At 32.8% G+C, this 72,089-nt stretch overlaps 5 protein-coding genes and 1 long non-coding RNA gene across 6 annotated transcripts; 3 read left to right on the top strand and 3 right to left on the bottom strand.

Annotated features, from left to right (window-relative positions):
• The first annotated feature begins 2,925 nt into the window (after positions 1–2,925).
• LOC134248572 (annexin A4-like) lies at positions 2,926–9,787 on the top strand. The gene is made up of 13 exons (XM_062730991.1): positions 2,926–3,080; positions 3,460–3,819; positions 4,573–4,743; positions 4,891–4,972; positions 5,080–5,174; positions 5,343–5,456; positions 6,190–6,280; positions 6,450–6,529; positions 7,376–7,432; positions 7,894–8,083; positions 8,377–8,435; positions 8,596–8,718; positions 9,406–9,787. Exons 1-13 carry the CDS (start codon positions 2,985–2,987, stop codon positions 9,466–9,468), a joined length of 1,581 nt encoding a protein of 526 aa, XP_062586975.1. The 5' UTR covers positions 2,926–2,984; the 3' UTR covers positions 9,469–9,787.
• Positions 9,788–10,673: 886 nt separating this feature from the next.
• LOC134248575 (uncharacterized) lies at positions 10,674–12,498 on the bottom strand. The gene is made up of 2 exons (XR_009988071.1): positions 12,257–12,498; positions 10,674–10,771 (listed from the first exon to the last, which is right to left on the bottom strand). It is a non-coding gene; the product is annotated as an uncharacterized LOC134248575 (long non-coding RNA).
• A 1,953-nt stretch (positions 12,499–14,451) lies between these two features.
• LOC134248573 (annexin A7-like) lies at positions 14,452–20,719 on the top strand. Its single transcript, XM_062730992.1, has 8 exons — positions 14,452–14,594; positions 14,733–14,808; positions 15,176–15,270; positions 16,953–17,066; positions 17,177–17,267; positions 17,691–17,770; positions 18,819–18,875; positions 20,492–20,719. Exons 1-8 carry the CDS (start codon positions 14,589–14,591, stop codon positions 20,702–20,704), a joined length of 732 nt encoding a protein of 243 aa, XP_062586976.1. The 5' UTR covers positions 14,452–14,588; the 3' UTR covers positions 20,705–20,719.
• A 6,839-nt stretch (positions 20,720–27,558) lies between these two features.
• LOC134248531 (annexin A4-like) lies at positions 27,559–33,345 on the top strand. The gene is made up of 11 exons (XM_062730922.1): positions 27,559–27,564; positions 27,783–27,858; positions 28,156–28,250; positions 29,460–29,573; positions 29,656–29,746; positions 30,757–30,836; positions 31,011–31,067; positions 32,106–32,295; positions 32,535–32,593; positions 32,722–32,844; positions 33,083–33,345. The coding sequence occupies exons 1-11, from the start codon at positions 27,559–27,561 to the stop codon at positions 33,131–33,133; spliced, it is 942 nt and encodes a 313-aa protein (XP_062586906.1). The 3' UTR covers positions 33,134–33,345.
• A 1,181-nt stretch (positions 33,346–34,526) lies between these two features.
• Positions 34,527–38,822, bottom strand: LOC134248532 (uncharacterized). The gene is made up of 3 exons (XM_062730923.1): positions 38,533–38,822; positions 36,254–38,446; positions 34,527–34,590 (listed from the first exon to the last, which is right to left on the bottom strand). Exons 1-3 carry the CDS (start codon positions 38,820–38,822, stop codon positions 34,527–34,529), a joined length of 2,547 nt encoding a protein of 848 aa, XP_062586907.1.
• A 5,792-nt stretch (positions 38,823–44,614) lies between these two features.
• LOC134248528 (visual pigment-like receptor peropsin) lies at positions 44,615–49,936 on the bottom strand. The gene is made up of 6 exons (XM_062730918.1): positions 49,671–49,936; positions 48,047–48,206; positions 47,710–47,837; positions 47,536–47,632; positions 47,204–47,417; positions 44,615–45,461 (listed from the first exon to the last, which is right to left on the bottom strand). The coding sequence occupies exons 1-6, from the start codon at positions 49,741–49,743 to the stop codon at positions 45,225–45,227; spliced, it is 909 nt and encodes a 302-aa protein (XP_062586902.1). The 5' UTR covers positions 49,744–49,936; the 3' UTR covers positions 44,615–45,224.
• Positions 49,937–72,089: the final 22,153 nt, after the last annotated feature.

The raw sequence follows: 72,089 nt of genomic DNA on the forward strand, positions 1-72,089 counted from the left end.
AAATTTTATGGCAGTGATTTAATTGTTTTTACCGTCATTGAATTGTCAAATATATGCACAAGATATAAAATGAAAATAATCACTAAAAATGCAAAAAACTAGAGTCAGTATTTTTTATTCTTTTTTGAGTTTTGAAAACACCCTGCAGTGTGATCTATTTTTAAAGGAATGACAATGTTAAAGCTTTGTGATTCGTAAACATTGATGCATCTTTGCATACTTCATAAAAGTGTAAAATAAATCTGCAATCCATTGTTTTAAACAAATTTCATTAAATTCATAAAAGTAAAACCCTTTTAATAACCATACTTTATAAGTTCTCTCATCTTCAATGTAGATCATGAGCTATCCGTACGGAGGAGGTGGATATGGATATTGTTGAACAGCCAGGGCCAAGGTTCCCCAACAGTCACAGGTACCACAAAATACATTTATAAAACATTTTACTGCAGTTGTAATTAAACAAGTTTTTACAAAACATTTTAATGGGTACACAGATCTTGCGATTATATGAAAGCATCCTGGGTATTGCCATTCTGAATTGTTCAAATCATTTGATAAATTATAAAACTATTTTAAAAAATTAGTATTTTATTTCATTTCTTGTCTTGTCATTAAATCAACATGATAAATTATAAAACTATTCAAAAGAATTAGTACTTTATTTCATTTTTTGCCAATCAAACATCAAATCAACCAATTATTCTATATCAAATCATGTGTGCTTTGAAATTAATACTTGAAAATTAATTCACTAAATGTTTATATAAAAAAAAAAAAAAAAATCATGTACATATTATTATTACCAAATACTTTTAAGAAGTTGTTTACAAATAGTTGTGTATTCACAGAGTCCTAAAATTCGGGCAAAAAACATCACATTTACATTTTTATTAATTGCTGAAAGTCTGTAGCAAAGCTGAGATTACAAAAAAAAATATGAGATGGACTAACAATTAACAACATCAAACGCTCTGGAAATTTGTTTTGTGTAAAGCACGCACTAATTAATTTTTATTTTGAAGTTAACTGTTAAAAGTGAAAACATTTTACCCCTAAACAACGACTTATTAGTTCTAAAGTGTGTTTTAAATAATCAACTGTCATCTCTTACTCTCGTACAAGACACACAATTTTCCACGGACATGTATTTTCATTTTCAATTTTTTAGGTCGTTCGAAATTTAAATTTTTTTGCCTAAAAAATTGAGGTCATGTTAAAAGAAAAACAGTTGCCATGTTTTGAATCAAGATACATCATGCACCAAGAATAACTGGTACTCTATATATTCTGTAATTAAATATTTCAGTGTAAACATTTTAAAAATATTTTTAAAAAACATTTAATCTTTTCATAATAACATTTTAAAAGCATATTTAAAGTTTTCAAGAAGCTAATGGCAAAAACAATGTCTCGTTTTGGGCAATAAGCAAGTGTTCAATTTTTTGTGTTGTTTATAAGATTAACAAAAGTGTTTCTATCAGAAATATCCACTTGTGTGTCTGTCATCTGTCAAGTATCCATTGTAGTTTCACTTGCACGTAACAGAATTTACTTGTCCCGGGCATTCGGACAACTGTTAGTGTTGATCCCTGTAATTTGGCCAGAAAAACTTATTTAGAAGCATCCTGGAGCTGATTCTACATTGATCAAATCATAAGCCTGGGGATATTGGGGCCACCTGTTTGTCTGTGCATCTGTCCGTTTCATACAAACACAGCGCAGCCAAAGTTATTCAGGTAGAGCTTGAAATTTTAACACAATCTTCTGCTGAGGCATGCCCTTTCAGTGTAAAGTGAATGATAGGTTAAAGAAAAGAAAATTTTCATTAAAACTGTAGTGATAAACACTTGGAACAGTTTTTAGTGATATAGCTTAGCTTTAGCTTTGTCTGCAGCGACCAGGATATGACAGATAAGGATCGGTAATCTCTAGACAAGGTTTAACAAGTATAAACAAAATGTACACAAAAAGTAGGCAAGGACGTCCTGAACAGACAGGAAAAGATCCGAGAGATTAGGATTGTCTTATTGTGTAGCTACTCAGTCGTATGATGATATTAACTTCCTGTCTTGTCAACTCCTTGTCTTTATTCATCTTGACAGTAGAAAGAGAAACAGTAGCAGCTATTTACAAACATTCCCAAAATCATAAATATGAATTTATGCTTTTTTAAAATATTATCATCTGAATGCAAAAGTATCTTAAGATTACATAGAAACATATACCTGAACTTCTTTCATTTTGATATGCTGAAATATTCATATTGACATCCATGATTTTAGATAAGATATTGACTTTGTATTCAGAGGTATGGTTTTATAGTATACCTTTAAGCTATTGTATGAGCAACATAAATCAGGCATGTATGTATATCAGTCTTGCAATATACACATACATGTAACCAGTATAAAATATGTATTTCATGTATTAGCTATTTTCATTATACCATTGTATTTGTCCCAATGCACTTTTCCTCTCTTCAATAGCAAAGGCGAATCCACAGACGAAGTTATGGGCATGCCCTCCCCTCTAATTTTTTTTATCTGATATTTTCTGGATTCTCTCAAAAAAAAAAAAAAGAACCGGTACATAGTAAGGGAGAGGGCTCCATTTTTGCAGCTAACCCTTCCCATAGTCCTTCATGAATTTTTAAAAAAAAATTGTTATTCTATCCCAAAATCAAGGGAAAAAAAAACACTTATTTGTTAGAATTTCCTTAGTTTTCAACAATGACATGCATATATATATTTATAACTTATATAATAACAGCATAAATGCATCATATGTAATAGCTATTCTACTCTGCCCCCATTTTGAAATTTATGGATCCACTACTGAATAAGAACTGCCCCTCCCATGGTTTGAGAGAGAAATCAAAAATGTAAGAAAGGCCCCCTTCTACCCACCCAGTTTAATACTATGCACTTAGGGTGCTAATTTGGACAAATACAGTGTGCTTGTGTACTGTGTAACAGGTGACCATGCCCACACCAGAGTCGGCTAATGCTGCAGCTTACGGCTCGTCTCCCGGGGGATATCCCACAAATCCCAGTGGTCCTGGACAAATAGGATTCGGGGTAAATTTCCTATTTCATATTCTTTGCTGTTCATCCATATTCAAGTATTCAGAAATATCTTGTTTGCAATAATTATCAATATTCTTTGAATATCAGCATTAAATAGTATGTAAGTATGCATGTGTTTCATTCTTGATATTTGTAATTTTCTTATTATTTCATTAGAAAATCAGTTTGTAGGTTGCTTACATGTTTTCAAGGGTGCATGGCACGTGCAATTCTTATCCAAGGTCATTAAAAAAATAGGTCAAGGCCACAAAAACCCCATGACTTTGAAAGGCTGGGATGGAAGTTCATTAGAATTTATTTAAGGGCTTTCAGCAAGGATCAGGGTATAAGAAAATGGATATTAAAAAAGAATACTTTTATATTATCATAGGATATGCCATCAGCAGGATTTGGTGGTGGCCCTGGATATGGCGCACCCCAGCCAGGATTTGGTGGTGCCCCACAGCCAGGAGGATACCCACAGCAACCTGGGGGTTACCCACAACAGCCAGGATTTGGTGGGGCCCCACCCCAGCAGTCATTTGGGGGTCCACCTCCTCCCTCCCAGCAGAATATGTACGGTGGTCCAGGATTTGGTGGCCCCCAGCAGCCACCTGTTAGTGGTGCACCAGGATACCCTCAGCAGCCACCTGTGAGTGGTGCACCAGGATACCCTCAGCAGGGAGGATATGGAGCACCTGCCCCACAGCAGCCAGGGTATGGGCCACCACAAAGTCAACCACAGAGTTTTGTAAGCAGCTCACATTTTATACGTAATATCACTTTTTTTCAGTTATATTTACAAAATGAATGATGTTATTGAATTGTGGTACTTGTATGTCTAAAGAACTATATGCGGTATATTGCATATATTTGCCCCCACAAAAGTCAAATTTTGAAAACTTCCTGAAATGTGCTGAATTCAATAAATTGTATGTGAAATATAAATTAACAGAAAATATTATAGTGTCAAAGCAGTGTATTCACAAGTTTTGTTTTTATGACGTCACAAGCTAGTCCGATTTTATATCCTTTTTCAGAAAGAGGACAAAATGGACAAAATTTCAACAATTTTAGCTTTAAAATTTATAGAGCGCAAGTTTGTTCTGAAAAGATGAACAATATTGACATATTTCATTGATATTATCATTCTTCATATTATATCAAAATATTGATCCTGAACACACATGTGCTCGGTGACTTTTACTCAAAATATCGACGAAATATGTACATTTTTCTGTAAAATTCATAAAAAATTGAAATTTACGTCATGTTTGTGACGTCATTACATACATATGGCGTCATTACTTATGAAAATATTCAGTGCTTTGAAGTCAGCATATACTCCCCTGTTTAAGAACTTAATTAAATATATCTCCATCAAAGTTTGATTTGGGGGGCAGATATTGGTTATTATCGAATAAAGTTCTTTGAGCTAAATTTACGTTGAAATTTAAAATACATGTATATACACTGTAACAATAATTGTACTATCTTAAAACAGTCAAATACACCCTCCTATGGGGGAACTTCAGGAATGGGTCAGCCCCAGGGTCAGAATTATGGAGCCCCAACCCAGCCATCAGGACAGAGCTACTCTAATCCTGCTGCTCCAGCTTACGGCCAAGGTCAACCCTCAGAGGCTCCCAGTGCTGCCAATGCCTACAAGGCTAAAGTAAGTGTCAGGTGTAAAGATTAACTAGAATGAGCCTCCCATTATGAAACATAAAATAAAAAGCGCTAAGCTATCTGACTTTATAAGACATAAGAAGCAGTGTCTCATGAGTTGCTTTGTTGTACATCTATTTATTTTACTGTTCAGGAGGAGCCCACCCTCAGACCAGCTAGGAACTTTAATGCTGAAAATGATGCTAACATTCTGAGGAAAGCAATGAAGGGCTTTGGTGAGAGTTTTATTGTCAGGTTTTAAAACTCTTGCTGTAAACATTATGAAAGAATGTTTGTTTACAAATTGTGTCTTGAAACAATGTTTTAATATTTTATTTTGCAGGAACTGATGAAAAAGCTATTATAGATGTTCTGGCTTACCGTTCATGTGAGCAAAGACAACAAATCAAAATCATGTTTAAAACCATGTTTGGAAAGGTACTCACAATTTACTTCTAGGTAGACAAATGAGAAAAAAGCAAAAAAAAAAAAAGAGTTTTTCTATTTGCTGAACCAAATAGGTTATTTTGATTGGTTGACAAGATCTAAATAAGTAATTTTGATTGGGTAACTGGATCCTATGTACTTATTTTGATTGGTTGACAGGATCTAGTGAAGGACTTGAAGAGTGAGTTAGGAGGGAGATTTGAAGATGTTATCATTGGTCTGATGATGTCGGCATCAGAGTATGATGCTTATGAACTCAAGAGAGCAATGAAGGTACAGTAAAACTTCTCTTAACCCGCTGAAGTGGCCAGAATAGAGGGGTGGTTGGTTTACTGAGAATTTATCATGCTAGTGTTGGTTAATCATGATAGATGTTTGTTGATGAATTTTGCATAAGTATTTATGTAGAATTTTAGCTTATATTTTAATAGACAATACACAAAAACATATACATGTGGAAAACAATTTTCAAACAAAAATGTTTGTTGATTAGATTAATTTTGAAAAGAATAAAAGATCTATCATTGATTCTATAAGTATTTTGCATAGAGTAGAATAGATGGACAAGGTAAACACTGTTCATTCTGATCCTGGTGTTCAATAATTGATGTCTTGTATAGGGCAGTTAAAATGAGGCCATTATATGGGGTCACAATTTTTCATGGGAATATAGAAATGTTTTTAAAACTTTCATAAAAACAACAGGACTCAGGTAAGCATTGTGGCCCAGGGGTATCTTGTTTTTGATATGCAATGTACATATATGAAGTATATACAGTGTATGCTGACCAATTGCTGGCCAAGCCATAATACTTAGCAATCATCTTAAGAGATGCAAGACATGAATTCATGCGAATAACGTATGAACCCTTTTATTATTTTGTCATATTTGAAAATTTATTCTGTGTCAGAATGTAAAAATTTCATAGTAGTAAAATAATTTATGGCCCGTGGGCTTCTTATATTACTGAGAAGAGAATTCATGTTTGAAATGTTTTTATTACAGGGTCTTGGCACAGATGAGGATGCAATGATAGAAATACTGTGTAGCCGTTCTAACAAACAGATAAAGGAAATCAATGAAATCTACAAAAAAAGTAATTACACTCGGGTTTCTATAATAAAACAAAATGGAGAAATTACATGTAATGAAGTTTGATCACTAAATTCTAATGCATTATAAATAAAAGTACATGCATGTTCAAATAGTTTTAAAAATGTTTTTTTGCAGTTAAGTAATTTTTGATGGGTTCTTTTTAATTTCAGTGTATGGTAGAACTTTGGAACAGGATATCATTAGTGATACATCGGGACATTTCAAACGACTTATGGTGTCATTAGCTAATGTGAGTAAACAAAGTGATCATTAATGCATTGTGGCTACCCATGTTACTAATTTTCATAATCTGCATCAAAAATTCTTGATAATTTTAAATCTAGTCACATTAAAAAAAGCATCAATATATGGATGTGTAGGGATGTATATAAAAAAGTACATGTATAGATATAGCAATGTTTACAAATACATGTACCTTGTAATGCATTTAAGGGAGCTGAGACTGAGAGTTTATATGCTTGTCATTTTGTGATAAATGAACATTGTAACATATATTTGTGGAAGCTGGGAATATATGTTTGTCATCAGTGCTGAGTTATTGATTGTGATTCACCACAGCTGTTGTGTATAATTTGACTGTCAGTTAACAGATAGATTTATACATTATCAATAATTCATCTCAATTCACTCAATGTTATGCTGATCAATTATATTAAAAAACCTAGAATGGTGATTCTGTATCAGATGAATTGAAATGCCAGGAATTTTTTCCAGTTTACAAGATAATTGTTATTTTGAGATAAATCATTTGGGAAATCAATGAAATGTACAAATGATGCATCCAACTCAAACATTAGACAAACTTTTTATGTAATGCATATTAGGTAAATGACAGGTAATTTACACTCCATTACTTAATTCCTTAATCTAGTAAACTGAGACTGCGCAAAGCAACTTCTTTTAAATATCTCGTAAGGGGATTGTTTGAAGAAGTTAATTTTAATAATGCAAAATGTGAATATATAATGCAGGCTGAAATTTGGCATAAACCTTGCATATGTGATTGATTGGTGCCACATTTTTATAGTCGTTAAATAGCAGCAAAAAAAGCTGATGATCTGGTTTTGTGTTGTAGGGAGGCCGCATGGAGAATCAGACTGTGGACATGAGAAAGGCACAAGAGGACGCCCAGGTCAGTCACAGGTTCAAAACCAGTCCTATCATTATAGTTTAACCCCCCACCCCCATTTTCACCTTCCTGAAAAATAATGATGAAGTCTATATAAAATACAAATTACCAAAAAGCTGTGGTATAATTGAAGAACACAAAATGAAAGTATCCTCATCCTATTAGGCCTATTAAAAATAGGAATGTATTATATTTGTTATAAATACTGTAAACCAACTATTATTGGTAATGTCTTTATTTGTGATTCGTCAGTTTGCAAATCAATCAGCGTGGTTAAATTTTCCAGACTGAGGAGCCATTTTTTACCAATACAAAGCGAAATAAATTGTTTGCAGCAATTACATGTAATATTTGCAAGTAAAAGTAGATGGCAAAACTGGCAGAGTTGTCTTGCATGCAAATAATGGTGTACAGTATAAATCTAAAAGAAAGCATCTCTTCTGAATCTAATTATGACATTTCAGAGACTATACTCTGCTGGAGAGAAGAGACTGGGAACAGATGAGTCCACATTTAATTCACTGTTAGCATCCCAGGGGTATGAACAATTAAGAGCCGTGTTTGATGCCTATCACAAGATTTCTGGGAAGGATATAGAACAGGCCATCAAGAGTGAAATGTCAGGAAACCTGGAGATAGGCATGGTAGCTATTGGTAAGTACTCATGTTCTAAGACAATCAGGTTACTTGGGTATAGAGTAGAAGCTGTTGGTAGGTAGCCACTTCTTTAAAAGGCAGTTGATAGGTATAGAAGTGTCTAAAACTTTGACATTATTAAGTGACTACCATTCATATTAGGTACATTTATCACATACAGTGTGTCACATAGAGCAAGGCCACACTATTTAAATGATATTAAGCTACAGTATGTACTAATACATGTAGTGGATTTAAGTTTTAGTTGAGTTCCAGACACCACAGTTAAAGTTGACTTATTTTTTTTCCAGTAAGAATTGTACAGAACAGACCAGGATATTTTGCCAGGAAACTTTATCATTCTATGAAGGTAAACCTTTAGTTTTTTTCTGTTTTTCTTGTTGTTTAAACTAAGAAATGTTCCCTCTTCTATCTTTGATTTTTATCAAATCTATGATGCATTCCAACTGTGTTTTATTCACCATTGTCAATATTTTAATGAGGTATGGGAAATCTGGTTTATCTTGTAGGGAATGGGAACAGATGACAAAACTCTCATTAGAATTATCATAACAAGGGCCGAGGTGGACATGGTTCAAATTAAACAGGAGTTCCAAAAACAGTTCGGTAAAACACTAGATGGCTTCATAAGGGTAAGTTTACAATCATGCATTTTGTTTAAATGTTACAATTACTCTGCCTGTCTGTTGGTAATATGAGAAAGACAGTAACAGAAGAGTGATTTTATTTTTACACCTGGCATTTTGTCATTTGCTAGGTTTAATTTTTCAATAAGGCAGTTTGAAATTAATTTTGCATTTATTTTCATACAAAAATTCAAAAACCTAAGAGGTGGTGCAGAGAAAATTTAAACAAACTTAAGTAAAACAGAGAATTAAAGACTTATTGCAAGTTTTTTTTTAATTTATTATTTTTTAAATGGAATTTTCTGCTAATTAAATGAGCAGATCAATTACCATTGCAAAATTTATTTTTATTTGATGCTCTATTCCACCAATAAAACTCTCCTAGTCAAATTATCTTACTACATTACTGTCTGCTTTCTGTATTGGAGCAGGAAGCTGAAATGTTAAGCAGAACCTTTTAATATCTTTCAATTTTATAAACAATGCTCATATATACAATATATACAACATTGAATTTAAAATTCAGTGGCATATAGGGCTACATGGCTATATGACTGTGGCTTACATTATATGAAACATTGCCCTTTGTTGATGCATAATGTTATGTTAAACAAGAGTCCTAAGGACTGCATAGCTCACCTGAGTCACCTTTGTTGTTGTGAGTCATTTCAGGCCTTTGATTTTCTATTTCAGGATGACACATCAGGTGACTACAGGAAGGTATTGCTGGCATTAGTCTCCCAAGGAGGCTACTAAGGTGGTCAGACTAATTACCAGAATTAGCAATAACCTAAATACATTATATTTACCCTGTAATGCTAAGGACTTAGTTATAAGTGTTTGTGTGTCTTTGTTATCTGTAAATGTTTTCTGCTTTGATTAAATTAATCATTGTATAGCTATTATTTCATATACAATCTGTTAGATCCACTTGCATACTTACTACACTATTGACTAATGTGTGAAGCGAGTATGTGAGCCGATCTAACATTTAATTTTAATCAGATTGCTTCTGACATGTACCGGTAATATTTATTGGATATAAACATGAAATTGTTTTGTTTAAATCCATTTTTTTAAAATTAATTCTTTAAGATCTCTCTGTAACCACATAATAACATAACAGGCATCCAGCATGTGTATTTGTCAGGCTTATGAATATAATTACATTTTAAAACTTTAATCAACACAATAACCTCTTTTAACTCGTGTATGCGAGAGTAATGCAAAAAATAAAAATGCCTTCAAAATTGTCCGTAAAGAAGCATGTCATGGCTTCTGATTATCAGGGCATGTCAGAATTACTAGTGTGAAAGCTAAAAAAAATTTTTTCAGTCAGTCTCATTTTAGACTTATTTGATAAACTACATATCATGATAATCCCCATTTTAGTTTAAGAAATATAGGACTGCATGTAGAAGAAATAATTTTGTAGACAGTGGTTGAATGATTTTCAGTTAAGTTTCTAATATGTATTTAAGTCATCTAATATATAAGTCAATTTTTTAAGTTTGTGAGTGGGTACTTTCATATATCATTTATTATTAGCTTTACTGTTGACTGTAGTCAAAGGAAGGTTATTAAATATTTTTTCAGGTTATAATTACAAATTATATATTATAATAATAAATAATATTTTTTCCTGTATATAATTATATTTAAGCTTTGATTCCTGTAGTCATTGTAACCTCTGGTTGTTACTTCTTATTTGTATCTCCAGTTGTCCATTAATAAAAACAGGACTTCCTGACAGTCCTTGGTTGAGGAAGCTGAATGCATAATAATTTGGTTCATGTCAAAGCTTGCTGAGAATGCAAAATGTCACGAAACACAGAGCTATCGATCAGTAAGGGAGTATTTTACATTAAAGTTTATTGTTAGCAAGTAAGGATTGTCTATACAGATAGGATGTTTTCATGTCTTTATATAAAACAAAGTACTTCAAAAGTGTTATTCACAAATATATTAAATAATCCATTGTTATTTGTTAATAAAGTCAACAACTGTTAATTCTATTGTATTATATTCTTGATATATTTACAAACTTGCCTTTACAATTCTTTTTATACGCCCGTCTTAAGACGGGACGTATTATGTTATAGGCTTCGTGTCCGTCTGTCTGTCCGTCTGTCCGTCCGTCCGTCTGTTAGCTTTTCTCGTGTCCGGCTCATAACTTTAATACTATATTACTTCCTAGTCAAATTATCTTATGTGTTCGGAGGCCTAGAGTTATCAAACTTTGTCAGCTGAGACATCTTGGGTAGAAGGTGTGTCGCGCACAAAAAGTAGGTCGCTCTGACCTGTAATTAAAAAGTTATAGCCAAATATGGAAAAATCCTGTCCGGTCCATAACTAGAAAACTATTAGACTTAGAATCATTAAACTTGGCCAGTTTATGCATCTTAGATAGAAGGTGTGTCGCGACCTATTTCAAGGTCACTGTGACCTTTAATTTAAGTGAAATTTAAAAAAAAAAATTTTTTTTTTTCTATTCATTTACACATTCAAAAAAATGTAAAAGTATTGCACTATCCTTATTAGAAAAATGTTAAATCAAGAAAATACTTATTTTTTTTAGCATATACTTGACAGCAATCTATAACAAATATAATATGTGTTAGAGAAATTCCACCACTCCCATGAGTCTAATTATCATGCACTGGTCAAGAAGAATTTTGATAACAGAAAATTGCACCTCAAATTAGAGAGGGAAATTAATGAGTTTAGTGTGAGGAGTAGCTGTAAGAGCATCGGTGCTATCTATATCCCTTGAGTATTGGGCCAAATGGGTAAGCCTGTTGGATTGAAAATAGCTCTTGTTGGCTAGCCTAAGTTTTAAAATGAATTCTATGAGAAGTAATTAAAACTAATTTGATATTGCATATTAAACTATTTTGATATTACATAATATTAATTTATTATGAACTTAAAAACTAAATTTATGGGGGTGGGGTGGAATCAGCATGTCCATATGAATTGCATATCAAAAACTGTCTGACATTAAATTAAAAAAAAAATCATTGATGTTTTATATGTTTTAAAATGTTTAATGGTAGATAGTGCAGATCCAATAATCTTTTGGGAGTAATGAGTAGACAAGCATCCAGTTAAAGATTAATTAATGTGTTCAATGTATGAAGGCAGTAGCTGCATGTCTCTTTCATTTCTTCAGAGCATGGTCTTTATCTGTCTCCTTCGGGAATTATACAGAAGAACTGTTGGTCAGTTTATATTTGATGGCCAGCCTTTTATTTTCAAAATTAATTAGGTATAGGTATTGTGAAGACTAATTTGATATTGTTTAATTAATATGATAGGCATTTGGCAAGGTCTAACACAACCAGTATAGAAATCTATGAATGATGCAATATTTGTTATGATTAATGCCTACAACACAGGAGATGGATAAACAAATTTTTTAAGGTGTGTAAAAATCATTGAAATCTTAAAATCAAGGTTGACATGATTTTCCTGCACTTTTAACTGTTTAAGATACATTGTAATTGTAATTTTTTGACGGGCGTATCATGCTGTGGCGTGGCACTTTATTACATGTGTTCTATTAAAATAGTCATCATGACTGGACTTTGTTTTCTATATGGTATTTAATTTTGGTCAGTCCTACCCAGCAAATAGGGAGGCACAAGGAAGCTAATGTTCTCATTCTGTCAAACAACACAGAGAACAAATTTGTACCAGTAAATGACAAAAAGAAGGAAAAGAAACATGACAAGATCAGAAAATAATAGGCCTGTAGGCTACAATGCTCATCTGAGACATGTGCATCTTGTTTTTAGCTCTACTGGTCAGCTTATGTGATATGAAGGTGTCTGTTTCCATCCATCTAGATGTCCATCTGTCTGTCTGTAAACAATTTTTCAAAATGTTAGTCCTCCTACAGTTTTAGTCTGATTTCAATATAACTTGGCACAAAAGTAGACTACACTAGGATACATAATTTAGTGCATCAGTTTTTGAATTCGATGAATGGTGTTGCCATGGTTACTAAAAAAAAAAATTTCTGTGAAATTCCTTTAAATGTTACTCCTCCTACAGTTTTGGTCTGACTTAAATATAACTTGGCACACAAGTGGACCACACTAAGATACATAATGTAGTGCAACGGTTCTCGTCAGAGACGCCTGGAGTTCTGCATCACCGGAACAATTTATTAATAAGTTATTTCGAAATTGATAAATGTAGAAATGGTAAATATAATTTGTATACATGGACATACTAGTACTTGTATGTTTTGTAAAAATGAAAATGTGATAGTACAATTCATTCTAATTAACACAAGTCAAGACATGATAAGCCCTTTTGGAAGCAATTTCAGTTGAGGAAGGGGATACAGCCATACATATCAATAGAGGGCTCTAATTCCTCGACAAGCAAAAAATATATTTTAAAAAAAGCCTGGCATTATATAGGCTTTTCACTGGGCACAAGTATTTAGTATAGCTATGTTTTCTTTTGGTAATCTACATATCGGCAAAATAATGGGGGCGGGACTCCGATTTCTACGGCCATGCAAGGTCTTCTAGAACATTTGATTTTTTTTGCCAATAACAGTAATTGAAAACGAAATTTAAAAGCGTTACGTCTGAAATACATAAGTATGAATTTGTCCTTATTTTCGCTATCTAGTTTTTATTTGAACGTTAAGACATTTCCACTCTCCTGTGATGTCATTGGTTTTTGCAAAGATCGTTTATATATAGAAAAATATCCTTTATGTGAATGCTTTTCAATAGATGCAATGCAAATAACTGTTAAGTAAAAAAATTATAAAAATGTATATTTTCTTTATTTAATCAATTACTAGTATTCAATCTTTAAAAATGTTGCCAAAGGCCATATATTCAGACATTCCTTTTATTATACATATTATATAAAATGCTAACCCAGATATTCACAATTCTAGTATTTTATAAAGTAGCAATTTTTTTGCAACTGTAAGCATCAGAGTTATGTATTTTCACCAGTTTTTGCCTAACGTTTATTATACTGTAAATACTTATAGCCTAATGAACAATTTTTAATGCTGAGAATCAGAGATAACTTCTCTTACTTCTTTAAGAAATATGTCAACCTATACATTTTTTTGCTAATTTTAGTCAATTTTAACTATTTTCAATGAAAATAAATGCCGTTTTTCTACTCTGAACTCTTAAAACTGTGAGGATGTAAATACCTATATGTAAAATACACCAACAATAAACATTGCTTTTTCCGAGAAAATGTAAAATTTGGGTTTGGGGTAAAAATCTCTTAATAATTTTCATTGTCATGCGTTTTAAACGAAATGTTCAAGAAGAATCCACTTGACCTTTTGAAGAGTTTATCTTTAACTGTTTGGGACTTTGAATCAGTGTACTTCCTATACTTCAGAGTTCACGGTACTGTTTTGCATAGTCACACTGAGTAATACAGACCCTCCCTATAAAGAACAATACATAAAGCAACTGCAAATTTATAGATAATTTTTTTTAGAAGCTGCTTATAAATAAGTTATAATTTCACCAGTCTGTTAATTTAAATAGTATTTGCGTCGCTGATTTAAAACCCATTTAAGTATACGTAAATTTCAATTTCACATTTCCATGCACAATTATGACATATATATGATGCTATTACAACTGACTCATATGCCTTTCGTTTTCATTGACGTAAAAAAAAATTAAAAAGTTTCGAAATATAGATGAAACTTTAGAGCAGACCTGCGCAATGATCGTTAGGTATGAGGAAATAGCGTGCATATTGAATCGATAAGCTGGATTAAATCTCCCGTGTGTATCGGCGGAAGAAGGCGAGTCGCCGGTAGTTATAATAACGACACAGTTTAGAGGTACTCACACTAGTACAAACCGAGGAAGATGGAGGTAAGTCATCTGTTTATTACTGTACACGCCTAAAGTACACGATTAATCGTTACTACAAATACAGTGTATATAATCTAAGTACAGCATGTTTACATGTCATATGCTGTTGTTTATTTAAATTGCATTATTTTCACCCAGGGTACAGTAAAACCAGCCGCAAACTTTAATGCAGAAAATGATGCCAATGCCCTCCGAAAGGCCATGAAAGGACTTGGTAAGTGGATTTATTCATAAGTACAATTCATATTAAAGGATCTCTGATAAAACACGCAGTAAACATCGACTATACCTAATTTTAGAAATGCAAAATATTTACTTAGTATACGCCTAAATATTCAAGGTTAACTACACAGAGAAAAAAAAAACCCTGTGTGCATGTAAAACGAGAATGAGAGCGACAGACGAATGTACAAAGTGAATTAATTAAATGCCCAGTCTGTCAGTTGTGACGTCTATTTTTAGTCTTGTGTCTAGATAAACTTTTTTTAAAATTCGAGGAAATTTGCTGTCTTATCTTAACAAAACACGTAAATTTCCTGACCATTTTTTAAAACCCTCATACACACTGGTTTATTTTGAAGGCACAGACGAGAAGAGCATTATTGATATCTTGACGTCACGAAACAATGAACAACGACAGGAAATAAAGGCTATGTTTAAAACCATGTTCGGCAAGGTACAAATAATTTACGAATAAATTCTTTTCATAAATCAACATATGAACATTCTGTTGTAGTCTTAAATAAGTCAACGAAATACTAAGCCGTGTACTTAATTTTTTCAAATTTATGTCATTCAGTGTGATGAATTTATTACTATTTTTATCCAGGAATCCCCTCCCCCCGAAAAATAAATATTTATATCTTTATTCGTCAAAAACACTATTCAGCAGAGAAAACGCAGTCGCTTTAAATTATGAGCTACTATGGTGTCTGTACGTAAGCCATTCTTCTCTTCATCATTTTAACTTATATACACTGAATTGTCGAGAAAAATTGATAAAATACTATATATTTAAAACATCTGAATAATAACCCCCCCCCCCCCCAGCGTGATAAAAAATAGCAAGAACCAACATTGCATGACGTTAACAGGGGGTTGACTTTGCAAATTTATAATTGCTTATATACGTGGTTCTCCGTTATAGGTATAGGTATTTGCATCAAACATCTCAATATTATATTCACAGGCACTTGTTTCGTAAACGGGACATCCCTACTTAAAATAAGTAGAGATGCCCCGTAAAAGAAACAAGTGTCTGTGTTTGTATTACAAATTTTGCATATAGTTGAGGGTAAATGTATCCGCCCTCGACAACCATTGTCAATTTCAAAAGACTGCGCCTCATTATTGCAATCGTTAATTTCGTTTCTATAAGTTGAATAACAACCCTTATGCTATTGTTAAAATGCAACGTGTCACTGCATAAAGGGGTTTCTCATGGAATGCGGATTACGTGTCAAATGCTATAGATTAAGTCCAAGATATCCGTAATTTGATATTTTTCTCAGAAAGCAATGTTTAGCTGAAGTGTATTTTACATTAGATAACGTTCCAAGAAAAGGAGCTAGCGAAAATAAGGGCAAAGTCATATTAAGGATCTAATGTAATTCAGACGAAATCCTAGTCCAAAATATCTGACGTTTTCCTGGCCTTTTTTAACGATTATGATGTTTTACTTTAAACATTCGTTTTCAATTACTTGTGTAGACAAATTTAATAACATCCTGTCGCAAACCACTAACAAACAAGAAGTGTTTGTGAAACACTGATGCCCCCGTATGGCAACATAGTGAATATTAAACTTTTAAATGCAAATTTAATATATTGGTACCCAAAGTAGGGTCTCCTAACTGGAAATACAATTGTGAAACATGAAAGCCCTATCACCATCTGTTCCAAAGTTATGGCCAGACTAAAAAATTTTCATAAGTACATAAATCTTCAAGATCAAGGTCAGAAGGTCAAGGTTGGTGGTATCCAATTAAAGGTCTTGCCACACAAATACATATGTGAAGTATAAATGTCCTGGTATCTACTGTTCAAAAGTTGTGGCAAAAGTAAAAATTTGGAATTTTTGTGTAAAAGTTGGTCAAACTCTAAGGTCAAGGTCAAGGTCAAATTTGGTGGTACCCAAAGAAAGGTCTTGTCACAAGGAATACACATGTGAAATATGCAAGTCATAGCTCCACTGAATCAAAAGTTATGGGCAAGGTTAAAGTTTTTGCGGACAAACAGACAAACAGAGAGACAGACAGACGGACACGACAAAAACTATATACCCTCGAAACTTCGTGTACGGGGGCATTAAAAAACCTGTAAAATTCCTTTATCTTAGAATATTCTGTTTTGATTTAGGATCTTGTGAAGGAGTTGAAGAGCGAGTTGAGCGGGAAATTTGAAGACGTCATCGTGGGTCTGATGATGACGCCAGTGGAGTATGACGCGTCAGAACTCAAAAGAGCTATGAAGGTTCTTCTTATCATTAATGGTTTATTTTTGAAATCTTATTGTTGTGAATATAAAATTTTTATATAAAATATTCACTGTGTTTGAACTGTTTGATAATTCTCTATACACAGGGCGTGGGGACGGACGAAGACGCTATGATAGAAATCCTAGCCAGCCGCAATAATGCCCAGATCAGAGCTATTAACGAAACATACAAAAAATGTAATAACATCAATTTTTACTATACGTAGGTTTTTAATTTAACCTCAACCTTTTCTTTGTTCTTTTAACTGGCTCATAAATATTTTTTGACATAAGATTTTTTACCGAACACTCGCTTTTTTAGTCACCTTATTGTGGTTTCTGTTTTCTAAAACAGACTAGGGGTTTGTAAGTAAACAAATCTTTCCTTATACACACAAATGCTTGTTTGTTTTGATGTACCCTTGAATAAATCAAGGATATATAAGTACTTACAGTGTTGTAGTAATAACAGTTTTCTAAACAATGTTTTCTTTCCTTCTCTGTTTATAAATACGATAATACATGCCTGTGTGTCACGTATAAACAATCGCTGAGTAAGGATAATTATGTATTTTAATTTTTACATATTTCATTGAAAACAATCATTCTTTTATGATTTAGTGTTCAAGAACACCTTAGAGAAGGACATAGAGAGCGACACTTCCGGTCATTTTAAAAGACTTATGGTGTCCCTGGCCAGTGTGAGTACCAAACAGTTTACGATGTTAGTATTGGTAGAGTCATCGTGTCACTTCCAAAGACACTATGAGTCTGTCTCTCTCCCTGAACGAGTCTGAAAACAATCATTTTTATCACTGCTTGTCTTCTGGTCAGTGGGAGTACGACAACAGCTATTTTTATCGATTTATTTTCTTTCTGGTCACTGTGAATCTTAGAACAGTTCTATCTATCGAATTTTCTTCTCTCTTGTCAGATGAATACAAAACAGGTCTATATACAAATATTTGGTCTCCTTAACAATTCTGTGTGTCGACGATGGTCTTCCAGGCTATTGTAAGCATTAAGATAGTTCTACATATTGACTTACGGTCAGCAAGAGTACACAAAAACACACTTTTCAATGTTAGAATTGGTAAGTTTAATGGGTCATTTCAAAAGACATATGGTCTATGTGGTCAGCGTTGAAAATATTCATTTATGTCGACCAAGGTTCGGTCTGGCCAAGTGAGTACAAAACAGTTCTATACTGCTTATGGTAAAGTGAGTACGTTTGTTTAATACTTATGGTATTTCTAACCGGTGTGAATATGGAAAAAGTTCTATATCTGTTAAAACATGACTTATGGTCGCTCTGGCGAGTTCTATGTCTTCAGTTTTGCGATTCGGGGTCTCTCTGGTCAATGTGAGTACAAAAAGCTTCTAATTACAAGTATCGAGACTAATGATCTATTTGTCAAGTGTAAGCACAAATGCAATTGTGTTCAATTTTATAATATATATATTAAGCTTCCTTTGCCAGTGTGTTTTATTTATATAATCTCGTGGTCTTCATGCTCAATTTTTTTATACTGTTGATATTGAACAAGTTCTTTTTGGCTGGTGTTAGTACTTCGTAAAGTTCTTTATTGTTATGTCAGTAGGGTCATTTTTAATCTTATGGAGATGTTATACCACTGTGGATGTGTGTATTGTTGAAACCCTCTTCATAAAAGCTAAATACAATTTTTATCCTTTTGAAATAAGAATCAATTACGATTTTCAATTTTACTGTCTTATGTATTGATTTAGGCGGGACGAATGGAAGATCAACAAGTCGACTTGGGCAAGGCAGAACAAGATGCTAAGGTGAAGTAATCTTTAACTTTTACGGGGACATACAGATTTTATGGATTTTTTTTAAAAAATTTTTATACTGAGTGTTTTGAAACTGTATTTAACTGCTAACAGAAAACGATCAATTCAGAAATGAAAGGAAAAATACTATATTAAAGACGAATTAAACAGATAAAAAATGAATTTGAAAATATCAACATTTTTTTTTTTTTAAAATTATCTATGAGACTGTCCAATAAATAATGTCCTGACCTCTATGACAAACAACACAGATATCATATGACAATAAGCTTGACTTTCTCATACTTGAATCTTTAATAAATCGATATCAGCTTATATGACCACTTATCATCTCATATTTTCATTGTGAGAAACTGGAAAACATGGGCTATTCGAGACACTGCATTAAAAATGAATGGTAAAGAATCAGTAAACTAGAGTGGAATTAAACGCTTCATCAAAGCTGCTGTAAAACTTGTTAAGAATCCCATAGAAAGATTCACGGAAATTTGTAAAATTTTCAATAACCAATGTCTGTTTTATAGACACATGAACAGGTGGATTTCAGTGAACAATATTGATATAATGGGCATCAAAAATGGGTACCGTTCTTGGCGAAGAGGAGTTACAGCAACCAATGTTCTATTTGCCAAATTTCAACAAATCACTCATGATGTTTAATTGACTTTAAGACACGTAGCAAATTTGATAGGCATCAATATTGGGATAGTTCACACTGTTTTAAAGAAACATTTGTCCGTAAATAAGAACAGTACTCAATGGTCACCCTATGTTTTGAAAATGAGTGAAAATGACAGCATGTAAGAAAATTTAAACAATTATTTTAGAAAATCAGGAATTGTAGTTATCCAAGTTTGTCTGAAATTCAAACAGATAAAGAAACGTGAATCCATTTCTTTAAACCCATAAACAACTTAAGAAAAAGATGCACTTGACAAAAACAGGTCTGAAAAGAGCAAAGAATTGCAAGTCGACAAAGACAGTTTTATATGCCATTTTCTTAAATATTAGTGTTCAAATTCTTATTTGGGGAGGCAGTTCAATTTCTGGAGGAGTCTAGAAAGCAAATTTTTTGCAAAAAAATCGAAAGGTTTTTGAGAGGAATGAACCAGAATCAGGAATCCACTACATTAAATTTCTTCATGACAGTGTCCAAACCCACACACCTTGAAGAGTAAAGGTGTTTATGGATAAACAGATTGTTAATGTTTTGTCAAACCAACAATATTCGCCAGTTCTGTCATCCTTTGACTTGATTCATTCTCCAAATTAATAAAATCACCTCTCAGAAAGAAGAAACAAGTCCAGGAAATCAAAGGATCTGCCATATTCCACTATACGAAGGGGAATACTAAAAATGAGTTCAAAAAACAATCAGAATTTGGTTTAAAATGTTACGGACATGTGTTTTAATTGAAAGAGAATATTTAAGTTAAATCATTAAAACTAAATCATTGAAAAGCGTCTTTTGCTTCTTACCGAGAACCGAGGACCTTATTTATTGAACAAGCCTCGTATATAAAAGATTTTGCGAAACACAGAAAATGACGCTAAGTTGACAAATAATATTTGTTTTAGGGGAAATTTTGTATTTTTTTTTTTTGCAGAGACTGCATGAAGCTGGGGAGAAGAAGCTGGGTACGGACGAGTCGGTTTTTAACTCCCTCCTGGTCTCCCAAAGCTTTCCCCAGCTGAGGGCTGTGTTCGAGAAATACAAAGCGCTGAGTGGGAAGGATATCGAACAAAGCATTAAGAGCGAAATGTCGTGTAACCTAGAAACCGGAATGCTTGCCATAGGTAACCTTAGCATGATACTTTAGGAGTTTTATAAAATGTATTAAATTTTAATATGAATAGAATATTGTTTTGAAGAAATATATACTTATATATATTAAGGAATATATAATTTGACAGGTTTTTTATGAAAGTAAGAATCGCTTATCGAATCATAAACTGAAAGGAAAGGATAATTTTGAATAATAATATTATTGTACATATAGGTACTAGTATATCCAAATAGTATTGCCATATTTCAAACACTTTTATTGATTGATTGATTGTATACTGTTTAACGTCCCTCTCCAGAATATTTCACTGATATGGAAAGGTAATTGCCGGTGAATAAAATAGGCCTATTCAGCACTTACGGCCTTTATAGGTACTAGTATATCACACCTGCTGTGACACGGGGCCTCATATTTCAATTAGTCGCCTTTTACGAAAGAAGTTCTAACCCGGATCCCCACGGGGCCACTCTTATTGAAGATTCTCTTGTGATCTCCCTCTGGGGTCGAGTATGACAGGACGGAAATAAACGAGGACGAAAATATCACTATATACAGTAGTAATAGAGTAAAATATATGGTGTCTTAAAAATGTATATTTATAAGACATGTTTACTTTGCCTACAGGGTGCCGGGACTGACGATAAGACTCTTATTAGAGTCGTTGTTTCGAGATCAGAGGTGGACTTGGAACAAATCAAACAAGAATTTCACAAGATGTTTAAAAAGTCACTCTCGGAATTTATCAAAGTATGTTCTTTTTATTTATTCACCAATTTTTTAACAACTGGATAAAAAAAATAAGCAAATCTGCGAAGCAAACTCCGTAAAATATCTGTGTTTAAGAAAAAAGTAGAAATTGTAATTAAGCTTTAGAAAACAGAAGCTTCCTGCCTGCAAACAAATGAGGCAAATATTTATTAAATTTGATTTCATTTATTTTTTGATAGGATGATACTTCGGGAGACTACAGAAAAGTGCTATTGCAGCTTGTGAAATAAGGTCACGTAATAGGAAGTAACTAGACTGTTCTTGCCATTGTGTTCTTTAGTTTAACTAACATGGTATCGAGGACTTTTTACAACGTTCTTAATCAATTTGCATAATTATAACCAAAGATACATACATTATAACTTTATTGAATGCATGTATTTCTCTTAGAACTTGATTTCTGTTAAATGTTCTGCTTTATTAACTTTGATTTAGCAATGTTTATTGTTATAGTATTTTAAATAAAAAACAAAACAAATTGTGAATGCTTAATTTGATGTTTTGACGAGGAATGTTTGCTTTTCCTCGTCTTGGACTCCTATATTTTGACGATATTCATCATATAAGGGTCAAGTAAACAGGAAATTGTTTATTTGTATATTAGTATAAAGACTTATGGTTTTTTTTGTGCGTGTGAATATGGAAACAGTTCTATATCTGTAATAATTTACGAGTTCCATTTTCATTGAAAAAGCAGCTGTCAACGACTTTTATGCCAACAAAAAAATATAACACATGGTCATGTTTAAAGTTGAAAAAAAGTTTTGATAATTGTTGATTTGGGTAAAATGATTTCAAATTTGATCCAAAAGTTCATTGGAGTACTGTTTTTAAGAATATATTTTGCAGATACAAAAAAGTTTCTCCTTCACTGCTGTTTTTGAAATATGAGTGAAAACGACAGCGTGTTGGTTTAACAATTATTTTAAAATACCATATATTGAACGCTGTTCAATGAATAATTTTTTGGATATTCAAACAGAAACAAAAAAAAAAAAACGCTTTGCTGATTTAATCCTTAATGATTTTACAAAATTTATAATTAAAATACATGTCCGTACCATTTTTATCCAATTTGTGATTGTGTTTAGAACACATTTGTGAGTATGACCCTTCGTATACTGGAATATGACAGACCCTTTGATTACCTGGACTTGTTTCTTCTTTCTTAAAGGTATTTTTTTCAAGTTTGGAAAACGAAACAAGTCAAAAGGTAAAAGATCTGGTGAATATTGTTGGTTTGACAAAAAATTAACTTAAATTTTTCATGACCGTCCAAACTCCTTTACTCTTCAGGGAGTAAAGGTTTTGGATGCTGTCATTAAAAATTTTTAGTGGATTTCTGAGATCTTTGACCTTCACACTGGTATTCCTTTCATTTTTGAAAAAAAAACATTTGATATGCAAGAAACAAGTCTGGAAAATTGAACTGCCATTTTCCAGAATAAGAATTTGAACAAAAAGACCACTAATAATAAAGAAATTGGAATATAAAACTGTTTTTGTGCATGTGTTGCAATTAAAAGAGATTAATAATAACCTTTGCTGTTTTTGTCAATTGCATCTTATTGTTAATTTGTTTTGAGGATTTAAAGAAATGGATTTAAGTTTCATTGTCTGTTTGAATTTCAGACAAACGTGGATAACAACAATTTCTGATTTTTAAAAACAATTGTGAAGATGTTCTTACACGCTGTCGTTTTCACTCCTTTTCTAAACATAGGGTGGCCATTGAATAATTGAGTACTAAGCTTTCTTTTACTGTAAAATGTTTCTTTTAAAACAGAATAAACTAACCCCAAAATTTGCTATGTGTATCAATGTCAATCAAACAACAACAATGATAAATTTGCTGTTTTCACATATGTAAGTGAATATTTCTTTGGGATTCTTATCATATTTTACAGCAGCTATATAATGAAGTGTTAAAGCAGTGTGTCGAAAGCCCTTGTTTTCCAGCTTCTCATAATGAAACTGTGTGATGAAAAGTAGTCACCAATAATGCAAAAACCTCTGATGTTTTGGAGGTCCGTGTTTCCTCTGCTCCTTTTTTGTATTGTTTTATGGACTTTGATATTGAATATATACTGTTTGTTATCTCCATATCCTTCACTTGAATGTACAATTAGAATGTTTTAAAACAATAAAATAATTCAAATGATCATTAACAAAGCAAGCAAATTTACAAGTTCCATTTTCATTTTTAAAAAAGTAGATGTCCATGATGTAAAAAAGAACCTGTGTTTTAATTTATCATGTGGAATGGTCCTGCGTCTTGATGGTATTGATATTGATAAAATATACTGATTTCAAATTACTAAAAGTTTTTAGGATTTTAAGCTTCCATTTCTGATAAAATCACTTTGTGAATTAACTCTTGTACGGTACTCACAAAGTTTCTCCTTTGTTTTATTAATATTTTAGAAAGGAGAAATGAAAGAAGCTTTGTAGAAAATTTTCTGGAATCTTTTATGTCCATGCATCTTTCTTAGGATTTTTAGAAACAGTCGACTTTAGGTATGATAACTCAAGTTCATTTTAATTGCTTTGCGTGAAGTATGATTTTCGAGAAATTGATCTTGGAAATAGAGCTATGGGTATTAGTTGGAATACCTTTTGCTGAATGATATCCCATTGCCCTTTAAATATATTTGAAATAATGTAAGGTTGACATCAACAGGTAAAATTGTCAAGACAAATAAACGGTTTTCAGAGAAAAAAAATTCTGATTCCAAATAATGAAAGAAAGCATACTATCATAAAACATGTATCTGAAAAGTATGACTCATCAGATTTACCAGCAATGACGTACTTGCAAGGTCTCCTACTGGACTTTCGCGAGAAGCATTGAATTTTACAACGGGGGATTTAATTTTATATTAAGACTTGCGTTACATTTACGGAGTACGGGGATTGATAATAGATAAGTAATCCTTTGGCTAAAGATTCATTTTGCACAATTAAACAAGTAAATAAATAAACTTCGGAATTTTTATATAAATGTAGACAATATAAGTTGTTCCTATGAAAGTTGAAGTGTGGGCTTCATACAAATAAGATTAATTTACTGTTTCTCGATTCTTTGTTCAACTTGCCTTTAAGACTATCACTTCTTTCTGCACAGATTAGACCCTGTTCTGAAATATGGAGAAGAAAGAGTTGAAAACATTTCATATACGTTGAAAAGTAATTGAGATCTTTTTGAAGTAATATCTGTATCTAGTCTGTTTAGTTTGCTATTGACTCTATATTGCCTGTTCATACGAGTGTTTAGTTTGTAAAAGTTTTATCGATTCGACGGTTAGATTTAATAATTAACAAAACCGGTATTGTTTCATTTTTATGTTGATTCGAGATATCCTTTGAGTTCGAAATAAAAGATACCACAGTATGTGTCACATTTTTTTCATATTTGAAAGAGACATAAATGGCAAAATCACAACAAAACTTTAAGACAAAAGTGATGTCAACTTTTCTAATGTCAATTTGATTTTCCAAAATAAATCTTCATCAACCGGTTTCCAGTTAACACGCAAAAATGTTTACTTTTTTAAGCAAATACAATTTATCACTGAGTCAAATGCTGACTAATGTTTTTCATACTAAATTGTTAGTCCATTATTTATACACTGAATTGACGACGGATTTTTCCGTTATTTCCCACGGCGGGTGAGACCGGTCGGCAGGGGATGCTCACTCCTACATGGCACCTGATCACACCTCAGAGGTTTTGAAGGTCTGTGTTTGTTCTGCTCCTATTTTGTATTGTTTTATGGACTTTGATATTGAATGCTGTTCGTTATCTCCATATCCTTCATGAAGAATATCTAAAACGGGGCAAGGTTTTAACACGGTCATATAGAATAAAATCACAATTCGCAAGGTTTAGGGTCAATACATTGACCATGTCAGTAAAAAGAATCTATCACTAGATCGATTGCTAATTGATGTATTTTAATACTACTTACATATAATTGGTAGACCACTATTTTCAAACTGAATTGTCTATAGATTTTTGCTTTCGACAGATCATGACAAGGAGCACACGGCGATTGTAAATGGTTGACAGGAGATGCTTAGTCATTCCGAGCATCTGATCCCACCTCTAACGTTTTTGTAGACCCGTTTGCTCTGTCCCGATTTGTATTGTTTCAGTGAAGTTTTGAGTATCATTTTTGTTCGTATTCGCCATTTTTTACTTAAAAGTGTTTGGCTGTTCATATTGTCATAATAAAATTACAAAAGTCTTAATCATTAGACGAATTCTTGTTTGAAAAGATAACTATTGTTTACCACTCATTCGAGAATTATAAGATGAATTTGAAAATGGCATAAATGACATTGAGTAGAGAAAATAACAGTAAAGGGGTTCGTTATCTGACAATTAAAACATGAACTTGACAGACAATACATTTTATCACTGATCTAAAGAATATATCTTCTATAAATTTGTTTGTCACGTCGCTTTATGCTTTTTTTTCTCTTTTGATATTGTGATTAAATTAATTGCGTCTTTAAAATACACACAAGGCTGAGCAGAAAAAAACTATTTAGTCAAATAAATAAATTTAATTTCCTTTGAGAACTCTGTGCATCGTGTTAATGTCACCAAAATTAACTGTATTTTTTTGTTAATTCCTCATCTGACTAATAAATGAATGAATGACTCCTGTAAAATAATTATCGAGTCTCAATCTCTTTATAATGAAGGTACAGGGGAAGTAAAAAATTGGCGTTTAGCTTAAAATTGTCTCTGCTCTTCAAACGATAGAGTTTTCTGACAGAGAATTTACTTTTAGAGTACCCAACATCATATTTATACCTTTAAAATTAAGTGACCAAGTAAGAAAATCGAGACAAATGTGGACTTACTTTATTGTCTGAGAACCAAAATCTACGTCTAACATATTCCTAAAGCCAACACAATCACGAGACAACGCCAAATCACACACATACAACTATTCATATTAAATCACTATTTCGATATGTTTTCTATAAATGATATGAAAATATCTAGAAATCAGGTTATCATCACAAATATTTTCTATCAATGCCATGTTTCAAAACTAAGGTTTTCTTCATTATTCTTTACTCTTTTTGTTTAATTTGCTTTGTATATGTATTTTCCATTGGGTTTTGTCATTCCACATGAAGGTGCTTATGTATCTAATGCTATGTACATGTATGATTTGGTTAATACTTCCATAATAAGATTTGTTTGAAAGAAGAAAAATGCCTTAAAAATAAAATTAACTTAATTTTTGTATAAAATATTCACTTCGCAATTGTTTATAAGGAGGACATACATATAAAAAAAAGTTCCTTTTCAACAACAGTATTCAGTTAATACAATACTTTTCATCTCTTGGAGTAATTGGATTACAACCTTTATCTGTAATTTGAGGGAACTTATTCTGAAAGTTATAAATACTGTATTAGCATTTGATATAATAACTTCATTGGGTATTCTTTGTTTAGTGCTGCCATCATATTTTTTTCATTACTTGCAATTTATTTGTTCTCTAAATATCAAAAGACTTGAACAATTTTTCAAATGTTAAAACTGACATATGATTTTGAAGAATTTCTTCCTTACAAAGGGAACTATGAGTACAAGTTTGATTACCACTTGTAGAGATAAATCCAAGTTCTCCTTATATACAATTTATATAATAATGTGCCTTAAAAGCGAAGACCATGTTGTTACCTGCTTTGTCAGTTGGGACCTAATAAGTAACTTTAACTACTGATCATGTAATCTATCTAATTCTATTTTCACATATGGATTATTGAATACAGGGGGATACATGGTTTTCATATTGCTCTTCAATCTTTCAATACACGAGTGTAACATATATCTGATATATTGAATCCATTCTGACAGTGTTAACATCTTCTCTTTTTCATATCTGGCCTATTGTCTCAATGAACTTGTCCTATAGTACATCCTGATTTTTACTTCAGTACACATACATGATACCATAAGGATATGTACATTGGACGTGACAGTATATCTATGGCATAACGAACAACTAGGATCTGTTGTTATAACAGGATAGATCAATGTCAACACCCTGCTTCAGATCATTAGATAAATCAGAAACTTGATAGAAGAAGTCATGGCGGTAAGTTTACGATTTGACATTGTATGTAATCTTATAACATGAAGGGTCCATTTTAAAGTAAAGAATGTTCAAATTACACAAATAACTGAAAACCTTCATTATCACAATATTTGTTTTTAAGAAAAACCAGTTTCAATTGTAGTTTTTAGAAAAGAGATTTTAAAATGTTTAACAAATTAATTTTTAAAAATCCTGTATTAAAAACATCATACTCGCAGACAAGTGTGAAAGTTCCCGCTAACTTCAATGCCGAGAGCGACGCCAACATTCTTAAGAAGGCAATGAAAGGTCTAGGTGAGTGAAACAAATGTATACATCCGCTTTATCTTAGCTTAAGTATACATCAGCAATTCAGTACTGTTGCTCTCATGATTTGATAAATGATACAAACAAAAATCGATAGAAAATTTAAAATTCAATGTATGAAAACTTTTGTGTACGAGTACAATATATTTTTTAAAATACCAACATATACAACTGTATATTTTTTGGGAGCTTATAAGGTATAAACTGTGAACTGTTCTATTAGGATTAATAAACATTTACTATATGTATAAAACGAATATTCTGAATTCATTTTTAACAAACAAGGCACTGACGAGGAGAGCATAATAAACATCCTGGGACATCGTTCTAATGCACAACGACAGGAAATAAAGAAAGTATACCACACTTTGTTCGGAAAGGTAACATTTTCCTTTTCCTCCACCTTCAGCAAATAAAGGGTTCCATAATAAAAGTAACGCTTAGATTCGACCAAAGATATGTACATATATGTACATGCTGTAAGTAGGATTTCTGAACCGAGGCGAGCTAATATCAAATGAGTTAATGTTACATAAATTTCAACAACCTATTCAAAGACATTCGATGGACGTTATAATGACATCGTTAGTAGATACAACATTGGATGGTATTTTGACATATATATTTATTATCAGATTGTTGGGGCTTTGTTTTATGCTAAATATTACTACTGATTATTCCTTCTTCCTGATCAAATATAGAACTCACGTCACACGTGACGGGTTGACAGGAAACACGTACTTTTTCTAGACAACTGATCCCGACTTTGGAATTTCCTAGTTTTCGGATTTTTTTACATTGTTTATACATTGTTCTGCAAATTAGAATTGTTTGTAGTTTTTTGAGATCCTTCTTTGTTACCTTCACTTGTTGTAAGCAACACATGAAAATAGAGGTTGGATCAGGTGCTATAGAGGAGTAAGCATCCCTTGTCGACCGGACAGACCCTAGGCCTTTTCTCTTTGTGATGATTGATAATAAATGATGGCTTAACAATTCGTATGAAAGTCCAGTGAACATTCGAATTAACAGCAGAATTCTACCATAAAATATGCGGAATGTTGACTGGAGGCATTATGATATCCTTTTATCACAATAAGAATTGTTCATAAACTGCCGCCAAAGTTTGACGATAAAATGTTAAAGTTATCAAGCTAATTATTATAAGATTTATTTGTCAGTTTGCTTCAAAGGTCTTGCTCTACTAAAACATCTAAACTTTATACGGATGTTTTAGACTCTGTTGTCACTTTTATTTCGAGTTCAGTGGTATATATCAAATAAACGTTGGAAAGAACTGAAATTTAGCTTCATAAAATTTAAAATTAAAACTTGGTCGGTTAATATAACAACACAATTCATGTCATCAGTAATTCCAGCGGGTTATTTAGAACTGGTCACCAAAGAAGAAAATCTGCATATTGTGACAGAAACTTTCATATCAATTTCAAAGTATATTTTTATCGAATCGAAATTAAGTTATTTTTTAGGAGATAAATCAAAGATAGAAAAACTCATTCCGAATGTCATTAAAGAAGGAGTCTATAATGTCAAAAGCCCTTCTCTTCTAGTTATCTTTTGGATTTTAGGCTCTTGTGAAGGAATTGAAAAGCGAGTTAGGAGGAAACTTTGAAAACGTCATTCTGGCTTTGATGGTACCACCGGCAGAATACGACGCTGATGAGCTTAAACGAGCGATGAAGGTATGACGAACATACCCGACGCACAAATATTGGACTTAAATTGTATTCAAATGTAAATTGTTTGTATTTTCCTATTCTGCAGGGCATTGGTACAGACGAAGATAGATTAATAGAAATTTTGTGCAGTCGTACAAATGATGAACTTCGCGCCATAAACAGAGCGTATGAATCAAGTATGCGTTTTCAGAAAATTTGATAAAAATGAGAGGAATGATTAAGATTTTGAATCTTTTTAAATGTTTACTATATTTGTTTTATTTGATATTAAAAGTTTAATTAAATCAATGCGACATTTAACTCAGGACACGACATTGTCCAGACTTTTTAACCAACATTTCTAATTGTGATTCCAAAAAATGTTTATTGTACTTGGCGGGATTTCTTAGCAGTATCTTAGCAACATATCATGTTGAACCCAAAACATGCCTGTTTTTAAAGGTATGAAGTCCTAAAAGTCAGAATCCTATGGGAGAATGGTGGGATTCTTAGTCCTAACAAATATCCCAACTTTTTCTCATGGGAGATGAAAGTGTCAGCTAGGATATTTTCTCCCACTGGAATAATTCTCCTACAAAATGCTCTAACGGGAAAATTCCCATGGATATGGATATTGAGTATTTTCCATACATTGTTTAACAGAGGATATATCTCATATTGATACTAATATCTTTCTCATCATATCCAATGGGAAATATCCCGTTTATTACCAATGTTTGGGAGAAAAAATACTCATTATATCCTTTGAAATTATCGTATTTGTGCAAATTTATGGGGAAAAAAATTCCAATGGAAGAAAATAACCCCCAATGTCCTCAAATAACACTTTTTCAAAATTCCATTGGAATAGGGGAGAAAGGTGGACATGTTTACAGTAATGAAAGAAAATAACTTTTTCCATGGGAGAAAGGTGGGTTAGTTGTTAGAACTTAAATCCCACAATTCTCCAATAGAATCCTAACTTTAAGGACTTCATATCTTCAAAAATAGACGCGAGTTCAACCCTGTGATATTGCTCAAAAATTCTACCAAGTGCTTTAATTTATTTTTGGGCATCATAATTAGAAAAGGTCATTAACAGACAATATCGTGTCCAGTATTAAATGTCGAACTGTTTAAAGATATCAACAATTCATTGACTTTGCATCCTAAGTATAAGATTATTAATTCTCCCCTATCTCTACAGAATACAAGACGGTCTTAGAAAAAGACATTAAAAGTGAAACCTCGGGGGATTTTAAAAGACTATTGGTCTCCCTGTTAACTGTAAGTTTTGAAAAACTTCAGACAAATATTTTACATTCTTTATACCCAGTACTAGTATATTGTTCTTGGTCGAAATTACATTATATTAGGTTTCTGTTGGTAAAACATCTGAAAACATTTTAATTTTGTTAAATTCAAAATTCGTCTGTTAACGTTTTTAACTTCTTTTTCAAGTGTGGTCGTCAGGAAAACAACAATATAGACCTGCAAAAAGCTGAAACTGATGCCAAGGTGATATGTGGAACAAAAACTTCATATAAGGCTATTTTTAAAAGATTGTTTACCCTTTCTTGACTCAGGATTTAAAAAATTGGAAGTTTTGTTAAAAGTAAAATTTCAAAAAACTTGTTGACGAGATGAGAAAACTCTTGAGAAAAAAATGAATTTTTTCTAATAGGTTTAAAAAAATTAAGTCGAGTAATTTTAGCCAGTCGGTCAGGAGAAGGTAAACATTTTTTTTGAAAGATGGCCATATAATAATTAGTATAATACCTTTATATATATATAAGATAAAAGTAAATTATTTGAATTTTATTCGTTTTGAAATGAGAAACTGTTACCCTCTGAATACTAGTAATCGATCATCTTCTTTTATTCGGGGGTGGTGTGGGTAAACGTGTTCAATGTTACCCTCAGCTACATGCAGTGTATTTATATCTTATGACAATCAAAGGACAAACTATACAGCATAGAATTACCATTTAAATGTCAAAAGTAAGTTAAAATATATTGAAAAGTAGGTAACGAATAAAGTTCACGAGGTTGGTAATCCTGTACAAAAGCCATAGAACCATGCTATATATGTGCAAAATATTAAGCCCATACCTCTAGCAGTTCTTAATAGACAAGATATGGCAGACAGATAGGCTGGTAGACAGAGAGTTGGAAAGACTATAGATAAATGATCTTTATGTGTCGTTTTACTCTGCTGGTGACACAAAGTAGATGTTCCGGGTTAGAATAGGTCCTCGGTACCCCCTTACTTGTCGTAAAAGGCGACTAAATGGGGCGGTCCTTCGGATGAGATCGTATAAACCGAGGCCCCGTGTCACAGCAGGTGTGGCACGATAAAGATCCCTCCCTGCTCAAAGGCCGTAAGTGCCGAGGATAGGCCTAAATTTGCAGCCCTTCACAGGCAATGGTGACGTCTCCATATCAGTGAAATATTCTGGAGAGAGACGTTAAACAGTATACAATCAATCAATCAATCAATCAAAGTAGATGTTTTACATAAAAAGATGTTTTATAAGCATTATTATCTCATTACAGAGATTATATGAGGCTGGAGAGAATATGTGGGGTACAGACGAGGCAGTCTTTAATTCCATATTAGTCCTACAAAGTTATCCACAACTCAGGGCTGTGTTCGATATGTATTCCAACATAGCGAAGAAAGACATAGAGGACTCTATCAAGAGTGAAATGTCAGGAGATTTAAAGGCGGGAATGTTGGCAGTAGGTAATGTATAATAATGTAAGGACAACAATTTCAGCAAAGAAGAATGGTTTAATTAAGAAAAACCTTAGAATTATTGATATATGGTAGAATAACGTCATCCATATACTTTGTGCTATAATATATTTAATGATAATATCGTTGATCTACTCTGTATTATAATAAAGCCGTTGGTATACGTTGCATAATGCTAATGACTTTGTTATACTGTTAATTATACATGTACTTGGTTTTTTTTTCAGTCAGGATTGTCAAAAATAAAGCAGCATTTTTTGCGAAAAAGCTTTACGATTCCATGAAGGTATGTGAATCTGAATGCAAAACTTTTTTATGAACAAAAAAATCAGCAATTAATAAACAATGTATAATTATATCCCATTTCATTTAGAAAAACGCTAACTTTATGGTAGTTATGTTAAATTTACACAGGGGTTAGGAACTGATGATGATGACCTGATCAGAATAATTGTGTCAAGGTCAGAAAAAGATATGGATGAAATCAAAAAAGAGTTTCAGAGGCTGTACGGCAAAACTCTGGAGGACTTCATCAAGGTAAAATCACAATACAATACAAAACCACCAACAGGTCATTATTAATGATATATAGTTGTGGCAAATTTTTATAATTTCAACTACAATCACAGAAAAATAAGCTTTGATAAAAGGCATTTGGTATTAATGTGTTAGAGTTTCTAAATCTTTAGTGATATTTGGTGTAAAGAACTGCATCGAAGTGTTATGGTTGTTTTAGTCCTTTTCCATCTAATCTGCATTCTTTCTACCATTTTAGGGTGATACGTCTGGAGATTATAAAAATATTCTGCTGGCACTTATTTCCTAAGTTAAAACGCCTGCAATCTGGGGATCAGCAAACAAGGAAGAATTAAAACATCCATATGTTTATATAAATTACAATTTTTCAATGCTTTCCACTGATTCGATTTTTATTTCAAATTGTAGTTTCTATAACGGTTAGTCCTATTTAATAAAGATGTAAATCTAATAAATTAAAATTTTCTTTCTACTAAAAAATGTACCAACTAAGAAGTGAAACTAAGAAGTCATATTGATGAATACTTTGATGTAAAATTTATGAAATATGTAATTGAAAACTATTTTAACTTGTTATATTATAATTGAAGATTTAACATGATTTTTTTTTGTTCGAATTGATTGTACCTTTTTTCTTTAGTCCGAGTCTTTGTTCATAATTCTACCCTCTGTCTACTGTTCTTCATGGAATTTAAGAGAAAGCCATCTGTAATTCGTTACTTGATACATTTTAGCCTCATATTGTAGCCCCAACTTACTACCAAGGAGTTATGACATAATAAAACTTATCCACATAACATCGAGATGTCATTTTTAGTATTAATACTTAATATTCATGACTTCAAAAGGAACTATATTTCAACGATTCTTACTCTGTACACATGCATTATGTAAAATCTGATCCCCCTTTTAGCACAATTCACACTTCGGTGTCCGTTATTGAAAACTGAAATTTAATAAATACCAACTGGGAATGTTTATGCAACATTTCTATTTCTATTAAGCATAACTGTGCTGATTAGGTCTAGTCGTTCTTTTCTTTGTCATTGTTTGTCTGTAACACTATAGATCTCGTACGTTTAAGTCTTCTACCTTTAAATGTAAACTTTATACCTTTAAATGTAAACTTTATATCATAATTTATAATAACTATAATTTATAATACCTGATTTTCAGGTCAAAAGTCTTTCTCGGGGTTCTTACTGCACATATAAAATTACAAACAGCATCAAATAGTACATATTCAAATTTGCACATCACCCATAGTTTAGGCTGGTGTAACCATATGTATTCTGTTTGACATGAATGTATATTTAGGAAAAAATACTGAATCCTCCTCAGAAGGGCTAGTTGTGTTAATATGAAGGTAAATGTTACACCGAAACTTTCTGTTTTTAAATAAAAACGCCCAAAGTTTCCAACAAAGTTTATTTTGTATTCCCGTGTAACACTTTACACACAGGACCCGACTGAGTAACTAAATGAACACACAAATTCTACCCTAAATATTAAGAACTGCCCAACCTACAGACTGCCAATCACTGCTAAATTAACCCGTTAATTGTGAACACTATGAATTCTGCATTTTCTCATGGCCAGCACTTCAGACATTCAATCCCCCTGAGACTCGGGTGATAAAAGTCAGCAATGCTGATACAAGAGCTAAATTTCCCAGCCAAATCTTAATGAGCAGTCAAGACCTTATCACATAAACAGATCACTGCAGTCTGTAGCTTAGAGTAATTACTACAAATCAACAAGATTAAGATAATATAAATCAAGCATTAATTATACAAACAATTTCACACTAAATTTCACTTTAACACCTCCCTTCCAAAGATAAAAATTTAACTGTCAATAGTTGAATTTTTTCCAAGTTCATAATTCTGTATACAGCAACATTAAATTTAACCAGTCACTAAATTCACTTTAGCCAGTCCAAATAAGTATTTAACAGTTAATAGCAATTAATTATCAATAGAATAATATAAATCCAAAATGAATTTCACTGTAAATCCAAACTGAATGCACTTGAATTTTATGAATATAAAATTTTCACAAAAATTGCCCATAATTCACAAACACATTTCACTTTTCAGATTCTTGATAATCCGTCTGCATTTGTGTTTTTGCTTCCTCTCTTGTATCTAACTTCAAAGGTGTACGATTGTAGTGCGAGGGCCCAACGCAACAGTCTCTGATTTTCTATATATTCGATCAATGCGTACTATCTTTGCAAGATATATAACTGTATTCAGCGGCAGCTCACACATATTGGTCCGACCAAAATAATTCCATCATGATAAGTAGATACAACATTATTGTTCATGATAAGAGTAAAGTTGTGTATGTCATACGTTAAAGAAATCAAAAATAACGTCAAAATATCATTAGAAAGTCACTTTCCCCCCGAAATGCAAATAAAAAATATCAATATTCCTACGCTCGCTCCCTCCTCAGCCTTTTTTTTTTACGTGTTTGATAACAGAGAATAATTAGGTCATTCTTCGATTCATATCTTTTCACCAATGAATTGATAATACTATATCAACAATTGTATTAAGTACATGTTTATAGTCCGTTAATTATCATACAATTTGTTCTTAAAGAAAAAATTAATCATTCTGTGTGTGTGTATTATTAAATGACGGAATTTTCAATCCCTGGCCTGCTCGTGTGTACACTTCGTAAACTGTAGGGTATGTGTGGCAAAACGAGAACCGCATGGGTTGGAGATTCGGGTTCGTGTTGAAGTTCAGCATACCATTATATATAGAACTTGAATAATGTAAGTAATTTCTGCGACAAATATATTAGTATATTTCAGTTATTTTCAAAACAAAAAAGGTTAGGTTTTCCATGTTTTCAGTTTAGAATTTTCCGACCCGGTCCTGATTTTCCCAACCCGGCCATTTTAAACACAAGTTGTTGCAGATGCAAATGTTAGAACAAACTATATAAAGTTCAACAGGGATTGTATAATTTTTATTAATCAGAATTCGTATTTATATGATCTAATTAAGAAAAGAAAAGTTTTGTCTGACACCGTAACTTCTCGGCAAAACAAAACGTGTTTCTCCGATCTCGCTGGATGCGTGTGACAGCTCCATTGCACGTGTGTAGACCAAGGCTACAGGTACATGTAGGCCTATGTGTACTGTTTGTTAGGAGACTGGGTGACCGTAATGCTATGGGATCACGATATTTACAACAGTTCCATAATTAGACATTGCAGTTTTTTTTTTTATTAACGTCATTATAAACACTGTTAAACATATTAAATCTAACAGTCGAATATCTTTGGATATGGGGTAACCCATATCTATTCTTGTAATTCTTCAAGCGATGCAACCATGTTAGTGGATTGTGATCTGTTTCTACGTAAAACTTCCTCCCCTCTAGGTAATACGAGAACGATCCAATGGCCCAAACGATAGCTAATAATTCCTTCTCTATCGTTGAATAGTTCTTTTCCCTTGGTAGTAACTTCTTACTAAGGTAAGCAACTGGGTGATCACCATCTGGCAACTGTTGGCTCAGGACAGCTCCAATTGCGTTATTACTCGCATCTGTTTGTAGTACAAACGGTAAATTGAAGTTCGGATTGACCAAAACAGGAGCTGTCATCAGGGCCTCCTTCAGTTTCTTGAATGACTGCACTTCCCTCTCCGTCCATTTTAATTCTGTGGGTTGACTTTTTCTCAGTAGATCAGTCAGTGGTACAGTTATGTCCGCATAACTTCCTATATACTGGCGATAGTATCCAGTTAATCCCAAGAATGATCTTAATTCCTTCTTTGTCAAGGGAAGTGGAAAATCCTCCATGGCCTTCAATTTCCTAGGGTCTGGTCTAATTGTCCCTCCACCAACTATGTGTCCTAAACAGATGATTTCTGCTGCTCCCAACTTACATTTTGATGGTCTGATGGTAAGATTGGCCTCATAAATACGCTGAAGTAGCTCTGTTACATGTTTGATATGGTCTTCCCACGTCTGACTGTAGACAATTATGTCATCAAAGTACGCAACAGTATTTTGAGTTCCATCTAAAATACGATCCATAAGTCTTATGAATGATGCTGGAGACGTCTTCATACCAAACGGCATCACTGTAAACTCGAAAAGGCCAAATGGGGTGATGAAGGCGGATTTCTCGCGTGTTTCCTTTGCCAGAGGAACTTGCCAGTAGCCTTTTGTTAGATCAAATCTACTCAAATATTTTGCACTTCCAATTTTCTCAAATATATCACTCATGCGTGGAATGGGATAAGGATCCGTGAGAGTTATTTCATTCAATTTTCTATAATCAACACATATTCTAATTGTCCCATCAGGCTTGTTGACAAGGACAATTGGTGAGGCCCACGGACTTTTGGATGGTGTAATAAGTCCTTGTTCTAACATTTCATTCAAAGACTCCTTAACTTCCTGTTTCTTAGCTTCCGGTATCCTGTAAGGTCTCTGAGTAATTGGATTCTCAGACGTTGTTTTGATTGTATGTGAGATAACATCACACTTTCCCGGCTTTGATGTGAAAATTCTTGAAAATTTCTGACAAACATCCCTTAAACTCTGTCTCTGCACTTGAGTCAGCCCATGTCCAAAGACAAGATCTGAAATGGTTTCTGTGGTGTCGTTAGGAAATTGCTGTTCAATTCCAATTTCATTTTCTGTTGCTGCCAGTAATCTATTTCCATCAACCACGCTCAACTTTTCCAAAGAAATATCCGGTAAATCAAGGTTCACTTCACCAGCCTCATCGTTAGTTACCACGACATTTAAGTCCCTTGGTACGACATCACATTTATTCATGCGATTTTTGGCACTTACTTCATTTTGTTCTTGTTCTTTTGCTTTGGCTCTCGTAACCACAGCTGCAACTTTGTTCCTCTCCAGAACATCTATTCCCAATAAACCATCTGCAACCAGATCAGGTACTAAACCTACCTGAACATGCCCCTTAAACATTGGTGTTTCCAGGTTAACCACTGCTAACTTAGCCTCGAATGGCTGTCCAATAGCTGTAACCAAGGAAGTAGTTTGTCCATGTAGAACACATTTTGGATCTACAAGATCCTCCCGCAATAGCGTCATAGATGCTCCAGTGTCCTTGACCGTTGACACTTCCACATCATCCACTTTCCCCGGAACATAATGTAAACCCCATAATGCTCCTTTCACGAAACACGACGCTAGATTACCTTTCTTTGGGCATTTGTTTGCATAATGTCCAAAGTTCCCACAGCTAAAACATTTCACTTTTTCCAAACTTTTCTGTTTTCCGGAGTTCCCCTGTTCCTGGCTCTTCTTCTCACCTAACACTTTAGGATTTTGAAGTTTTCTGTCCTCGGCCGATTTTGTTGGTAGAATGTAATCCTCAGCAGCTTCAACTAACTCACTACTTCCCTTATTCCGTCTAATCCACTGGGCTTGTTGAGGAGATAACGCCTTTAAGAAATACTCTTCTCGGAACTTTTGTACGGGATCTTTCTCATCAATGAAACGACTCAAATACAGATCTATTCTTGACATTAATCCTCTGTAAGTTTCTCCTGGTCTACGTTTAATTTCCTCCAGGAACTGAAAGTAGTCTGCTGGGCGCCTGCCGAATCGATTCAAAAGAGCCTTATACAGAATCCCGAAGTCACTTGCTGCGACACTTCTCGAGCTTCTCCGGTTAAAAGTGACCTAAGCTGTAAAGCTTTTGAGTTCTCAGTCCAACCTGCATGCTCAGCTACCACATCAAATTCAGAGAGATAGCACAAAATGTCATCCTTTTCCTGATTAAATGGTTGAAGTTTAATTTTTGGCATTCCTGTCGAATGTGCTCCTGGCGTTGAATTGGCCTTCTCTAGCTGAACACGTAATTCCAAAATTTCTTTTTCATGTTCCAATTCAAGTGTTTTTAAACGTAATTCATGTTCCTGTTTTTGTTTAGAAAGTTGAAATTCCAATTCCAAGTCCTGTTTCCTAGGCATTTTAATTCCGCTTGTTAAATCCAAATATATGTATAAAATTTCAAACAATATTTCACATTTAATTAGGATCCTTTACCGCTGCCACCACTTAAAATGTTACACCGAAACTTTCTGTTTTTTTTTAATAAAAACGCCCAAAGTTTCCAACAAAGTTTATTTTGTATTCCCGTGTAACACTTTACACACAGGACCCGACTGAGTAACTAAATGAACACACAAATTCTACCCTAAATATTAAGAACTGCCCAACCTACAGACTGCCAATCACTGCTAAATTAACCCGTTAATTGTGAACACTATGAATTCTGCATTTTCTCATGGCCAGCACTTCAGACATTTTGAGACTCGGGTGATAAAAGTCAGCAATGCTGATACAAGAAGCTAAATTTCCCAGCCAAATCTTAATGAGCGGTCAAGACCTTATCACATAAACAGATCACTGCAGTCTGTAGCTTAGAGTAATTACTACAAATCAACAAGATTAAGATAATATAAATCAAGCATTAATTATACAAACAATTTCACACTAAATTTCACTTTAACAGTAAATTATTGTCAAAATTGTTCAAATCATGAAAATTTGCTGACAAGGTTATTGTATCAACCAAAGAACTTACAAAACGTAAATGAGAATGTTGATATTCTTGTTTCATCAACTTGTTTGTCAATAATTTTCCTCGTTTTAGAAATTTTTTCATACATAGAGCATGCTCTTGCGTATCGAAGCAACTGAGAGATATAAACTCTATATGAAGGTATTTTGCTGTAAAAGTAAGGGAAGTTGACGATTGAAAACATAAAGTCATCACGTTTACTATAGAGCTTGTTTGTTAGATAATCATCAACGTCTTTTTCAAGTATAATACCCAATTATGAAAAAGATATGTCACACTCTGTGATATCTTTTATATCAATCTTGCCTACATGAGCTATGTCCACTAACGTGAGACATGCTCACTAGCGCCTGTGTCATGAAGGTTGAGGGCAAAGTAGGTTTGCCTATATGAGCTATGTTCACTAGCACCTGTGTAAAGATCAGAGTAATCCTACCTGAGTAGAGCTAGGCTTGCCCAGGATGCAATATTTGATAATTGTCATAACATAAGTACTCAACAATGATGCTGAATAATAGACGTACATGTACAATATCCCATGCTTGGGAGAAATGGAATGGTAAACATACCATGACGTAATATGCCAACACAATCACACAAAAATATTAGCCTAAACATAATGAATACAATCAAATAACATCATGAACCCTTTTTGCATGTCTAGTACCCAAACAAATGGTTGGTGGATGGGGAGGTGGAGGTATGAACAAATCCTTACTGTAAGTAAACACAACTACTGAAACCTCGAAGATTGTAAACTGATCTGATTGGTTAGATAAATCGCGTTACAAGGAAATTCTTGTATGTGGGAATTCATAGGTAAAAGCCTGAAAAGTTGTTCTGGGGAATAAACTCTGATTATTAACATAATAATTTATAGTTTCATGTTTTATTAATCTAAATTTAAAGCTTGCCTATGGGCTCATGCAGCTATGTAATCAATAGCCATTGTTAATTGACAATACGTCGTCGATATTTATGATTAGTTAACATAATCACATATGTTGGACAAATTTTGCAAAACAACAAAGGAGCTCACCTGACTGTCGATAGGAAAAGTAGAAATTGGTTTATTATTGAAAAGTTTAAATTTATGACCAATCATGGCTTTGCTATCTAAATTTAAAACTATATATGTCTCTGTAAAATAGCCATTGTGGCCCCGCCCTATCCCTGGCGGTCATGATTTGAACAAAGAATCTACACTGTAATCAATAGCCATATGCTTTTAATTGAGAAGATGATTTTGCAAAGAATTTTCTTATATATTTCAATGTAAAAAATTTATAAATGTCATATGATTAAAGGCTTTGTTATTCTTGAGAAGAAGATTTTTAAAGAATTTTCCTATAAGTATTTTCTTCTTTTCACATATAAGATTTTAGACAAATTTTGTTTCATGGCACAGTGGTTCTTGAGAAAAATTTTTAAAACGTGCCACCAAATTTTCATTAATTCCCAATTATCTCCCCTTGAATGAGGGCTTGGCCGTTCATTTGAACAAACTTGAATCACCCAAGGATGCTTTAATTGGTTCGAAAATGTGAAAATGACAAAATGTGAATTCCTAAAAAGTATGGGAATTGTTGGAAGACTGGTCTAAAAAAGACCATATTGTCAATCAGAAACTCAAGCATCTTTTTGAATTCTACTTTAAAGTACTTGTTTGTACATTCGGAATGTTTGTAACGAAAAGAACAATGACAAGGTAAGTAAATTTACGATTTCCATTTTTATTGAAAAAGCAACTGTCAATGACATCAAAAAGCCTGGACTTTAATTTATCGTGGGCAATAGTGTATAAATTTGAAAAGTCGTAACTTTTAAGATGTTGATTTAATTAAAATCTTCTGATTTCAAATTTTACAAAAGTTCCTTTGAATTTTATATGGCACAAAAAAGGGACCAGCGTCTTTTCTAAGGAAATATATTTGAAAACACCCCCAAAAAGCTTTCAGAGAGAAGCAGTACCATTTTGAATAACAAATTTTAGCAAAAAATCCTTAGTTGTATGGATTCATTCTTTTTTCACACTATGGACCAAAGTTAAGTATACAAATTTTTTTGTCTTTGAAAATTTTCTTTTCGAGAACAACAAGGTCTACTTAGTCTAACGAATACTGAGGTTCTCCATGTCTGAGTTTCAGTTCAAATGCGTAAGTTTTTAAACCCTTTAGGCTGGGTTTGGACCAATAGAAAGAGTAGATACATGTACAATATCTTTTACAAATAATCATACTTTTTTAGAGGATAGGGTACAATCACAAAAAGGAATCACATATTAACATTGAAATGAATAGGAATTAGTGATTACAAGATGCATATAAGCTTCAGCACACACCTTATTCACCATCGTCCTGCCGTAAATCCAAAGGAAAAATAAGATTATAAAAATTTACAACTTTATTGTTCAAGGCGTCGCATGGAAGTGCTATGGTCTTTACAAACATCATGGAGTCACCAGCTACAAACAAAATGTGAATTGTTTTAATTTTATAAAGATACTGTTCGTTATCTATATGTTTCATGGATAAACAATAGATGTTGAAAGTTCATAATTTTAAAATAATTCTTCATGTAAAACAGATATGATTTTTATTTGAATAACAGAAGCTAGACAGAAATCAATTTTATTATGTGATAAACATATTAAAAAGTATAAATTCTAGGATTAAATTAAATACATGTTGAAAATCAAGTAGTCATAACAACAAAGTTTATTTTTAAATATTTTACATGATATATGCACACATTGTCATCAATATTATTTAATGCTGGAAATAAAATCACTGTGCATGGATGGTCTGCTCCTATTATGCTCCTATTGTGTATTGTTTTATGGACTTTTGATCTTGAATACTGTTCGTTATCTCCATATGTTTCATGGATCTGATGTTGAAAGGCAGATATTGTTATCCTATATTTCCTCATGTAAAACAGATATGATTTTTTTCGTTTGAGGAACGAATTAGACAGAAATCAATTTCTACTTGGTGTGATAATGAATTATTTTTTTTTCGGAATTACAAGGATTTCATTCAAATACATGTTGAATATCACGTACTGACGTAGAACTTAATTGTATTTCATATTTTGCATGTTATATGTACATTGAACAATAATGCTGGTACGTTTCGTTGCTATGTTCAAATGATGTGTTGATATTTATTGTACTTAAAAGTAGAATAAAAGTTATATCCCTATCGTGGCCTCGTTCTGACCCCGATGTCATATAATTCAAAGAAAAAAATCCTATCTGTTTACATTAACTGTTGAATGAGAAGAAAAAGCATTGTGGGCTTTAGACGACAGGAATCTGTTGTGTTAAAAAAAATAAAAAAACTTGAATTGATTTATGGACATTTTTTTAAATTCTAGCCAATTGAGTTTAGGTGAAATATTTAAAATGGTGCAAATTTTCATTTGTATAGCACATGTTTACAAAATTTATTTGAAGCGTTATACAACTTATAATACAAATGATGCAATACCATTGTTCTTTTATAACCGTTTTTTATTAATTTTTTTCACGTGATATACGTGTACGTAGTTTTAGACAGCAGTACACGATGGACAACTATTAATTATTACAAAAATTTTTTACCATCAATTCTCGTACATGCATTTTAAATGCGTTATCACGTATTTTTAACCGTAAAATTTATTCCAGTTGTTTAAAAAATGGAGAGATACAAATCCAAAATTAAACTTTTTCTATTCATTTTCTGGTAGAAAATTGGAATATATATATGGCAATTTTGGCTTTATACAGATTGAAAAAGAAACTCTACAGTTTTTCCGGTGACGAAGTAAATATAATGCAGTAAACCGACGAAAACCACATGTCGTTATTGAATCGTAAACACATAGTAGGCTGTCATGCTTTGGTTCTCATTCATTTGATTGGAGAACGGGTGTGACGAAAACATCGTCACGTGTTAAAAATTGTCTTCCATATAAGGTAGTGTACCCGACCTGTTAAAAGTAGAATAAAAGTTATATCCCTATTGTGGCCTCGTTCTAACCCCGATGTCATAAAATCCAAACTCCCCATGGATGCTCGTTTATCTTAAAGAATAACTGTTTCTTGAGAAGAAAATTTAAAAAAGAAAAAAAAAGATATTTTAAATGTTGGTAAAATTATTTCTATATGAAATTTTACCCCTTACTTATTTTCCAGCTTTACCAAACTGAGCACTCGATTGAAAAAACAAAAATAACTTTACGTACAAATCTGATTATAGCAATTATGTGAAGAAGAAGTCACAAAAGTTAAAATTATCTTTTTCAGTTTTTTGACAAATAGTTCTTGAGAGGAAGAATTTTGAATTGTGCCACTTAATTTTCATTTTCTGAATATACTCCTCGTGAAAGAAAATGTGATACTTCGTTCAAATTATATTTCCGCAAAGAAGAATTGTGTCTAGATTGGTTAAAATTTGGCCTAGTGGTTCGAGAGAAAAGGGTAAAAATGAAAAGTGTACAGAAATCACTTCTCAACCAACACAATAGAAAAGAGAAGGAAAATACTTATCACAAAGAGAAAAGGCTTTGAAAATAACCTCATGATTAATGGTAGTGTTTGAAAATATACACAAACTTTTCATAATTTTATTTTCTTTTGTAAATACAGTGAATACATTAAATATGGTGATAATTTTGTATAAACGAACAATATTCGAGATCAGATCTCCATGGAAACAATCGAGTCGGGAGTGGATCAAACACGGGCCTTTTAAAGATCAGAGGTAGGATCAGGTACCAATGAGGACGAAGCATTCCCAATGCAACTGACAGTTCACACCCGCCGTGTGATCCTTGTCATGATCGGGAAAACATCAAATTCCGCAGATATTTCAGTTTGTAAATAATCGACTAACAATTGGTGTTAAAACCTCAGTCAACATTCAACTTGATGATAGATTGTACTTGCTGACATGATAATTGTATCGACCAAAGAACTTGCAAAATGATTAATTCAAATGGGACACCGTTGATATCCTTGTTTCATCAACTTTTTGGTCAATAGTTTGTTTTGTTTTCGAAATGATTTGGACATCGAACATGCACTTGTGTATCAAATTACCTGGGAGACATAATCTTCCTTTGCAGGCGGCAAATGTATATTTCTGCATTAGTATGGGAAGTTCAGTTAAAAATTTAAAAAAAAAACTCACGTCTGGTATAAAGTTTTATTATACTCGTATTTCCATTAACGTCTTTTTGCAAGTAAAATACTAGTAGCCAAATACAAACACAAAATTCCTTCCTCGCCCGAGAAGCGCAGTTGTAAAAGCGTTTGCTCTAAGGTCATGGAGTAAGTTTTCTTTTTCTTTTTGTTTGTTTTCCGTCTCTTCGAGAAATTTTCGCTCATTTTTAGACGCCACCTTTCGGAAACAAGTTAAAAATACAAAAAAGTGTTCAAATATAAATAATAAGATTTTGAATTTAAACGCACGAATTACCAAATGCAACATAATATTTAAAAAAAATAATAATAAAGAGCTAATCATGGCATAAAAACATGTAGGTAATTCAAAGCTAAAACACTCTTAAAAAATGAAAACAAGACATTAAAAAGGACAAACAATGGCTCTTACAGATCCTCCAAGGTTACCTTAACGGGTTCCCATCTTTATGGTCGATCTTTATTCCTTTTATGACATGGTTTTAAACATTTTCAAAGTTTTGTTAAAAGTATAAAATTCTGATAAAATAAATTGTTGTAGCCTCCCCTTTCTTCCTTTCCTCTCGCCTTAAACGTTTCTCTAGTTGACACTAGATTTATCTACTTTTCCTTCTTATCCCCACTTCCCACATCACCTCCAACAACCGCGTCCCGGAAACGGTTGCTAGCCACAAGGTATGGTATAATGTAAAATATGGTTGATCCTTTAGCGAACAGTGGCGGCAAAGTGACGGCTAACATAGAAATACTGGTAATTTGAGTGTGCTGGCTCCATACTGCAAAATAGCCATATGGTCCCCAGCCTATCCCAGCAATCAGAAGGAAAGCAAATGTTATCTACAAAATATAACATTATCATCTTTTTCAAGAAATAAAATTGATTTTATATAAATTAGTCTTGTCATCATTAATCATATCTAGAGACACGGGAAGAAACAAAACCTTTCAGTTAAAACTGAAAGGCGGCTTTCAGTAACTTTTCAGTGGCCATTCAGCCACTGAATGGCACATACATTTCAGTGACCTTTCAGTTGCCTTTCAGTCACATTTCAGATACTTTTCAGTCACCATTCAGCGGACACATTTCCGTCAACTTTCAGTGGCCTTTCCATCAACTTTCAGTGACCTTTCCATCAACTTTCAGTGACCTTTCCGTCGTCTTTCAGTGACCTTTCCGTCGACTTTCATGACCTTTCTGTCGTCTTTCAGTGACCATTCCGTCGACTTTCAGTGACCATTCTGTCGTCTTTCAGTGACCTTTCCGCCACCTTCCAGTGATATTTAAGTCTCAATTTAGCAATTTTTTCACTAGCGTATTATTTTATAATAAGATATTTTTCCTTAACAAGGAAGCAATATTTTGAATAAAGATTAATTATTCAATCTTAATTGTGTTTTTTTTTTTTTACTTATCGTGATAAAATTCGGGTACCTTGAAATATGTCTAAGTAATTATTATAATTTTATAAAATATTTGAGACTTATTCAAAATGATTTTTAATTTTCTAGTTACATTTAGAAAACAAAAATTCTTCAAGTGATAAAAAATGACGATCCGATAACCGATTCAAAATTTAAATAAATGCGTAACATTCTATAGTGCTTATACGTGTATTTTTTCATGGAAATATATAGTTTTGATTGATGAGACAGAATTTATATTATTTAAACCATCTTTGGAAGATCGCAAGTATTACTGATCAATTTCGTTTCTTAATTATGTCATTGTCAAAACTGCAGGATATTTAGTTTTTAAAAGACTTTATTCTAAATTCATTTTTAATTACAAGAATAAATAAATCGTTTATACATGACTCTTGTAGAAAAAAATATAGTAGATTTTAGCTTTCTAAATGATAAATTTGTTGATTTAATAAAATCATTCTACTAAGTTTCTAGATAGAGAATTTACAACGATCTTAGATCTTTGACACAGGAACAGGTGCCCGTCTCTGATAATTGTCATCATCCCGATAGGAGATGTGTAATTAATTAGTCTGTCCCCAAAATCCGCGCAACTAACATAGAATATACAAAAGATATACAAGATATATACACATCGCAGCTCCTCGATACAACAGGTGAACTGATTGTTCCATCGATTTCTATAAATTAATTGATTTTAAATCCTCATTTCTCAACAAGAAGTCGTAGCGTAATCGATAAGGTCGCGGACACCTAAGCAGGAGACCTGGGTTCGATTCTGGGCCTGGGAGCAATTTTTTTTTCTTGTATGAATTTTTTTCGTATTTTTTTTTTATCGGAATTAGATACATTTGATGCCATTATACCAGGAAAAAGTGAAATAAAATTTTTATGTAAAAAAAATAAGCCGATTATTCAATAAAAAGATTCAACTGAATGATCACGGAAAGGTCACTGAAATGTATGTGCCATTCAGTCTACTGAATGGTAACTGAATGATCACGGAAAGGTCAGGGGAAAGGGTCTTTTCAGTGACCTTTCAGTGACCATTCAGTGGCCATTCAGCCACCATTCAGTCGACTGAATGGTGGATTTTCATCCTGTGAGAAAGTAAACTAAACAGTTGTGGAAATTTAACAGAAATGGAGCCGTACCCAGACAAGCTGTTTTTCGGTGAACCAGTTTTGTGTGTTGACCTCGAGGATTGTGTGGGAGTCCACGTAACTTTTCGCAGACTTGAGAAAAATGAATGCCAACAGATAAATGACGGAGTGTTCAATAGTCATGAAAATCACGAAGGATGTGTGGTTAAAGTCGTGTTTCAGCCAGTTCAAGCCACAGGCAACTCCTGATGCTTCCATCGAATAACTAAACGGAAGATTTGACAAAACAATTCAATACTTATGAGATTAGTTATTACAAGCTTCAGCTGCAAAGTAGGCATTTGTCAAATTAGTAAGAATACGGCTGAGGATAAGAAGCTTACCTGCTCCAACCTAACACTGGAAGAATAGCCCAAACGAACGCGTGTATCCAGACAGCCAGGGTAATCAACCACCACGTGCTGGAGCTCATTGTATCATCTGCTCAATACAAATGATTTTGTCAATGTTCTAACTTTTTCTTCATGCAAGACTGAAAAGTACATTTATATACTTACATATTTGTCTTTGTCGATTGGCCAGGTATCGTTCAAAGCATAAAGCAAATACAAAGCCTGTGCAAGCTATACCCCCTGTGTAGGACTCCACTCCGTATAATTGACAGCCTTGTTGACCAAACAACCATCTGTAAATAGTTTATTTTCCTTTAGATTAGCGTTTAAAGTAGCAAAGAAATAAAACTTCATTACTGCAAATGTAAATTTATTCAATGTTTTATTACAATTTTCTAAGACTCTTTAAGAATATTAATTATTAGATTATGAGTATTGCTGCTTTAAATCACACTTCTTTTTGTCCAGTTTAACGTTAATTGATGATTGTCGTAAAACCTACTTCCCGTGCCAACTGGACAGGCCCGAGAAGGGAAAGCCGAGGACCACCAGGATGTTGGAGAACGCCAGGTTCACGTGGAGGATGTTTTTAGGGGAGGTCAGCACTCCATCCTTCATAAAAGTTTTCAGCACAAACGAGTTCGTCAAAACTCCCAATACTCCTACAGAGAGATACAAGCTCTGGCAAGAAAACTAAACATAAACTATGAAAACAGAAAGATATTTTGAGGATTTAAGATTGTTAATGAAAATATTTTTCTTCTTAATGCAAAACAAGATATAAACCCTGAAGATCTCGAGTGCTCACTTTCGTGCTGGCTGCATTTAAATTCTTCCTTTTTATAATAATCTGATAAAATGATATTGGTAATGATTACCATAATGTCTTGCATGTGAAAATAAATCACATATTATAGTCATGAAAAGCTTGCTTTGTTTAATACATCTAATTAATCAGAAGCTTTTCCATATTGCTGGAATACGATATATCTAATGCATGTACTACTAATGAATTTTGGTTGTTCACGCCAATATTTTACATTATAAGCCATTACGCACAAAATCAATCTCATCCATGGATTATTTTTTAACTGGCATAGTTTGATTTAATTCCTAATTACATATGTATATATTTTCTCAATTTACAAAGAAAATAGAAAATAGATAGTTTGAAATAAAACATTTTAATACAACTTAATCTTAATTTTTGAGAATTATTTCTTTTTTCCGTACAGCATCTTGAATCTAAAAAGGCCTTCACATGCAAGTGTATCCAGTAACATTATTTTCTGGTGGAAGCAAACTTAGCTGCAGATCTGTAGCTCTCCGAAAAAATATATATTGATAGACCGGAGAGCTACAGTGCCACCCATTGAAAAAACTGTATATTTACTGCGCACAAAAAAGTGTGCTCGATTCTTGATTAATTTTTCCAAATTCTTACCTCAATTGCAAAAAATGGAAGTTTTTAAAGAATTACTCTCTCCTCTATCAAGTTCTCTCGTAGTTGACATCTGAACGAAACATATTGGACCGAATTATCTTTGAAACCAAGATTGCTGTATAAATAAGCGAAATGTCCGATGATTGCAATATCAGGTCCAGGAGGACTATTAACAACAATTATGAGGAATGTTTTGTTGTGGAAAGAGTCAAAGAATATGTTAGGAACACACGGTTAGTAATATTTTGAGATTACAGCCTTGAAAAAATGGAGAAATAAATCGAGAACCGAGCGCAGTTTTTTGTGCGCAATAAATATACAGTTTTTTCAATGGGTGGCTCTGTAGCTCTCCGGTCTATCAATATATATTTTTTCGGAGAGCTACAGATCTGCAGCTAGAAGCAAACTATACAATATAAAACATCACCGAGAAACTGGATTATATATAGGCATTTAACATACAATATTTAATGTTAACAAAACGCAAAGAGAGAAAAATAAAAGATATCTTAAATTTCTCTTTTTAACATCTCGACATTATAATAGTTCCACTTTAATAGATAAATTACTTCCTGCTTTCTAAAATAATAAAAAATGATTGATTTTCCCCTTCTTGTATTTATTTATTTATTATCTAACAGTGTTAACAGAGGCTGCTATTCTAAATGTATTTTTTACTTACCAAAGAGAAAGTAAAGAACTGCTACACCTTTGTGTTCAAGATCTGAAAATTCTCCAGAGTCTATTGAGGCCATTCTTCACCTTGATTAACACGAGGCACCGTCAGCATGGAGTGGCCAGACGAGCTTCAGCGAGTGAGACTAAAGGCATGTAACGATGGTTATATACGGTATACAGGTACTTATAATGCTGAAATCAATACAAGTGTGGGAACTGCGTGAGAACGTCAATTTATAACACATAGACCAATCGGCTTATTAACAAAATCATACACCTATTACTGCACGTCAAGGTGAGTCTTGCACAAGTCCAACTTCATGTGTGGTACTTCATTTTATTTACTACATACGATTAAAATAAAAAATGCGAATTTGTTTATGCTTTACCTAGTTTTATTTACTCATTTACCATCGAAATCAAAGGTCACATTTCAAGTTTGAAATAAAAGAAAATGTTCTTTTGGAAAGGCATATTTTGATGCAGAAATTACTTTTTTTATGTTAATTCATTGATAATTTACGAGTACTTTCAAATTTCCATGAGTAGCGATTTATAATGCTAGCATTAGAATTTTATTTTCATCCATTGTAAATTCTGATTCCCATGTGAATTTCAAGAGACTGTTGGAAGACCTGTTTTCAAAGACTACATATGTACTGAGGAGCCCAATCGTCTTTTTGATACTTCAGGTTTGTGTGTGGTATGAGAAGGATTGTCAGTTGAATAAGAATGAAGATAGGCTATCACAAAATATGAACGTTTCTAAGTTTTATTTTCATTAAAGAAGCGCAGTTGAATTGTCTATGACGTTAATATATGGAACGCCATAGCTGCCTTAAGGTATGGTACATTATGTTACATGGTGTGTTCTATATAATAAAGGGTTGAATCAATATAATAAATGGTCGCCACACATTGTTTAAGGGTTAAGCGCACATAATACATGGTGTATTTAATATAATAAAGGGTCGGTTCTTTATGTTAAATGGTCACCACTCCTTGTTATACGGTGAAAGATACATTATAAATAGTGTGTAAAATATAATAAAGGGTCTGTTTACTATGTTAAATGGTCACCTCTTCTTATTATACTGTGAAAGATTCAAAATAAATGGTGCATTCAATATAATACAGAGTTGGTTTAATATGTTCAATGGTCGACGCTACTTGTTATAGGGTGAAGTATACGAATTAAATGGTGCATTCAATATAATAACGGGTCGGTTTGATATAACAACAGGTCGGTTTAAGATGTTAAATGGTCGCCGCTACTTGTTATAGGGTGTAGTATACAAATTAAATGGTGCATTCGATATAACAACGGGTCGGTTTGAAATAACAACGGATCGGTTTAATATGTTAAATGGTCGCCGCTACTTGTTATAGGGTGAAGTATACAAATTAAATGGTGCATTCGATATAACAACGGGTCGGTTTGATATAACAACGGGTCGGTTTGATATGTTAAATGGTTGCCGCTACTTGCTATAGGGTGAAGTATGCAAATTAAATGGTGTATTCGATATAATATCGGGTCGGTTTTATATAACAACGGGTCGGTTTGATATGTTAAATGGTCGCCGCTACTTGTTATAGGGTGAAGTATACAAATTAAATGGTGCATTCGATATAACAACGGGTCGGTTTGATATAACAACGGGTCGGTTTGATATGTTAAATGGTCGCCGCTACTTGTTATAGGGTGAAGTATACAAATTAAATGGTGCATTCGATATAACAAAGGGTCGGTTTGATATAACAACGGGTCGGTTTGATATGTTAAATGGTTGCCGCTACTTGCTATAGGGTGAAGTATGCAAATTAAATGGTGTATTCGATATAATATCGGGTCGGTTTTATATAACAACGGGTCGGTTTGATATGTTAAATGGTCGACGCTACTTGTTACGGCGTGAAGCATAAAAATTGAATGGTGCATTCGATATAATAACGGGTATAATTAATATGTTAAATGGTCGTCATTACTTATTATAGGTTAAAATATACATATACAAATTAAATGGTGTATTCAATGTAGTAAAGGGTCGGTTTGTCATGTTAAATGATCAGTGCTACCTTTTATAGGGTGACATACCAGTATACAAAAAAGGTTAAAGATGTGTCAAATTGTGTAGCTACATTGTATAATTTTACAAAGTTTCAAAAGAAAAAAAGCAAACAATGAAAATAGAGAAAAATAAACAAGCAAACACCCCCCACCCCCATCACATTTCAGAATTAGTAAAATTAATCTGAAACAATAAAATATCAAGCTATCTACGTAAGCCTGTGGTACGAGGGGGAAAGCGCATCGATTTGATTTAATTTTTCATTTAAATCCCCCCCCCCCCTCCACACACACAGTTTTTGTTGCAGCTTGATTGAAGTTATGTTTGTCCCAATTTAATGTGTTTAATTAAGAATATTTCTAAAAGTTAGAGAAAGATCCTAAATCCACCAATAAGTTGTAAATTTTAAGCCTGTAAATCATTGACGCCTTTGAATTTTAACCCCCCCCCCTCCGTTTAAAAACGTTGGGCCTATCATAGTATGTACATGTAACAAGTTAAAAGCGTTATGTCGTTTAGGCATAACACCTTCTCCAAATTCCACATATAATGCAAATGACAAAAAAGTGTAAATAAAATTTTGGAGATGTATGGTCTTTCTATAAACAGTTTTATACAATTTTACAATATAAAGGAATAATATCTTAACAGAGGAGGTTAAATTACAAAATAAGTGACTGCGATGTTCCTCAAAATATTAAACATTACGTACGGCAAAAAGAGATGTAACACTCATGCGAGGGTCTAGAGGTTATCCCCCCCCCCCCCCCCCCCCCCCCGAAATAGTTTTTTTTTACATTTGAAAAACAGTTTTGTTTTGTTTTTTTGCTTGTCAAGGTATGTCAGGAATGAATGTTTCTTTTACTGGAATGGACCCCTACCATGGGAAAAAAATCCTGGACCGGATCCGCGCCTGACACTTAGCTCTCCCTCCCTTACCATTATTAGCCCTTCTTATAATATATGGTACTTGATAGTGATAAAAATTTAAAAATACGAGATATTTTTATTCCATAAGACAGTTCTACAAAGGATAAGTACATCCAATCTTCTTTGTAAAATTTCATCCGTATTACTCATTCTTAATTTCCTTCTTCCTTTTTTTTAATCTTTTTTTTTATTTTACATTTTTACAAAAAAAAATGAATTTAAAACAAGAAGTAACAACAAAGATTATAAATTAATAAAATATTAGAATCAAATTGAAAAAAAAAAACTAATTACGGATTTATATAAGAATACTAAAGGAGAACTGTGTCATTGATATCCATCTATAACATCAGTTAATTAATTTATCAGCTAATATTTAATGTGCATTTTTTGAAACCATGTTAAATTAGCTGAACAATGATAATTGTACTCAAGACGCATTCTTAATGTGTTATTTGACTCATTTTAAATATTTATTATAATCTGCCTTTTATCCTATTACAAATAGCAATAACAATTTAACATGGTAAACCAACCATTTACTTTCTAGGACACACCATTTATCTGCCATTGACTCTAAAAACAAGTAGCGTCGACCATTTAACATATTAAACCGACTCATTGTTATATTAAGGTAGGTCCGTACTTTCAGAATTTTCTGTCAAACTGTTTATTTTTTTATTTGAAAATCTTGAATGAGTCATTATCTAACTAAAATACCCATAAAAAAAATATATCTTTGCAAGTTAATTTTCATGAAACATGTCTCGGAGTATATACCTCTAAAAATTCAACAGTCAAAATTCGACATATAGAATTGTAACATCATATTTTATTTAGCTATGTACCAAATCACATCCAATTATTGTTAAAACTTAGGAAAATTATAAATATTCATTTGTCAAGGAAATATTTGAAACTTCTATTTGAAAACACTAAAAAATTGATGTTGATTGTGTCAAAATCTTTCAGAGAAAATGCTCAAAATATCTTTATCTTAAATATTTCTCAAAATCTTTTATGTTTATATGCTATTTTTTCTTCACAATTATTTAGAATTATATCTTAGGTTAGCAGAAAAACATACTTTATTGTGGTTGACCAGAAAATTTTTACAAAAGAGCCTTTTGAACACCCATACCCCCATGTTTGGAATATCTATTTTTTTCAATCGTTCTTCGCAAAACTTATAAAAAAGTAAATTTAAAAAGACGACAAAAGCTTAAAATGAAAGATAAATACTGAGTAGATCTCAAGTTAGTTTGTTTAAAAAAAATTAAAAGCTTTAGGTTCATAAGGCAATCAAGAATCCTCTGTCTGTGTATGTACTACATTACATATATAAATCCTATGGACAGAATGCAAATTGGTTATTCCTATAAATAATGTACATTAACTTATATGCTTTGTGTGCACAATGACACTATAATAAACAAATATATACTTGCTAAATTATTTTCAATCATCCAAAAAGATTTTATTTCTATAGACATGGATAATCAAAATTTTATATCGGTGTGTAAAATTGAAACCGGATCCGTAAAAGGGTGGACCTGCCTTAAACCGACTCGTTGTTATATTAAACCGACCCGTTGTTATATCAAACCGACCCGTTGTTATATTAAACCGACCCGTTATTATATTAAACCGACCCGTTGTTATATCAAACCGACCCGTTGTTATATCAAACTGACCCGTTGTTATATTAAACCGACCCGTTGTTATATCAAACCGACTCGTTGTTATATTAAACCAACCCGTTGTTATATCAAACCGACCCGTTATTATATTAAACCGACCCGTTATTATGTTAAACCGACCCGTTGTTATATTAAACCGATCCGTTGTTATATCAAACCGACCCGTTGTTATATTAAACCGACCCGTTGTTATATCAAACCGACTCGTTGTTATATTAAACCGACCCGTTGTTATATCAAACCGACCCGTTGTTATATCAAACCGACTCGTTGTTATATTAAACCGACCCGTTGTTATATCAAACCGACCCTTTATTATATTAAACCGACCCGTTATTATGTTAAACCGACCCGTTGTTATATTAAACTGATCCGTTGTTATATCAAACCGACCCGTTGTTATATTAAACCGACCCGTTGTTATATCAAACCGACTCGTTGTTATATTAAACCGACCCGTTGTTATATCAAACCGACCCGTTGTTATATCAAACCGACTCGTTGTTATATTGAATGCACCATTTAATTTGTATACTTCACCCCATAACAAGTAGCGTCGACCATTTAACATATTAAACCTACCCGTTATTATATCGAATGCACCATTTAATTTGTATACTTCACCCCATAACAAGTAGCGGCGACCATTTAACATATTAAACCGACCCGTTATTATATCGAATGCACAATTTAATTTGTATACTTCATCCAATAACAAGTAGCTGCGACCATTTAACATAGTAAACAGAACCTTTATTATATCGAATGCACCATTTATACACCTATCACCCCATAACAAGAAGTGGTGACCATATAACACATTAAACTGACCCTTTATTATATTAAACATACCATTTATTTTGTATCTTTCACTGTATAACAAGGAGTGGTGACCATTCAACATAAAGAACCGACCTTTTATTATATTGAACACACCATGTATTATGTGCGCTTCACCCTTTAACAAGGAGTGATGACCCTTTATTATATTGATTTAACCCTTTATTATATGGAACACACCATGTAACATTATGTACCATACCTTAAGGCAGCTATGGCGTTCCATATTAATAACCCTAGCTATTATAAATCGTGGTGAGAAATGGTTGTATATAGAATTAAATGAATTCGTTTTGATGCCACGTGTATTATATTGATTTTCACAAAATTGTGTCATTTAAAGTATTTCATTTTATTTTTACAATCCACATTTGAATAACAACATCTCTAGAATGAACTGCTGCACAGTGCTGCTGTAGTTTCTCACTCTCTTTATATGTCCATGAAGAGTAAAGATAAGGCTCAATGTAAAACATTTAATAGATAGCTTATCTTTCAGTTTAAGGATTTGTATGAATTTTCTGCAATCCAGAAAAGGAATCCAATCTTTCAGCTAGAAATGTTAAGATATTTTAAAAATGACATGCTTTTGAAGAATCTATTCCTATATTATTATTATTATGTTTATTCACCAATCAAGGGCCCACGGGGGGCATGAACAATTATTACAAAATGATAACATTGATTACAATTCTATATTAAGGATAATGTAACATGACTAGTGATTAAGTTTGACATTGAGAAGTGCATCACCACACTGGATCAAAAGCATAGAAACCATAGAATGATAAAAGAAAACACAATTAAATAAAAATGATAGATATAAGGTAAATTAAAAAAAAAAAATCTTGTAGTAATGGCAGTACTCTAATATAAAACTAGTGCATCTTGAATACAAAGGGCACCAGGGGATGATACCTCTACACAGCCAGTCTGGCAAACCTGTGCCCTAAGTATTGAAGATTGTCATTCAAAAAAAAAAATCATTTAAGTATTAACAGAAATAGTAATTTCAATTAATAAGTACTTAGCATATAATTATAAATTTAATGCAAACTAATCTCTTGGAGTTAGTTCAATAGATATTTGACATATGCATACCCACATACACAAACATACACTTACTGTTACACAAATCCATGCATACAAAAATAATAATTTATATACAAATATATGTATGTATAGTATATATTATAAACATACACTTATTGTTACACATATCCATGCAAACAAAAATAATTTACACACAAATATATGTATATATATAAACAAATGGTACTATCATGTATAAATGTAAATCTGTGATCTTGAAGGTAGCATATAATTAATGTAAAGAAAAGGTAACTTGGATACAGAGGGTACCAGGGGACGATGCCTCTGCACAGTCAATTATACTGGCAAACCCGTACTCTAACATACATGTCCAAGAACAAATCCATTGTCGATATCGACGATATCGACAATATTATGTCGATATCGTATCGATATCGATGGTAATCAGCACTATTAATTGGAAATACCTGGTGCTGTATTTGAGACTATATATTATGTCGATGTCGTCGATATCGACAATATCATGACGATATCGTATCGATATCGATCCTATCTGCACAATTTATTTTCACATTGAGGTATAACATAATTTTAGAAAGTCACAAGTGAAGTCCAAATTGAATCCCTATTGAATATAAAAATAAATTAATATGATAAAGAAAATTTTAGGGTTGTTATTGTTTTAGATTAGATTAAGAGTAAGAGGTTGGATTACTGAAAATTCTTGAAAATGTTTTAACAATCATGATTCGAATCTATCGACACGATATCGTAGATATGTGACGATATCGATGGCAGGTAAAATCTTCGTAAAAGTAAAGTATTTAAACATAAACACATTCAAAGAAACAGGGAAGGTATTTACCAAGAGCTGAGCAAACATGATTCGATATCGAAGCGATATCGTCGATATCGACGATATCGACACACCAGGAAAAGATTTATAAACAGGGAAGGTATTTACCAAGAGCTGAGCAAACATGATTCGATATTGAAGCGATATCGTCGATATCAACGATATCGACACACCAGGGAAAGATTTATAAAGAAATTTTTAAGTAACAGTTGTTAAAAACACCATATTAAGGATGGAAATCACAATTCCTAGAGCAACCATGATTCGATATCAGCACGATATCGAGGATATTAACAGTAAGGAAATAGTCTTAAAACAAAAAGAATTGTAATAAACACATGAGGATATAGAACTATTATAGTAAACTATAGAAAAGTAATGTGTCGATATATAACTACATCGTGTCTTGGACATAACTCTACTCTAATTATTCAACAAACCCATTCTGACTGATTCTTAACATTTAAGAAGGGAATGGGGGGACACATTAAATTTACCAAAAAAAAAAAAAAAAAAAAATCCATAGGTTTACTAATACTTTTCATACTTCAGCTCTCATAATCATTTTACTGACTTGACTCAGTATTTGCACATCCTCATTAGTCATGAGCCAATTTAACTTATTATCACTGTCCAAGTTGTGGAAATTCTTACAGGAATTGTTTATTAATTCATACAAGACTTTTCTTTCATCCTTAATGTGATTACATGAAAAGAGAAAATGTTTCTCATCATCAACTGTTTTGTTATTGCATCTATTGCAGTGTCTTTCTTCTCTAGGAATGCCTATATATCGACCCCTTTCAATATTAAGTCTGTGAGCTGATATGCGAAAACGAGTAAAACTTCTCCTCTGCTCAAAATTCTTAATTAAATTAAGATACTTTTCTTGACCAAAATTTTGTTTAAAAGTGCTATAGCATCTCAGCTTTTTATCAGAGTGTGATTTAAGTTGAGAATTCCACTCTTGTATATAATATCTAAATAAACAATCTTTAAGTTCACGTTTGAATTTGTGCATTTTGACTGAAGTTAAATCACGAATACCCTCGATATTGGTAATAAGAAAATTAATGGAGCTGTACCAAGAAGGGAGTTTTTTCTCAAACAATGATTTGGATTCACAATATGCATCTTTTAAAATTGTGAAAGAATGGCCTAGATTTTCAAGCCTATACCAGTACCTTATCATTGATCTTACAATGTCAAAGCCTATAAAAGGGATCTAAGAGCACACAAAAGACCACCACCTCTAAACATAAATCCAATTACTTGTAAATTGTATTTGTATTAATAAAAACTTACAAAGACTATGTTGACACATGTTTTGTCAACTAGGGTCAGTACATACCGATCGTGTATTTTTAAAAAAAAATTTCAAATTACTTTTGAATCATTGGAAAGAGAGGCATAGATCAACCAATGGAGCTCGAGATAAGCAAACTTGATGATATTTCTGAGAAAAGACAGCACAAAAAGTGACATTCAAAGGCCATAAATGGCTTTCTGGAGCTATGCAAGATTAATAAAATATCAGGAATATGAGGAAAATACCGGTATATGGTTAATTCAAGGATATCTTGTTTTTTTGTTTTTTGTTTTGTTTTTTTTAGCATATTTTAAGCATGAACTCATGATTGAAGCGAGCAACAATAAAAGGTTCAAACAATGACTGAATCGGTAGTTCTCTAATTTATCTTTCTGAATTTTCAAACCAGAGAGCTACAGTTCTGCAACTAGACCCTCTCAAAATGGTCATGATGTTTGCAATGTGTGTCTCCACCACAAAAGGATAATTAATTATTGATCTCTCAAAAGTATAAACTCTTCTACAGACTTTTTTCTCCTTTCCAAATATTCTTATAACTCTGACCTCAAATGTAGAACACATTCTAGTGTAGAGACGAATAATAATAATATTTAAATAACCCCGAAGTCATGCAAAATTTATCTTGTAGAAAAATGAAAAAAATGAAAAAATATCCTTTGTCCTACCAGAGAGATGAAATGTAGAGATAGCGAACAGTTATGAAGATTAAATGTCCCTTCAAGCAATACAAATTGTGAGCAGATCAAACTTGAACATCTGTAAACAGAGGTAGAATCAGGTGCCATGAAGGAATAATTATCCCCCGACGACCAGTCGCACCATGAGCAGTCTATATTACTAGGTAAACACGGTATTCCGTACTAAATCCAGTGTAAAATAAACCAGTTATTTGACTGAAAGACGCACATTGATGACGTTTTCCGGAAAGTTTTCTTTGATTCTTCGGTCAAAGAAAAAGATATGCATTCATTTAAATCTTTTTTCTAGGTGAAACAATCAAATATGAAACAAATGTGTAAGACACTTTGGTGTCTTTTAATTCAGTGGGATATTTAGAATCATTGTAGGTTTGAAAACAAATATTAATAATTGATAAAATGTCGCTATAATATATATATTTATATATATGTATATTGATCATTACAGCATTTAGTAAAAAGGAACGTTTTCTGGCTGGCATCTGTAAGGAAATAATGCACTTTTTAGACAGATTTTTATATTCTCGTCAAAACTCAATCAAATGATGTTTCGTAGCTCAGCAACATCTCTCACCGTTAATCTTGCATTTTCAGATAACATGTTGCTCACATTAACGATATATTTGGTATCACTTCAGATTTTGAACAAAAGATTCGATTGCAATCTTGTAGGTCCCCCTTTCCTCTTAAACCGTACTGTGTGTAAGAATTGTCTTTCTAGATATCAGAACATCTTTATTTGAGTTTTTCAGCAATATCGAACCCATGATATGAACTCTCTAGCGACAAATGTCGCTACGACACTGAGAGGGTTAAGCTCAGTGAATTAAGTGACCATGCTTACATTGAAAGGGACTTCTTCAAAAAAACATCAATAAAAACATGCAGTTTATGATGATTATGAGGTTTTAAAAAGTTTTTTTGGCGTCAAAAAAGTAAAATGCTTCTACAAGTACATTTCTTCAGATAAATCGTATGTTAAATTCCTCACTGAAGGACTTTTGTAATACTGCATTGCTTAACACGCCATAATGAAGCGGATTTATAATGTATTTTTGTTTACAAAAGCTGAATATTCGCGTGGACAACTTTGTTTTTCGCGAAGGAATATTTTGCACATCATTTCTCTAATAAAGGAGGACAGCCAGAATAATGAATAATGAAGGATGGTACGTGTATAAAGCACATGAAACAAATGCGTTGGGACAGAATATGGATATCTAAACGTTTTTATCGACTCATCCCTTTGCGGTTTCTAGGGTTTCTTGGTACTTTTACGAACAGTTAAGGATAAAATTGAATGTCTGTTCATATTGCTAAGTCAGAATGGTTAAATAATGCTAGCTATGTCGGTCGGTGTCAATGAAAATCTACTTAATGCCTTTCTCTAAACATTAGGCTATTCTTATTCAAATAGTATTCAGTTGATAGTTTCTTTAAAGACTTACAATTTCCTGTACATATGTGTCATTTTACTTTGACAAGTGAAGATGCCTTAAGAAATAGGTTAACTGTTTGATTCATTGATTTGAAAATAAGACTCAAGCGAAATGAATGTTGCTATCCATCTCTCCAAAAGACGAAATATATGGTTTCCTCCATATTTTCCAATGTTAATGAAATATATATGAGATCATGAACAGTGTTCAAGCTCAAAAGTCCATTAAACAATACAACATAGAAGCAAAGCAAACACGGACATCAAAATAATCAGAGGTGGGATCAAGTGCCATGGAGGAGTGAGCTTCCCCTATCGACCTGTCACACCCGCCGTTTGCTCCTTGTCGTGACTGGGAAATAACATAAAAATCCCTCGATAGTTCAGTGTGAAATAATGGACCAGCGATAAGTATGACTAACGTCAGGCAGCATTTGATTCAATGATAAATTGTATTTGCTGACAAGGTCATTGTATCGACCATAGAACTTACGAAATGATGACTTTAAACGAGACTGTTGATATTCTTGTTTCATCAACTTGTTTGTCAATAACCTACCTCGTTTTAAAAAAAATGTTCATACGTAGAGCATGCTCTTGAGTATCGAATCATCTGAGAGATATAAACCCTGTATGCAGATGATTTTGTTCCCCTTCTGCAGACCAATTTTAACCCACAGAACAAGGCTTTAAAAAACTGACGACGTAAACATGTTGGCTCTACCTGATTAACTGTAGTTAATGATTTTGGCCCTGATTCTTTGTGAAAATACTCCTTTACATTACAATATAAAACTTTAAACCATATGAAATCTGCCCTTTCCCCGTCCCCAATGTTTCCAATGTTTTTTTTTTAAACAAAAGGTGATTCTTCAAAGAAACATTTTTGTATTTTAAAATCAAACGTTTCTTATTGAAAGATTGTCTGAAATTGACTCAGTGGCCCTGGAAAAAGCTAAAAACGTGAAAGTTTAAAAACGTGACGAAACAAAATCGGACATTGCTAGATAGGCATATTTCAGTCTTTAGGAGAAAATATACAGTGCATTAACTCTTCTAAGCGTGAAGAAAGTGTTTATTGGCTGCAAAATTCTGCTAAACATGAGCAGAAACGGACATTTTAGCCGAGATAAAAATTTCATGCTGTGAGTTGTGAAAATACTTTCAATGTTTGACACCTACATCAGACGCCATTAGATTCCATTATGAGCAGACAACCCGTGTCTCTGATTGTGATGCAATTACAAGCAGAAACAAAAATCAATTTTGTGATAATTTTTCATTAACAGTTGTGCATATGTTCGATAGATCCACAATTATATTAGTTAGAGGAATATCCATTTCTAAAGTAAAATTTTAACAATTTATAGATCTTGTGTTTTCACAAGATCAAATACTTCAAGAGTGATAATTAAATAACGACTGCTGGACACCTGTCCACCTAGGTTAGGTGTGATTGACTGCTGCATAAGAGTAGAACGTTTACAAATCGTGTTTATAGGAAAATCTCTGCAAATGATGATAGGATATAACAGTTTAAAATAGTGTTTTTAAGCATACACTAGTACGAAGCTAAGCTAAAGACCTTTCATTTAAGAGAGGATAAAAAAAACTGTATGAAAAATTATATTATAAACTTGCGTTGCAATGAAATAACAAAATTACCAAAGTATATTTATGCAGTTATGTAATAAAAGGTCTAGTTATTTATCATATTGGCAATAAGTAGTCAACAATTGATAACAGTAAACGTTTAAAAATGCTACCAGATGACGTTTTAAGATTTAAATGAATGCTAATTCTAAGACAATGAAGCATATGGCGATAACGCACAGTATTCAAGATCAAAAGTCTATAGAAAATACAAAAAAGGAGCAGAGCAAACACGACCTCCAAACCATCAGAGGTGGGATCAGGTGCCATGGAGGAGTTTTCCTGCCGACCGGTCACACCCACCGCGTGTGCTCCTTGTCATGATCAGGAAATAACGGTAAAAGCCAGCGTCAATTCAGTGTATAAATACTCAGTAATTGACTAACAATTCGTATGAAAAACGACAGTCAACATTTGACTTAATGATAAATTTTATTGGCTGACAAGGTAATTGTATCGACCATAGAACTTACGAAATTATGACTTTAAACGAGACTGCTGGTACTTTTGTGTCATCAACTTGTTTATTACTAATTTACCTTTCGTTTTTGGTAAAAAGAATGAACACACTCATTGACATATTAATGTATCCAAAGAAATCAAGAGACACAAGTGAAATATCCCTAAGCTGATCCAAATATTACATTCCAGTTTTTTTTTCAACCATTGCTTCCAAACTTTTTTTATTTACAAAAAAAGAACTGCACAATGCCTAAGTATCGAAAATCTAAAACGTAATTCTACAATGTGTTTAAATTTTCCTTGTCGTTCATAAAATAATAGAGTCTATGACTTATCATAATAAATAAAGAAGCATTAAATTTCATTTTTCACATGCTAGGAATACTTCTAGTTCGAAAATCCTTATCACCGAAAACATCTTGATTTTTCCTAAAGTCTTCACAAATAAAATTCACTGCTAAAATTTATTAACATTGTCGCTACACTGAGCTAAAAACTGTTTTAAAATGCCGTCTGTTGAGAAGATTAAAATGGGGGCGTGTGTAAAAACTGCGGTTCATTACAAAAATGGCTTAATTTACTGTTTAGAAACTCACGTTGTCTTTCACGCTGCAAAGTGTTCAGATGGATTAAGAAATGCCAAGGGAGAGTGTTGCAAGATCACTTTTTGAACTGGTTTATCAAAATCTGAAGAGACATCAAAAATGTCGATGCTGTGAGCAACATGATATCTGAAAATGCCAGAATTACCTTAAAAGGCGTTGATAAGACAGTAAACATTTTGTAATCTCAGTTTATGGAGTTATGACAAAAAGAAAATATGAATAGGAAATGTCAGTGCAACATTTGTTTGTTATATGTACTATTGGTCTATAAAAAATAAATATTTTTACAAAAGAAGATATCATAAACTTGGATGATCGATATCGTTGATATTGTTGTCGAAAATCGGTGATTCCTAAAAAGAATATTATGAGCTGTTTGGATCATAATACAGAGAAATAAGACATTTGTTGAGGACTTTTAGGGATTAAAAATAAAAGAAACTGCTTTTTGGGTTTTTCTTATTTTCACATCGCATTTTGCATTAGTAGGACTTAGGTGATTTAAATATACTTGATAAGTTAAAAAACAGTCCTAATATAACTTATCTTAAGAGCGAAAAATCAGGGAACCCTGATCTCTTCACTAGTATAATTATTTCATAGATATTATAAATTCGATGGAAAACTACGCCAGGCGACGAACCAAACATGAAATATAAGATCTAGACACTTTTAAAAAGAGTTTTTGGATTCTTAAATTAACTTACCTTGTCATTTGTTTTTTGCAACATTATTTTAAAAAATCATTCTGCTTGCACACACCTGAAGTCGATATAAAAAAAGATGACTTGAGTTTGTGATTGACAATAGCTATGTAGCTTTTGAAAATCAAGTCTTCCAACAACCTGATTAAGTCAAGGAATTTTCAAGGGTACCAATTGCACACTAATTCAAATGACCCTACATGATGATGACTTGATGTCAATTACCAATAGTTACCATGATATTAGCAGACAAATTGCTGTATTCGTATCAAGCAAAAAACTTCTATTTAATATAGACTTCTTATGAAAGAAAAAGTGTCTTGTTGTGACTTGCAATACATCATTTAGATATATCAATGACGTTTTATCAAATAACAATATTGGTTTTCATTCCTACGTTGATATTGGTTTTCATTCATAAGTTGATTGGCGTATCTACATGAGTGTAAAAAAATTCTCAAGAGGAACGTTAAAAATCATTAAATAAATCAATCTTACGTTGATTCAATATATCTATTTGAACTCGAAACAAAAGATATATTAATATTTGGATATTTTACCAGATAAACCATTACTAGTAACCTAACAACAAACGTTTTGATGAACGTGATGACTTAAACATTTCTATGGTCAATTTTCCTTATTGTTGAATCTTTATATCCTTATCACCTGCACAGAGAGTCTAAGTTAATTCGATTGATCGATTGATTGTATATTGTTTAATGTCCCACTCGAGAATTTTTCACTCATATGGAGACGTCACCGTATGCCGATGAAGGGCAAATTTAGACCTATGCTCGGCACTTAGGGCCATTGAGCAGTGAGGGTTCTTTATTGTACCAACGCCTACAGTGACGCGGGACCTACGTTTTTAAGGTCATATTCGAAAGACCCGTGACTTTCACTTCTATTGCCGAGCACTGCCTATGTTGACGTCTTAGGTATGACGCGGCGCTGCGATCGAGAATCGAACCCGGGCCTCCCGATCAAAGTTAATTCGAAACGTAAAAGAATAATCTACTCATATGAACAATTTCAAAAAGAGACAAACTATCGACAAACAAGGTGACGAAACAAGGATACCAAAAGCTTCGTTTAAAGTCAATGTTTCACAAATTCTGTGGTTGATACACTGATCTATTAAGCAAGTAGGCTATATATCACTGTATCAAATGTTGGCTGACCTTTCCATAATAATGGTTAGGCCTTTATTTTAACAGTGAGGTGTCTTTTTTGTTTTAAGTATCTCCGATCATGACAAGGAGCAGATGGTGGTTGTGATCGGTCGACAAGGGATGCTAAATTTTCCATGGCATCTGATCCTACCTCTGATGTTTTAGCAGCCCATGTTTGCTCTGCTCTCAATTAGTATCATTTCAATGGACTTGTTTACAATTCGTTATCTCCATATTTTATCAAAAAGTTTCTTTCATTATCGTTTCAAGAAAAAAAATATATTGATAAATCATAAAACAATAATTGATATTTTGATTCACCTTCGCATTAAACTAATCTTACACATAATAATTAGCATATTCTATATGTTGCCATTACGGCTCGTCGAACATCGGCTTTTTTTTATTATATTTACAATGGTTAGACTAATTAGATGTGTAAGATGTGTTATCTCACAAATGAGCTTACGGCCCGTCGCCTCAGCTATCTACTTATAACAAGTCAACGAGAAACCAATATAACTGGAAAATCAGGGATAAGAAAATGGTTTTGATCAATAGTTTAGAATGGTTCTCCTGGTCACACAAGTGTAGGAGAAAGAATTATAAATGATAACCCTTCCAGCATTTGTCGACATTCATGTTTTCATCTCTGTTATCTTTGTTCTTCTGTTTTTGAGTCATTCAGGCATTGCTCACTCATATCAAATGTTGATTCAATGCATATGATATTAAATGAAATGTATTTTGCAAGTAAAATACAAACAATTGCAACATAGATTGAGGAAAAAAAACTAAGCCTTTTCAACTTGACTTTATGTAGGAATATCAGCATTTATTACATAGACAGTTATCTCTCTTATATGAGCATCAATAAAACAATAAACGTTGTAAAAAAGTTGAGAAAACATATCGCACAAAAGAAAGTAAAGGAGTAAATATAAAGAAACACATCTGATAATTTTTTTTTATTTTTATCAGCTTTCACAATATATATATATATATATATATATATATATATATATATATATATATATATATATATATAAAAAGCACTAAAAAACCAACAACACTGTATATCCTAAATGTCGGATCTACCAAGTAGATACAAGGTCACGGATGGAAATTTATATAAAGCACTAAAAATGACCAACGACACGAACAATAAAAATTGTCAAATTTTCGGGACGCCCTGTCCCTTCCTCAGGACAAAGAAAAAAGTTAAAAAGTCATAAGAACAAAGAAAAGATAGAAACAAAAACAACTAGCACTACTACTAAACTACTAAACACTAGATATTTACATACTTAATTACATGTTGAATTCGAAATTTTTAAGAACAATAATAAAGAAAGAAATCTGGACCGCTATGAAATGCGTCCGGTCTATCGGGTATACTCGGGTGAAGTGCGATTTACATAATTGAACGAATTAATTATGCTAATTAATTACGACAATCAGTAAATCGTACATTGTTTTATTCTCTCAAAATGGCGTAACTTTACTTAAGAATAATCAAAGAAAGATTAGATGGCAGGGATATTTTAACATATGAATTATGATCCATTATAAATTTTAAAAAAATTTTAAAGACTTTTTACCGGGAAAAAATAATTAACAAAGGTGAAAGCAATACATAGTTATGTGGGTTGTTCGAGAGTTGGTGATGCAAATTGACTGTAGAGTGTACACTAAATTGAGAGAATAATCTTGTTTAGTATCATCAGGAATTGGGTCTAGTTTACGTTCATTCTGGTGAAGTCATTCAGTTTGTTAATACCATTAGGGCGGAATGACTTCAATCTGTGCATCCAGAACTTTTCTTTGCTTTTTCTCTGAGCATCTGTCCATCTTGGGTTATGGTCAATCACCACTACTGTCATATCCTCCCATTTGTGACCCTCAAGGTTGAAATGTTCCCCAACGGGTTCATTGAGTTTTTTGGTCCTAATGGTCGAACGGTGGTTATTGACTCTCCTGCGGAGATCTCCTGTTTCACCAATATACTGTTTGGAGCAAACTTTGCAACTGATGAGATAAATGCAGTTGTCAGTATGACAGGACAAATTCCCTAGTATATATATATATATATTGTGAAAGCTGATAAAAATAAAAAAAAATTATCAGATGTGTTTCTTTATATTTACTCCTTTACTTTCTTTTGTGCGATATGTTTTCTCAACTTCTTTACAACGTTTATTGTTTTATTGATGCTCATATAAGAGAGACATCTCTCTATGTAATAAATGTTGATATTCCTACATAAAGTCAAGTTGAAAAGGCTTAGTTTTTTTCCCTCAATCTATGTTGCAATTGTTTGTATTTTACTTGCAAAATACATTTCATTCAATATCATATGCATTGAATCAACATTTGATATTAGTGAGCAATGCCTGAATGACTCAAAAACAGAAGAACAAAGATAACAGAGATGAAAACATGAATGTCGACAAATGCTGGAAGGGTTATCATTTATAATTCTTTCTCCTACACTTGTGTGACCAGGAGAACCATTCTAAACTATTGATCAAAACCATTTTCTTATCCCTGATTTTCCAGTTATATTGGTTTCTCGTTGACTTGTTATAAGTAGATAGCTGAGGCGACGGGCCGTAAGCTCATTTGTGAGATAACACATCTTACACATCTAATTAGTCTAACCATTGTAAATATAATAACAAAAAAACCGATGTTCGACGAGCCGTAATGGCAACATATAGAATATGCCAATAATTATGTGTAAGATTAGTTTAATGCGAACGTGAATCAAAATATCAATTATTGTTTTATGATTCATCAATATATTTTTTTTTCTTGAAACGATAATGAAAGAAACTTTTTGATAAAATATGGAGCTAACGAATTGTAAACAAGTCCATTGAAATGATACTAATTGAGAGCAGAGCAAACATGGGCTGCTAAAACATCAGAGGTAGGATCAGATGCCATGGAAAATTTAGCATCCCTTGTCGACCGATCACAACCACCATCTGCTCCTTGTCATGATCGGAGATACTTAAAACAAAAAAGACACCTCACTGTTAAAATAAAGGCCTAACCATTATTATGGAAAGGTCAGCCAACATTTGATACAGTGATATATAGCCTACTTGCTTAATAGATCAGTGTATCAACCACAGAATTTGTGAAACATTGACTTTAAACGAAGCAGTTGGTATCCTTGTTTCGTCACCTTGTTTGTCGATAGTTTGTCTCTTTTCGAAATTGTTCATATGAGTAGATTGTTCTTTTACGTTTCGAATTAACTTTGATCGGGAGGTCCGGGTTCGATTCTCGATCGCAGCGCCGCGTCATACCTAAGACGTCAACATAGGCAGTGCTCGGCAATAGAAGTGAAAGTCACGGGTCTTTCGAATATGACCTTAAAAACGTAGGTCCCGTGTCACGGTAGGCGTTGGCACGATAAAGATTCCTCACTGCTCAATGGCCCTGGGTGCCGAGCATAGGTCTAAATTTGAAGCCCTTCATCGGCATACGGTGAAGTGTCCATATGAGTGAAAAATTCTCGAGTGGGACATTAAACAATATACAATCAATCGAATTAACTTAGACTCTCTGTGCAGGTGATAAGGATATAAAGATTCAACAATAAGGAAAATTGACGATAGAAATGTTTAAGTCATCACGTTCATCAAAACCTTTGTTGTTAGGTTACTAGTAACGGTTTATCTGGTAAAATATCCAAATATTAATATATCTTTTGTTTCGAGTTCAAATAGATATATTGAATCAAAATAAGATTGATTTATTTAATGATTTTTAACGTCCTTCTTGAGAATTTTTTTACACTCATGTAGAGACGCCAATCAACTTATGAATGAAAACCAATATCAACGTAGGAATGAAAACCAATATTGTTATTTGATAAAACGTCGTTGATATATCTAAATGATGTATTGCAAGTCACAACAAGACACTTTTTCTTTCATAAGAAGTCTATATTAAATAGAAGTTTTTTGCTTGGTACGAATACAGCAGTTTGCCTGCTAATAACATGGTAACTATTGGTAATTGACATCAAGTCATCATCATGTAGGGTCATTTGAATTAGTGTGCAATTGGTACCCTTGAAAATTCCTTGACTTAATCAGGTTGTTGGAAGACTTGATTTCAAAACCTACATAGCTATTGTCAATTACAAACTCAGTCATCTTTTTTATATCGACTTCGGGTGTGTGCAAGCAGAATGATTATTTTAAATAATGTTGCAAAAAACAAATGACAAGGTAAGTTAATTTAAGAATCCAAAAACTCTTTTTAAAAGTGTCTAGATCTTATATTTCATGTTTGGTTCGTCGCCTGGCGTAGTTTTCCATCGAATTTATAATATCTATGAAATAATTATACTAGTGAAGAGATCAGGGTTCCCTGATTTTTCGCTCTTAAGATAAGTTATATTAGGACTGTTTTTTAACTTATCAAGTATATTTAAATCACCTAAGTCCTACTAATGCAAAATGCGATGTGAAAATAAGAAAAACCCAAAAAGCAGTTTCTTTTATTTTTAATCCCTAAAAGTCCTCAACAAATGTCTTATTTCTCTGTATTATGATCCAAACAGCTCATAATATTCTTTTTAGGAATCACCGATTTTCGACAACGATATCAACGATATCGATCATCCAAGTTTATGATATCTTCTTTTGTAAAAATATTTATTTTTAATAGACCAATACATATAACAAACAAATACCGGTATTGCACTGACATTTTCATATTCATATTTTCTTTTTGTCATAACTCCATAAACTGAGATTACAAAATGTTTACTGTCTTATCAACGCCTTTTAAGGTAATTCTGGCATTTTCAGATATCATGTTGCTCACAGCATCGACATTTTTGATGTCTCTTCAGATTTTGATAAACCAGTTCAAAAAGTGATCTTGCAACACTCTCCCTTGGCATTTCTTAATCCATCTGAACACTTTGCAGCGTGAAAGACAACGTGAGTTTCTAAACAGTAAATTAAGCCATTTTTGTAATGAACCGCAGTTTTTACACACGCCCCCATTTTAATCTTCTCAACAGACGGCATTTAAAAACAGTTTTTAGCTCAGTGTAGCGACAATGCTAATAAATTTTATTAGTGAATTTTATTTGTGAAGACTTTAGGAAAAATCAAGAGGTTTTCGGTGATAAGGATTTTTGAACTAGAAGTATTCCTAGCATGTGAAAAATGAAATTTAATGCTTCTTTATTTATTATGATAAGTCATAGACTCTATTATTTTATGAACGACAAGGAAAATTTAAACACGTTGTAGAATTACGTTTTAGATTTTCGATACTTAGGCATTGTGCAGTTCTTTTTTTGTAAATAAAAAAAGTTTGGAAGCAATGGTTGAAAAAAAAACTGGAATGTAATATTTGGATCAGCTTAGGGATATTTCACATGTGTCTCTTGATTTCTTTGGATACATTAATATTTAAATGAGTGTGTTCATTCTTTTTACCAAAAACGAAAGGTAAATTAGTAATAAACAAGTTGATGACACAAAAGTACCAGCAGTCTCGTTTAAAGTCATAATTTCGTAAGTTCTATGGTCGATACAATTACCTTGTCAGCCAATAAAATTTATCATTAAGTCAAATGTTGACTGACGTTTTTCATACGAATTGTTAGTCAATTACTGAGTATTTATACACTGAATTGACGCTGGCTTTTTCCGTTATTACCTGATCATGACAAGGAGCACACGCGGTGGGTGTGACCGGTCGGCAGGAGATACTCACTCCTCCATGGCACCTGATCCCACCTCTGATGGTTTGGAGGTCGTGTTTGCTCTGCTCCTTTTTTGTATTTTCTATAGACTTTTGATCTTGAATACTGTGCGTTATCGCCATATGCTTCATTGTCTTAGAATTAGCATTCATTTAAATCTTAAAACGTCATCTGGTAGCATTTTTAAACGTTTACTGTTATCAATTGTTGACTACTTATTGCCAATATGATAAATAACTAGATCTTTTATTACATAACTGCATAAATATACTTTGGTAATTTTGTTATTTCATTGCTGTTTATAATATAATTTTTCATACAGTTTGATTTTTTTTATCCTCTCTTAAATGAAAGGTCTTTAGCTTAGCTTCGTACTAGTGTATGCTTAAAAACACTATTTTAAACTGTTATATCCTATCATCATTTGCAGAGATTTTCCTATAAACACGAGATTTGTAAATGTTCTACTCTTATGCAGCAGTCAATCACACCTAACCTAGGTGGACAGGTGTCCAGCAGTCGTTATTTAATTATCACTCTTGAAGTATTTGATCTTGTGAAAACACAAGATCTATAAATTGTTAAAATTTTACTTTAGAAATGGATATTCCTCTAACTAATATAATTGTGGATCTATCGAACATATGCACAACTGTTAATGAAAAATTATCACAAAATTGATTTTTGTTTCTGCTTGTAATTGCATCACAATCAGAAACACGGGTTGTCTGCCCTGTTGTCTGCCCATAATGGAATCTAATGGCGTCTGATGTAGGTGTCAAACATTGAAAGTATTTTCACAACTCACAGCATGAAATTTTTATCTTGGCTAAAATGTCTGTTTTTGCTCATGTTTAGCAGAATTTTACAGCCAATAAACACTTTCTTCACGCTTAGAAGAGTTAATGCACTGTATATTTTCTCCTAAAGACTCAAATATGCCTATCTAGCAATGTCCGATTTTGTTTCGTCGGTTTTTAAACTTTCACGTTTTTAGCTTTTTCCAGGGCCACTGAGTCAATTTCAGACAATCTTTCAATAAGAAACGTTTGATTTTAAAATACAAAAATGTTTCTTTGAAGAATCACCTTTTGTTTAAAAAAAAAACATTGGAAACATTGGGGACGGGGAAAGGGCAGAATATGGTTTAAAGTTTTATATTGT

Source organism: Saccostrea cucullata, unplaced genomic scaffold (assembly GCF_032062105.1).
Source record: "Saccostrea cucullata isolate Sc308-1 unplaced genomic scaffold, CSIRO_AGI_Scuc_v1 ctg55, whole genome shotgun sequence".
Classification (NCBI taxonomy): Eukaryota; Metazoa; Mollusca; class Bivalvia; order Ostreida; family Ostreidae; genus Saccostrea; species Saccostrea cuccullata.

Coding starts and splice junctions, on each gene's coding strand:
- LOC134248572 (XM_062730991.1), top strand. CDS start 2,985: ATGCCCACACCAGAGTCGGCTAATGCTGCAGCTTACGGCTCGTCTCCC. Junction 3,081..3,459: donor CTGGACAAATAGGATTCGGG/GTAAATTTCCTA, acceptor ATATTATCATAG/GATATGCCATCAGCAGGATT. Junction 8,719..9,405: donor CACTAGATGGCTTCATAAGG/GTAAGTTTACAA, acceptor TTTCTATTTCAG/GATGACACATCAGGTGACTA.
- LOC134248573 (XM_062730992.1), top strand. Junction 14,809..15,175: donor AAAGGCCATGAAAGGACTTG/GTAAGTGGATTT, acceptor TTTATTTTGAAG/GCACAGACGAGAAGAGCATT. Junction 17,268..17,690: donor TAACGAAACATACAAAAAAT/GTAATAACATCA, acceptor TTTATGATTTAG/TGTTCAAGAACACCTTAGAG.
- LOC134248531 (XM_062730922.1), top strand. Junction 29,574..29,655: donor AGCTTAAACGAGCGATGAAG/GTATGACGAACA, acceptor CCTATTCTGCAG/GGCATTGGTACAGACGAAGA. Junction 31,068..32,105: donor AAGCTGAAACTGATGCCAAG/GTGATATGTGGA, acceptor ATCTCATTACAG/AGATTATATGAGGCTGGAGA.
- LOC134248532 (XM_062730923.1), bottom strand. CDS start 38,822: ATGCCTAGGAAACAGGACTTGGAATTGGAATTTCAACTTTCTAAACAA. Junction 38,447..38,532: donor TCAAAAGCTTTACAGCTTAG/GTCACTTTTAAC, acceptor TCGATTCGGCAG/GCGCCCAGCAGACTACTTTC. Junction 34,591..36,253: donor TGGGCCATTGGATCGTTCTC/GTATTACCTAGA, acceptor GTTGATTTGTAG/TAATTACTCTAAGCTACAGA.
- LOC134248528 (XM_062730918.1), bottom strand. CDS start 49,743: ATGGCCTCAATAGACTCTGGAGAATTTTCAGATCTTGAACACAAAGGT. Junction 47,633..47,709: donor CAATCGACAAAGACAAATAT/GTAAGTATATAA, acceptor TGTATTGAGCAG/ATGATACAATGAGCTCCAGC. Junction 45,462..47,203: donor CCGAAAAACAGCTTGTCTGG/GTACGGCTCCAT, acceptor TATATTTTGTAG/ATAACATTTGCTTTCCTTCT.